At 51.9% G+C, this 70,755-nt stretch overlaps 1 protein-coding gene and 1 pseudogene across 2 annotated transcripts; one reads left to right on the top strand and one right to left on the bottom strand.

Annotated features, from left to right (window-relative positions):
- The first annotated feature begins 15,732 nt into the window (after positions 1-15,732).
- CSPG4 (chondroitin sulfate proteoglycan 4) lies at positions 15,733-60,312 on the top strand. Of its 2 annotated transcripts, XM_049905935.1 has the most exons (10): positions 15,733-15,915; positions 37,788-37,951; positions 39,536-43,072; positions 48,504-48,986; positions 49,310-49,486; positions 51,440-51,638; positions 51,746-51,880; positions 52,015-52,181; positions 55,213-55,396; positions 55,707-60,312. In XM_049905935.1, the coding sequence occupies exons 1-10, from the start codon at positions 15,828-15,830 to the stop codon at positions 57,539-57,541; spliced, it is 6,969 nt and encodes a 2,322-aa protein (XP_049761892.1). In that variant the 5' UTR covers positions 15,733-15,827; the 3' UTR covers positions 57,542-60,312. The 2 variants fall into 2 exon arrangements, with proteins under 2 accessions (XP_049761892.1, XP_049761894.1); XM_049905937.1 differs by lacking the exon at positions 37,788-37,951 and having other exon boundaries at positions 15,849-15,915.
- A 2,929-nt stretch (positions 60,313-63,241) lies between these two features.
- On the bottom strand, positions 63,242-69,114 carry LOC126087836 (phosphatidylethanolamine-binding protein 1-like; annotated as a pseudogene).
- Between the last annotated feature and the right edge of the window lie 1,641 nt (positions 69,115-70,755).

Genomic DNA, 70,755 nt, shown 5'->3' with positions numbered 1-70,755 from the left:
TTGGTAATTCTCACAATACTTCATACTTTTTCATTATTATATCTATTATGGTGATCTGTGATCAGTGATCTTGGACGTTACTATTGTAATTGTTTTGGGGTGCTATGAACCACGCCCATGTAAAACGTTGAACTTCATGGATATATGCTGTGTGTGTCCTGACTGCTGGAGCAACTGGCCATTCCACCATCTCTCTCCGTCTCCTCAGGCCTCCCTATTCCCTAAAACAAGACCATAATGAAATTAGGCTGGTTAATAACCATACAATGGCCTCTAAGTGTTCACGTGAAAGGAGGGGTTGCACATCTCTCACTTTAAATCAAAAGCTAGAAATCATTAAGCTTAGTGAAGAAGGCATGTCGAAATCCAAGATAGGGGGAAAGCTAGGCCTCTTGTGCCAAACTGTTAGCCAAGTTGTGAATGCAAAGGAGAAGTTCCTGAAGGAAATTAAAAAGCGCTACTCCAGTGAACACACGAATGACAAGAAAGCCAAACAGCCTTGTCTTAGTTAGTTAGTGCTGCCATAATAGAAATACCACAAACTGATGCCTTTAACAGTCTAGCAGCTTCTCTGTGCAGGGACCCTGGGTCTAAAGGACACGCTCTGCTCCTGGTACTGCTTTCCTGGTGGTATGAGGTTCCCCTGTGTCTCTGCTCACTTCTTTCTTTTATATCTCAAGAGATTGCCTCAAGACACAATCCAAACTTGTAGACTGAGTCCTGCCTCACTAACACAACTGCCGCCCATCCTCCCTCATTAACATCATAGAGGCAGAATTTACAACACACAGGAAAATCACACAATACCAGAAATCATGGCCCAGTCAAATTGATACACACATTTTGGGGGGGACATAATTCAATCCATGACAACCCTTATTGCTGATATGGAGGAAATTTTAATGGTCTGGATAGAAGATCAAGCCAGCCACAACATTCCCTTAAGCCAAAGCCTAATCCAGAGCAAGGCCCTAAGTCTCTTCAATTCTATAAAGACTAAGAGAGGTGAGGAAGCTGCAGAAGAAAAGTTTGAAGCTAGCAGAGGTTGGTTCACGAGGTTTGAGGAAAGATGCCATCTCCAAAAAGTAAAAGTGCAAGGTGATGTAGCAAGCACTGATGTAGAAACTGCAGCAAGTAATCCAGAAGATAACTAATAATTGATAATTAATGAGGATGGCTACACTGAACAGATTTTTAACATAGACCAAACAGCCTTATACTGGAATAAGTTGATATCTAGGACTTGCATAGCTAGAGAAGGGTCAATGCCTGCCTTCAAAGCTTCAAAGGATAGGCTGATTCTCTTGTTGGGGTTAATGCAGCTGGTGACTTTAAGCTGAAGCCAGTGCTCATTTTACCACTCTGAAACCCTAGGGCCCTTAAGAATTATGGTAAAGCTACTCTACCTGTGCTCTATAAATGGAACTACAAAGTCTGGATGACAACACATCTGTTTACAGCACGGTTTACTGAATATTTTAAGCCCGCTGTTGAGATTTACTGCTCAGAAAAAAAATTCCTTTCAAAACATTACTGGTCATTGACAATGTACCTGGTCACCTGAGAGCTCTAACAGAGATGTACAAGGAGATTAATGTTGTTTTCATGCCTGCTAACACAACATCCATTCTGCAGCCCATGGATCAAAGAGTAATTCTCGTTTCAAGTCCTCTTATTTAAGAAATACATTTTGTAAGCCTATATAGCCCTTGTGGCTCAATGGTTAAGAGCTATGGCTGCTAATCAAAAGGTCAGCAGTTCAAATCCATCAGCTCCTTGGAAACCCTATGGGGCAGTTCTACTCTGTCCTATAGGGTCGCTATGAGTTCGAACAGGCTCAACAGCCACAGGTTTGGGGTTTTTTTTTAATAGCTGCCAAAGACAGTGATTCCTCTGATAGATCTGAACAAAGTAAACTGAAAACTTTCTGGAAAGGATTTATCAGTCTAGATGCCATTAAGAATATTCATGATTCACGGGAGGAGGTCAAAATAATCAACAGTAACCGGAGTTTGGAAGAAGTTGATTCCAACCCTCATGGATGACTTTCAGGGGCTCAAGACTTCAGTGAAGGAAGTAACTGCAGATGTGGTGGAAACAGCAAAAGAACTAGAATTAGAAGTGGACCCTTAAGATGTGATTGAATTGCTCCAACTCCTGATAAAATTTTACCAGATGAGGAATTGCTTCTTATGGCTGAGCAAAGAAAGCGGTTTCTTGAGATGGAATCTACTCCTGGGAAAGAAGCTGTGAACACTGCTGAAGTGACAACAAAGGATTTAGAATATTATATAAACTTAGTTGATAAAGCAGTGGCAGGGTTTGAGAGGATTGACTCCAATTTTGAAAGAATTTCTGCTGTCGGTAAAATGCTATCAAACAGCATTGCATGCTGCAGAGAAATCTTTCGTGAAAGGAAGAGGCAATTGATCCCACATACTTCATTGTTGTCTTATTTTAAGAAATTGCCACAGCCACCCTGTCTTAGTTATTTAATGCTGTTATAATACAAATACAATAAGTGGATGGCTTTAACAAAGAAAAATTCATTCTCTCACAGTCCAGTAGGCTATAGAAGTCCAAATTCAGGGAGCCAGCTCCAGGGGAAGGTTTTTTCTCTCTCTCTGTTGGCTCTGAAGGAAAGTCCTCATCATCAATCTTCCCCCGGTTGAGGAGCTTCTCAGCGCAGGGACGTCGGGTCCAAAGGACACACTCTAGTCCTAGCACTACTTTCTTGGTAGTATGAGGTCCCCCTGTCTGTCTCCTCAATTCTCTCTTTTATATTTCAAAAGAGATTGACTCAAAATACAACCTAATCTTGTAGATTGAGTCCTGCCTCTAATCCTGCCTCATTAACATCATAGAGGTAGGATTTACAACACATAGGAAAAGCACATCAGATGACAAAATGGTAGACAATCACACAATACTGGGAATCATGGCCTAGCCAAGTTGACACACATTTTGGGGGGCCACAATTCAATCCATAACACACTCCAACCTTCAGCAACCACCACCCTGATCAGTCAGCAGCCGTCTACATTGAGGAAAGACCCTCCACCAGCAAAAAGATTACGCTTCACTGAAGGCTCAGATGATAGTTAGCATTTTTTACCAATAAAGTATTTCTTGATTAAGGTATGTACATTGTTTTTTAAGACATAATGCTATTGTACACTTAGTATACAATAGTATAGTGTTAACTTTTATATGCATGGTGAAATCAAAAAGTTTGTGTGACTCACTTTATTGCAGTGGTCTAGAAGTGAACTCGCAATATTCCGAGGTATACCTGTATGTATACCTATATACATGGAGAGAAAGAATTAAAAAAAGAGTGAAATATTAACATTTGGAGGATCTGGGTAAGAGGTTATGAGAATTACTCACAATAGTCTTGTCATTTCTCTGCAAATATGAAATTATGTCAAAATAAAAGATTAAAGAAAAATATGTTGGTGTCTTCAGGCTCATTCCTGGGCCTTCCTCTTGTCTCACATCACCCTCCTCTCTCCTGGGCAGTCTCATCTCTTCTTTTGGTTTCCATTCCATTGTCTATAAACCTTGACAATTTCCGAGTATATACTCCTCTGGCCCAGCCCTTCTTAGGAGTTTTAGACCCACATATCCAACAGCCGGAACAATGTCACTTGGGTTTCTCATAAAGGCTTCAAAATCAACATGCCCAAAGCTTTTCTTGTGAGATACCCTCCCCCACAGTCTGTCTCAAAGAATTACACCACGCCCCATTCAAGTGCCTAAGCCTGAAACCTAGGCCTGTCCTGGACACCTCCCACACCTACTCCCCACAAGCCATCAACTGAGACATTTAGGGGCTCCTTCTGTTATTCACCTGTGTCTACAATCCCCAGCATAGTGCCTGACACGTGGTATGTGCTTGTCCTAGTTTCCTAGTGCTGCTGTAATAGAAATACCACCAGAGGGGGAGTTTAATGAACAAAAGTTTATTTTCTCACAGTTTAGGAAGCTAGAAGTTTGAATTTAGGTCACCAGCTCTAGGGGAAGTCTTCAGAATGTCCTTGCCTCAGCTTCTCTAGCGTTCTTGTTGGCGTTCCCTGGAGATCTCCACTTGGCGCCTATCTTTCCCCTATTTGTGCTTGCTTCTGTACCTAATCTCTTTTATATCTCAGAAGTGACTGGCTTGCTCTTTCCTTTTGCCTTGGTGCATCTCCCAAAGCAAGATGAGTCACCAGCAGCTCTACTGGAGGCACCCATGAAAGTTTGGCCAGGGTTCCTGCTCTTGCCACATGTGCTCAAACTGGCACTGTCTGATACCTAAATATGGCTTCATTATGTGCTGCCAATGTTTCCATCAGTAAACAAACCAAAAAAACCCAAACCTGTTGCCCTCAAGACCGAATCATAGTAACCATATATGACAGAGTAGAACTGCCCCCACAGAGTTTCCAAGACTGTAAATCTTTACGGAGGCAGACTGCTGCGTCTTTCTCCCACGGAGCAACTGGTGGGTTTGGGCCACAGCAGAGTGCTTAACCACTGCGTCACCAGGGCTCCCTTAGTACTCAAAGGATATAGGCTTCATCAAGCTGGAGGCCATCATCCAAACATCATGGATTTGAATGGATTATCCAAGACATCTACCCAACAAAAGAAACAATGCAAACTTCCTACATAAAATAATCTTTGATTATGACTGTTTTACTGCAACTGGAATAATTAAAGACAAAGTGACTGGCTTAAGACACATCCTACCCTTGTTAACAGAACAAAGAAAACCTTATTCCCAAAAGGAATTCTATCCACAGGTGTAGGGATTAGGATTTACAGCACATATTTTGGGCGGACACAACTCAATCCATAACAGTGTTAAAGAAGCATATGTTGAATGAATGGATTAGTTGATTCATTGATTGAGCAAGAAAACACCACTCCTCCCCAAGGGATCAGGGTCCCAGTTGCTGAGTCCCAGACACATGCCCCGTCTGGCACACTGGACTGCCATTTACAGTTGTATAGGTTTGTATCAGTTGTGAATTGCTGCATAACAAATTGTCCTCAAAATTTAATAGTTAAAACAATAATAAACATTTATTATCTCACATAGTTTCTGTGGGTTAGGAGTTTAGAAGTGATTTTCCGTAGAGACTACAAGGTATCTGAAGGCCTTATTGGTGTTGGCAGACCCACATCCAAGGTGGCACATTCACATGGATGGTGACTTGGCGCTGGCTGTTAGTAGGAGGCCTCAGTTTCTCTACATGTAAGCTATCCACAACTGCTTCACTATTCTCACGTCACAGTGGCTGGCTTCTCCCAAAGCAAGCAATTGGTGAAAAAAAATGAGTGGGTGTGACATCATCAGAATTGTGGCGTAGGCAGATCCAAGCCCCCATCCCTCCAGGAAAACGTCAAAAAACAAGCAGAAACTGCCAGAACCAACTTTCCCAGGACTCCGGAAAATAATCAAAGGTTTAGAGCAACCAAGTGAACACTGAATCAAGAAAAGCAACCTTAAAATGCTAGGAAATCTTTGTAATATTTTTGCCTGCCCTTTCCCCACTTCCCCCTCAGCTCAGCAGTAGTCTTGAAAACGGCAGCCTGTGTTTCCTGTAAGAGATTGATCCGGGGTCTGGAGTGAACAAGGGTGGTTCATCATAAGAAAATCAATCAGTTTAATACACCACATTAATACAATGAACAAAAATCCGCATGACCACCTAAAACAATGCAGAAAAGTCATCCAATACCCTTTCATGATAAAAACACTCAGAAAACTAGGAATAGAAGGATACTTCCTCTATGTAATAAAGAGCACTAATGAAAAACCTACAGCTAATATCGTAATCAATGGTGAAAGACTGAAAGCTTTCGCCCTAAGATCGTGAATAAGACAAGGATGACTGTTTCCACCACTGCTATTCAACATTATAGTGGAAGTTCTCACCAGATTAATTAGGCAATAGATAAATAAATAAATCATCCAAATCAGAAAGGAAAAATTAAAGCCATCTCTATTCACAGATGACATGATCTCATACATATAGAAAATCCCAAAGAATCCACAAGAAAGTTGCTAGAACTAATAAATTCCGCAAAGTTACAGGATACAAGATCAACACACAGAAATCAGTTGTTTCTACACACTAGAAACAAACAATCTGGAAGGAAATTACTTCCACCTACAATAACATCAAAAAGAATAAAATACCTAGAAATAAATTTAACCAAAGCAAAAGACTTAGGAATAAATTTAACCAAAGCAAAAGGCTTGTACGCTGAAAATTATAAAACATTGCCGAAAGAAATTAAAGAAGATTTAAATAAATGGAAGGACATCCCATTTTCATAGATTGGAAGACTTAATATTTTAAGATGTCAATACTACCCAAAGGGATCTACAGATTCAATCCAATCCCTATCAAGATTCCAAAAGCCTTTTTTGCAAAAATGGAAAAGCCAATACTCGAATTCATATAGAATTGTGAGCAGCCCTAATAGCCAAAACAACCCTGAAAAAGAACAACTGGAGGATTCACATTTCCCAGTTTCAAAATTTGTGACAAAATTACAATGATCAAACAGTGTAGAACTGGCAAAAGGACAGACATACAGACCAAAGGAACAGAATTGAGAGTCCAGAAATAAACTCATCCATGTATGGCCAATTGATTGTCAACAAGGGTGTTGTCTTGGTCATCTAGTGCTGCTGTAACAGAAACACCACACATGGGTGGCATTAACAAAAAGAAATTTCTTCTCTCAGAATCTAGTAGGCTACAAGTCCAAATTCAGGGCATCAGCTCCAGGGGAAGGCTTTCTCTCTCTGTGGATTCTAGAGGGAGGTCTTTGTCATCAATCTTTCCTTGGTCTGGGAGCATCTCAGTGCAGGAACCTCAGGTCCAAAGGATACACTCTGCTCCTGGCGCTGCTTTCTTGGTGGTATGAGGTCCCCATGTCTCTCTGCTCGCTTCTCTTTTTTATATCGCAAAAGAGATTGGGTTAAGACACTATCTAATTTTGTAGATCTCATCAACATAACTGCCACAAATCCATCTCATTATATCACAGTGATAGGATTTACAACACATAGGAAAATCACATCAGATAACAACCAGAATGCTCCTTAGAAGCAAGGATGGCAAGACTACATTTCACAGACTTTGGACATGTTATCTGAAGGGATCAGTCAACATCGTGAAGAACATCATGGTTGATAAAGTAGAGGGTCAGTGAAAAAAGGGAAGATCCTCAACAAGATGGATTGACACAAGCATAGCAACAATTCTGAGGATGGCGCAGGACCAGGCAGTGTTTTGTTCTGTTGTGCATAGGGTTGCTATGAGTCAAAACCAACTTGAGGGAACCTAACAACAACAATAACAATCCATCTCATTACATCATAGTGATAGGATTTACAACACATAGGGAAATCACATCAGATGACAAAATGGTAGACAATCATACAATACTGGGACTCATGGCCTAACCAAGTTGACAGATATTTTGGGGGGACACAATTCAATCCATGACAAGTGCCAAGACCATTCAATGGGAAAAGAATAATCTCCAAAAAAAATGGTACTGGGACACTGGATTTCCAAATGCAAAAGAATAAAGTTAAACCTCTACCTCACACCATATACAAAAATTAACTCAAAATGAATCAACAGCCTAAATATAAGTGCTAAAATCATAAAACTCTTAGAAGAAAATATAGGAGTAAATCTTCATGACCTTGAATTTGGCAATGAATTCTTAGATATGACACCAAAAGCACAAGCAACATGCACACACACATACACAAATGTACAAATTGGACTTCACCAAAATTAAAAAATGTGCATCAGAGGACATTATCAAAACAGTAAAAGCCAACAGAATAGGAGAAAATATTTGCAAATCATATATCTGATAAGTGTTTGATATCCAGAATATATAAAGAATTGCTATAACTCAACAGCAAAAAGACTAACCCATTTTAAAAATGGGCAAAAGACTTGAATAAACATTTCACCAAAGAAGATAAAGAAATGGTCAATAAGCACATGAAAAGATGCTCAATACAGTTAGTCATTAGGAAAATGCAAGTCAAAACTACAACAAGTTTCCACTTCACATCTACTGGGATGGCTATATTTTTAAAAAAGCAAACGTTAACAAATGTTGATGAGGATGTGGAGAAATTGGAATTCTTATACACCGCTGGTGGAAATGTGAAATGGCACAACCACTCTGGAAAACAGCTTGGCAGTTCCTTAAAAAGTTAAATATAGAACTACCATATGATCCAGCAATTTCACTCCTAGGTACATACCCAAAAGAGTTGAAAACAGGAACTCAAACAGATACTTATACACCAATGTCCCTTGCAGCATTTTCACAATAGTCAAAAGATGTCCATCAGTAGATGAACAGACAAACAAAATGTGTTATATGCATACACTGGAATATAATTCAGCCATAAAAAAGAATGAAGTTCTTTATACATATTACAACATGGACAAACCTTGAAAACATTATGCCAAGTGAAATAAGCCGGAACAAAAGGAGAAATGTTGCCTGATTTCACTAATACGTGATATCTAATCTAGACTAGGCAAATTCACAGAGACAAAGTAGATTAGAGGTTACAAGGGACTGGAGGAGGGCTGTATGAAGATTTATTGCTCAATGAGTACTGAGTTTCTGTTTGGGGTGATGAAGACGTTTTGGAAATAGATAGTGCTAATGGTTGTACAACACTGCAAATGTAATTAAAGCCACTGAACTGTACATTTTAATACGGTTAAAATGACAACTTTGTGCTATATATATTTTACCACAATTAAAAAAAGAAATAACCTATGCTCCAGGATGAGACATGGAGGAACCTAAAATGCATGTTGTTAAGTGAAAGAAGCCAGTCTGGAAAGACTACACGTTATATGATTCCAACTATATGACCTTTCTGGAAAAGGCAAAACTATGGAGGCAGTAAAAAGATCAGTGGTCGCCAGAGGCTCAGGGGAAGGGGGAAGGGGAAAATAGGCGGAGCGCAGGACACTTTTGGGGTAGTGACACTATTCAGTATGATACTGTAATGGTGGACACGACACTATGCATTTTGTCAAAATCTTTTTTTTTTAAAGGACTGTACAACACAAAGTGTGAGCCCTAATGTATACTATAAAAACCAAAACCAAATCCATTGCGGTCGAGTCGATTTCAACTCATAGGGACCCTATAGGACAGAGTAGAACTGCCCCATAGGGTTTCTAAGGAGCCCCTGGTGGATTCAAACTGCCAACCTTTTGGTTAGCAGCTGTAGCGTTTAACCACTGGGCCACCAGGGCTCCATCGTAAACTATAACCAAAACCAAACCCAGTGCCGTCTATTCCAACTCATAGTGACCCTATAGGACAGAGCAGAACTGCCCCATAGAGTTTCCAAAGAGCGCCTGGAGGATTCGAACTGCCGACGCTTTGGTTAGCAGCAGTAGCACTTAACCACTATGCCACCAGGGTTTCCACGTAAGTTAATAGCAATGTGGTCATATTGGCTCATGGATTATAACAAATGTACCACAAGGATGCAAAATATTAAAAATTGGGGAAATTGTGAGGAAGGGGCGGGGGTATTTGAGAACTCTCTATTCTGTCTGCCAACTTTTCTGTAAACCTAAAGCTGCTCTAAAAAATAAATTCTTTTAATTAAAAAAAAAAAAAAGGTGTGGAGAGGTGAAGTGTCTTTCCTGAGGCCACACAGAAAAGGCTTGGCAGGACGGGGCTTCTGGCTCCTAACCCCACATTCTTTCCACTGCCCTGCCCTGCCACCAGCTCAGAAACCCATCTCCAGACACTCGCTGCAAGCCTCATTCCTGGTCCTGAGCAGGTGTTTCTAGTCCTTCTTTCGAGAGCCCCACCCCAGCACCCAAAGATGCCTGCCCCATGCTAGAACCTGAGCAGGTTCGCTCACCAACTTTCCACCCAGACTGTGTTCCTCCTCCCAGAGGCTCTTTCTGGGCACGGCTGGATGTTCATCAGTGGGGCAAAGCAGGGGTTAATAGCATGAACTAATATTTAGAAATAGCACAAACACAGGAGAGTCAGCTGTGGCCAGCTGGTCACAGCACTGAAGCCATGAACCTTTATGGACATGGTGTGGAAGACCAGTGCCTGCTCCAAGGCTGTCCTCCATCACCGCCAGCCCCCATCTCCCCAGCCCAGCTTGAGCGTGGCTAGAGCCTACCCTCCAGCCAGGCAAAGCCCTGCCACTGGCATCCCATCCACAGTTGGCTCCCAGGGGTAACAAACATAATTTTCAGCTCCTGAATTGTGTAATTGTTGGGAGTAGCTGCTTCCGTCCCTCCTGAGCCTGGCTGTCTGCACTTGGAGGAGCCCCACGAATGCCTCCAGCCAGAAGGAGAAGCAAGACCACTCCTAGCAGAGGTCTCTGGCCAGAGGTCCCAGAGTGGGGCCTGGACCGCGGAGCTCCTGGCCATGAGACTGCAGGGCCACAGGGCTGGGGTCTAAAGCCTATGTCCCTTCACACAGATGTGGCATGGGCTCAGTGTCCTTTATGGCAGAGGGCCAATTCACTGAGGGCAGGGCCTGGGCAGCTGGAATGCACCCCTGCTCAGGCACCCCCCACCTCAGGCACAACACGCAACATTTACCGGCAAGCTGGCTTTGGCCACAGACTTCTTGGGTGGAGCCCAGCGGTCAGGGTGCAAAACACAAAGGCACTCAGAGTGTCGAGCCCTGGCCAAGGGTAAGGCCAAGTCACACCGCTGCCAGAGCGGGTACTCTTAGTCCAAGAAGCACTGGGAGTAATAGTGATGAGAAGCACCCTGCCAGCATGCTTGGCTGAGCGCTGCTGACGGGCAAGTGAGTGTTACTGGTTCCATTGTTGGATTTTTCTACCAGAGGCAGATAACGGAGAAACTGAGGCAGCATACACCACAGGTCATTGTAGCTTCAGAGTCTTTCAAGCCCTCTTTTCATCCCCCGGAGGGGGTGGGGGGAGGCTGCATCCTTCTTTCTTTAGTTATGTTCTGAGTCTCCGTCCTCCCCCACCCTTGTGTGCCCATCCTGTGCTTTGCTGGCAAGAGCTCAGGAGTGGGTACTCCCAGGCTGGGGGCCAAGGGAGATCTCGATGCCACACCTGCAGACCAGTTAGAGTTCCCAGGGGGCCCTAGGAGTACTACAGAGATCAGTCCTTCCAGAAGTCCATGGAAGGGGAGGTCGATGTGTAGAAGGGAGGCCAAGAGGTCTTTCTAGAGAACAGTGAGATGTGATCAGGGATGCAGGGGCAGTCAAGGATGGTATCTTAGTCATTCAGTGCTGCTATAACAGAAATACCACAAGTGAATCGCTTTAACAAAGAGAAATTTATTCTCTCACAGTCTAGTAGGCTACAAGTCCAAATCCAGGGTGTCAGCTCCAGGGGAAGGCTTTCTATGTCAGTTCTGGGGGAAGGTCCTTGTCATCAATCTTCCTCTGGACTAAGAGCTTCTCTGCATAGGGACCCCAGGTCCAAAGGATGCTTCTTTCTTGGTGGTCTGAAGTCCCCCTCTCTCTGCTCGATTCCCTTTTCTTTTATCTCTTGTAAGATAAAAGGTGGTGCAGGCCATACCCCAGGGAAACTCCCTTTACATTGGATCAGGGATGTGACTTTAGTAAGGGTGTTACAATCCCACCCTAATTCTCTTTAACATAATCTAATCTTGCCTCATTAACTACAGGCAGAGATTAGGATTTACAACACGTAGGAAAATTATAATCACAAAATGGCGGCCAACCACACAATGCTGGGAATCATGGCCTAACCAAGTTGACACATATGTTGGGGAGACCCAATTCAATCCATGACAGATGGTCACCAAGGACACCCAGTCAACCCAAACCAGGGGAAGTCATGGCAAAGGTCAGAAGGCAGAAGGGACAAGGCCTGCCAGCTCTGCTCAGGACTGGGGCCTTGGGGGCCTCAGGAGAGCATGCTGAGCAGGCTGGAAAGAAACAACTGAGAAGCAGGTGCTGCTCCATTCAACGTCCTTTCTCTGAGACAGTGGCAGGCAGTCAGGGATGAGTTCCAAAACAACACCAGGCATCAATGTCTGCCGGTCGGACTGGCATGGCGCCACTCAGCATCAGGCCAGGGTTCAAGTCCTGGGCCGCAGGCTGAGCAAGGGCCAAGCCTGTGTGCACCAGGGCCCCAGCACCCCTTTTTCACTACCCCTTTTTCATTCAGAGCCTCAACTTCCTCATCTGTGGAAAAGGAACACTGTCTCCCAGCACACACCTCACAGGGTTGTCAAGAGACCAGGTGAATGTTTTGTAAACTGGGAAGCCCCAGCAGAGAAGCACGCGCCCAGTTACGACTGCTATGCTGGTTGCCATTATTTTTCTGGGCCTGTGTTTCTCTCCCCAGCTAGCAACAAGGCAGAGGGAGGCTTCCAGCTAATCCTGACTTGAATCTCAGTTGTGGGCGGGAACTCCCTGTCTGGAGGCGCTAAAGACAGACAAATGACTCCTGGAGGCAGTGGGTAGATCCGTGTGGGTGGGGATCAAGAAAGATGGGTGAAGACAGTGGGGGGAGGATCTTCACCCAAGTTTTTAATTCATGAAAAAGCAAAAGCCTCCCCCTCCCTTCTTTCTTCATTCCTAAAAAGAAAGCTATTTTCTTCCAAACACAGCCTTCTAAGCAGCGCCCCCCCGCCCCCAGCCCATGGCCCACTCTTGGCCAGTAATTAGCCCCTAAGTAGGACCAGGTGTCTTGCTGACTGAGAAGAACAAGGGACGTATGTGGAATCAATGGCTATACTGTCACTGAGGCCAACTAGGCAAAGCCCCAGACCCAAGCCTCCTGGGGGCCTGGATGGGAGTTTCTAAACCCAAAAAAACAAAAAAAAATTTTTTGTGGTCTGCCCAAATCCCCTCAGAACAGCAGCAACTGACTTCTTATTGAGCAGGCATTTATTGAGCACCCACTGTATGCAGCTGCCTCTGAAGGGGAAAGTTCAAGTTTTGACCCTCGAAGGACTGACTTTCCATCAAAAGAGGTGATGGGTATTCAGGTGTATGCAAACTGTGAAGCACTTTGAGGATGTGAGGTTGACAGAGAAGAAGGAGAAGGAACAAGCATTTGTTGAGTGCCTGCTGTATGCCAGGTCCTGGACTTGGCACTTGAGGTACAACAGGGATGAATCTGTGAAACATTTTATAACATGGAGGAATCCGGAAGGCATTACGCTGAGTGAAATTAGTCAGCTGCAAAAGGACAAATATTGTATAAGACCACTACTAGAAGAACTTGAGAAATAGTTTAAACAGAAAAGAAAATATTCTTTGATGGTCACAAGAGGGGGGAGGGAGAAAGGTATTCACTAATTAGATGGTAAATAAGAACTACTTTAGGTGAAGGAAAAGACAACACACAATACAGGCGAGGTCAGCACAACTGGACTAAACCAAAAGCAAAGAAGTTTCCTGAATAAACTCAATGCTTCGAAGGCCAGTGTAGCAGGGGCGGGAGTTTAGGGACCATGGTTTCAGGAGACATCTAAGTCAATTGACATGATAAAATCTACTAAGAAAACATTCTGCATCCCACTTTGGAGAGTGGTGTCTGGGGTCTTAAATGCTAGCAAGTGGCCACCTAAGATGCACCAATTGGTCTCAACCCACCTGGACCAAAGGAGAATGAAGAACACCAAGGACACAAGGTAATTATAAGCCCAAGAGACAAGAAGGGTCACATAAACCAGAGACTACATCAGCCTGAGACCAGAAGAACTAGATGGTGCCCAGCTACAATCAATGACTGCCCTGACAGGGAACACAACAGAGAACCCCTGAGGGAGCAGTGGAATGCAGAACCCAAATTCTCATAAAAAGACCAGACTTAATGGCCTGACTGAGATTAGAAGGACCCTGGTGGTCATGGCCCCCAGACCTCCTGTTAGCCCAGGACAGGAACCATTCCCAAAGCCAACTCTTCAGACAGCGATTGGACTGGACAATGGGATAGAAAAAGATGCTGGTGAAGAATGAGCTTCTCAGATCAAGTAGACAATTGAGACTATGTTGGCATCTCCTATCTGGAGGGGAAATGAGAGGACAGAGGAGGTTAGAAGCTGGTGGAATGGACACGAAAACAGAGAGTGGAAAGAAGGAGTGGGCGGTCTTATTAGGGGGAGAGCAATTAGGAGTATACAGCAAGGTGTATGTAAATTTTTGTATAAGAGACTGACTGGATTTGTAAACTTTCACTTAAAGCACAATAAAAAAAAGAAAAACATTTAATTTTTGCAAACCCAATATTACAAATGAAGAAACTGAGCCACAGAGACATGAAGCAACTTCCTCAAGGTTGGATAGCTAAGTAGGAAATCTGGGATTTGAACCCAGGTCTGTCTGGGTTCAAGACCAGTCCTTATAACCACCACACAGACCTTGTACCATCACACCAGGCTATGGTAGTGATAGCACTGGGCTTGCAATCAAAGATCTGGCTTTACTCATTAGCAGTTGTGTAGACTTGATCCAGTCCCTTAAACTCTTTCAGCCTCAGTTTCTTCATCTGTAATATGGGGCTCAGTTTCATGGCAAACTATAAAGTGCTGTACACATTGTGGACCGGTCATCAGTCAAGGGGAGAGGCTGGAGAGAGGATGTGGGGTGGAGGATGGCCTGGAGCAGGCCAGCATTAATAGAAGGATTTAGATGGAGGAGGAGGAGGAGAGGGTGAGAGCACTCCAGGGATGTTCTTCCACCCATTCACTGGATAGAGAAACCAAGGCCAAGCAACATGGATGCTGGGCACTGGAAGCTCTGCAATAACACTGCCCTTTCTCCCTCTGTTTAGGACAAGGCTAATGTTGTTGCCTGGATGGGAGCCAAAAGAAGAAATGACCCAGTATGAGAACTGTTAGGTAGGAGCTAAATCCAGGGCCAGATTTCCAGAAGGTAGACTGGGAAGTTGAAACTCCCGAATTTGGAGTCAGGAGGCCAGGGACTCCTGGCCCCAAGTGGCCAGAGACCTACTCTCAACCTGGGGCCTTGCAAGAGCCACAGCCAGCTCTGAGCCTCAGTTTCCTCCTCCGTAAAATGGGAGGTCCTCTCCCACCTTCTAGAGTTATTTTGAGACAAATGCCACCAAGGAGTTGAAAATCCCTCCTGCCCTGTGGAGGAGTCCAGAACATCTCTCTTTGACAAAGAGGGAAACTGAGGACCTGTGGGGCAGCAGAGGTCAGGATCGCAAAGCCCCTGGGCACAGAGCTCTCCTCCCTACTGGTGCCCCTTTGCCTGAATGGAGTCCTGATGAGATCTCAGAACCAAAGCAGCCTACAGCAGCCTGGTGGGGTGGGCAGGCACCTCTCCTTGCTTCCAGGCCTACACGGTCTTCTCACCGAGGAGGCAATAAGGAGAGACGGCAGAAACCCAGCGCCATCTCAGGCCTCCTCCCAGAGGGGTCTCCAGGAGTTCCCAGGTCAGAGCTCAGGGTGTCTGGGCCTATGGTTTTCTCACTCAATTTCCTCTGGGATTTCTGCCCCAAATCTCCAGAGTGGGACCTGGGTCTGCGCAAGACGTAGGGGTCCTTTCCCCACTGCCTCGGGAGGTGCAGCCCAGCACGCGCCCTTTAAGAAGGTGGGAGGGGGCAGTGGAGGGGGGACGACGGTGGGGGGCGGCCTGAAACCCGAGCGCATGGGTCGGTGTCCGCCCCGCCCCCGGAGCTAAGTACGGCAGGACTCCCGGGAGCCCCAGCCCGCGCCCGCCGCGCCGCGCCCTCTCAACTCGCCACTTTGGTGTCCAGACTCGGCTCTGCTCCGCTCCTCGCAAGATCTGCCGCCCAGCCCGCCGCCGCGATGCGCTCCGGCCCGCGGCCCCCGCCTCCAGCCCCTGCCCTGGCCCTGGCTGTGGCCTTAGCTGTGCTGGTGGACCCTGCATCCACAGGTGAGTGAGGGGCCTGAGACCCCCCGACGCAGCCTGGCAGGAGCTGTGGGGCGTTCCTAAGGTAGAGAGAAGGGATGAGAGGCGCCCGACCGGAGACGAGGGGCAGTGCTTCTCCCACCCCAGGTTGGGGTCTCTGAGAGTTCGACCCCGGGGTGGACGCGGGACCCCACCGAAGGTGTTCGATCCCGCTTTTTCCGGACTCTGATTATCCGAGGTTGTCCAGCTCGCGTGGACAGGGACGCCCGGGTCGGACTGCCTAGGGCGTGGCTCTGTGCGCGCGGATTGTCCGTGACATCCAGCGGAGCCGCCCCAAAGCCTTCGAGGCTCCGTGCACTCCGTGCATCCGTTGGCGCCCAATGACAGCGAAGACCAAGTTCCCCAGCCTCGAATGCCTCATGCCAAGCCCGGGAGGTGCGGCAGGGCGGGAAGTGGGGAGGGGTCCGCCTGCCTCTCCGTGTCGGGCCCCATACCCACACCTCAGCCTCCACCTCTTCCAGCCTTTCCCCTGCCCTGCTCCCGCATTCCTTGTTCCCAGGTGTCTGATGTCTGGCTGGCCCGCCTCTGCTGCTGCCTTCCTCCTGCCCTCTCCCCCTCCTGTCTTCCTCTCCCTCCTCTATCCTTCCTGATTGGTGACAGACGGGACCACCCACCCTTCAGCATGTGGAGCCAGGGCTAGTGCCCCAGCAGGGGCTTGTCCTTCAGACAGCCCTTGGCAATCCCCTGCCTCCCCTCCCTGCCCTGGCATTGATGCCTCACCCCAGCGGAGACTGAAGGAAAGGGTGCCTTCTGAGGGACACTAGCTACGATGTATCCCCTCTCTGTCACAGTGCCAGAAAGCATTCTTCCTTTAGTTAAGGCATGGTCTAGTTATGCCATAAGAACCTTGGCCTCAGGGCCCGTCAGTCATTACTACCCAGTATGAATCAGTGCTTCAGCCTACATCTTTTGGGACCATTCCCAAGAGCAACGTTCAGCAGAGGAAGGGCCTGAGTCTCCCTACCAGGGGCCCGGGCCACACCCTTCTCCCCATCAGATGGAGAAGCCAGCTCTAATGGAGGGCATCACAAAGTACCCGGAAGGGAAATGAGTCAGGCGAGGACCCCCACCCCCAACCAGTGTGAGTCAGGGCTGGATCCCCAGGCTCCCAAATTCTGTCCCCAGGGACCCCACCCCCAGTAGCTCAAAAGCTGAGTAACAGGCCGGGCTTTAGAGAAGTGGGGAGGGTGCATCCAGGGTGACTGGGGAGGTCAGCTCATCCAGCCCCCAGTTCCCAGCCTCAGAAGATCCGGCACCCCCACCTCCTTGGGCTTCTACTGAGAGCTACTCTCAAATACCTTATCAGCACCAACAAGGTGCAGGCATTGTGCTAGGCAATGAGGGGTGCACAGAAACGGACAGGCTGAATGTGGACTCATTCAGGAGGCAGAAGAGCAAATTAAAACTCAAAAGCAATTCCTGGTGGGGTCTGCAAAATCCAGATCAAGAGTATAGAGGGGAGACATTCAGGGAGAAGCTGCGGCAGGGTGGCTCGGAGCTGGGGTTGGCCCTTGAACCAACCTGTGGGGGGTGCGGAGGGGGCATTGCTCCAGGTAGGTGCAGGGGCAGATTAACCAGTAAGCACGGTACGCACCAGCTTATAGTAAGAAGGTATGCATCAGCTTAATTGTGTTTACTTAGCAATCTGTAGTGCACAATTTCACATGGGTTTCACCACATTTGGAAAAAAAACAACAGTGAAATTGTGTACTACAGATTAGTAAGTACGCACAATTAAGCCCGTGTGTACCTTGCTTATTGGGTAATCTGTCCCTGGGTGGCATACCCTGAACAAAGACAAGGAGGTGGGTGTAAGCAGAGGGGTGTTGAGATAGGAAGGCTAGCAGCCTGGCTGGATGGAGTATTTTGACCCCAAGGCCAGGAGAGCCATTGGGCTGGAACACAAAAACCTTAAATGGCAGAATGAATCCCAGAGCCTATGCTCTGTTGGCAGTGAGGGGCCAACAAAGGTTTTAGGGCAGGGAAGCGGTATGGTGCCATTGCAGTGTTAGAGCATTAGGCTGATTCCTGCCTTTAGGAGGGATTTGGAAACGGGGAGGGGGTGAAGGACAGCTGGTATCCTCACCCCCTCCCAGGCAGAGCTCCCCTCCAACAACCCATCTCCATCCCTGTGCGTAACCTAGCTCCCTGCCCAGGTCTCTGCAATAGGGGCAGCTCCCACCTGAGAAAGACATCACCCCCGCCCCTCCCGACTGCCCTCGGGGCCTCTGCCCAGGAGTGGAATGATTTCCTGCTCTCATTAGCATTCCAGAGCGTCCAGGTCATGGTGCCTGGTAGTCCAGAGCCGTTGTAGGCCATCAGGGCCAACCTTCCTATTGTACAGACAGGGAAACTAAGGTCCCAGAGAAGAACCAAAGTGCTCTAACCCCGACAGAGAATCCCAGCTGTCCTGCAAGAGCCCCCAGCCCTGCTCTGAGACAGCTCTCAGCCTGCTCGGAGGGCTAGACTTAGGCCACTGTGGCAATATGGGTGATTAAGTGGGGCGTCCTGTCTGAGCCCCTATGGGAGGGCCTTCAGCAGAAAGACAACCTCTGGAGGAGCCTAGGTTTGAGCTGATCCTTAGTGGATAGGCAGAGAAGATATTCCAGGCATGGTGAATAGAGTGAGCAAAAACTGGGAGGTCAGAGTGGGCACGGAGCGTGCAGAGACAGTGGCTCCTGCACTTCTTCTCTTGCCTGGTGTCACTGACTTTGAAAGGCAAGGTGGTGAGGGGCACTGAACTGATGGGGGTGTCTTAGAGAACAGGGCGGCAGGGTCATCAGGTATAAGGAATTGAACCGGGGTTGATTCTGCTGCCTCAGAGGATGGTTTGGGGGTACCTATGGTACTGGGTCTGGGTTTTTTATGGTACTGGGGACAAACTGAGCCATATGTGTGTATGTGCGTGCATGGCGTGTTTTTCCTCAGGCCTCTGGGGCAGGACAGGGGCCGAGGCCCTTGACCCAGCCCACCCAGACTCTGGAAAAGCTGTTCCAGAACCAAGTATAACTGAGCCCCCCTCCCCAAGTCTGCCCACCCAGGCAGGACAAGAAGGGTCTTCAGTGCTGCCCCCCTGGGGGGTCGCGCCAGGTGGGCCAGGCGGCTGGCAAGGGTGGAGGGTGGGGAGTGGGGCGCGTGTGGAGCTCCCAAAGGAAATGTATAGGCTCCGTCTGGGAACTGGGCCTGCTGCCCAGGAGGGGGCAGGCAGGGGAGGGGGACTTGGAAATAGCCCTGACGAACTTGCTCACTCTCACACACACAGATGTGCACCCCGCACAAGTACGAACAGAGTACTCAAAGGGTACGCACAGCCATTCTCACAGACTGAACAAGGTAGCTGGGACCTGAAGCTGCCTTGCCCCCTTCCTGTCCAACTCCCCTGAGCTGGGTGGTTCCTGGAGGGAAGGTTAGGGCAGGATGGGGGTGAGTTGCTGTGTTCTGCTGTGGCTCCTATTCAATGCCTGGAGCAAGTGGGGGTGGGAGGCTGGGTCTGGTGGCACTTGTATTTGTTCCCTCCCTGGTCCCTCTGCCCCTTCACAACCCCTCCCCCAATTCCTGGCCCCATCCAGCTCCCCTCTTGCCTCCAACATGCCCCCTGCCCCAGCATATGGCCAATTCTGTAGAGCCTTCTAGAGTTAGGGCTCTTCCTCTAGGCGCAGGCTTAGAGTGAGTTTCAAAATGACAGTTGTTGTTAGTTACTGTCTTAGTCACCTAACGCTGCTATAACAGAAATACCACAAGCGCAGCCTTTAACTAACAGAAGTTTATCCTGTCACCACTTAGGAGGCTGGAAGTCTGAATTCAGGGTGTTGGCTCTGAAGGAAGGGCTTTTTCTGTCGGCTCTGAAGGAAGGTCTTTGTCATCAATCTTCCCCTGGTCTAGGAGTCTCAAATGTAGGGACCCCAGGTCCAAATGACCCGCTTTGTCCAAATGACCCGCTTTGCTCCCAGTGCTTCTTTCTTGGCAGTATGAGATTCCCCCGTCTCTGCTCCATTCCCTTTTATTTCTTGCAAGGTAAAAGGTGATCTTGCAGGGCATCCCCCAGGGAAACTCCCTTTATATTGGATCAGGGATGTGACCTTAGTAAGGGTGTTACAATCCCACCCTAATCCTCTAATCTTGCCTCATTAATCACAGGCAGAGATTAGGATTTATAACACGAAAATTACAATCGCAAAATGGAGGACAACCACACAATACTGGGACTCATGGCCTAACCAAGTTGACACATATTTTGGGGGGACACAATTCAATCCATGACACCATCTAAATCAATTCTGACTCACGGTGACCTAATGTCTGCAGAGTAAGAACTGCTCCATAGGGTTTTCAAGGCTGTGACCTCTCTGAAGTAGATTGCCTATCTTGCTAGGCGCCTCTGGGTGGGTTCGAACCACCAACCTTTTGGCTGGTAGTAGAGTGCTTAACCATTTGAACCATGCAGGGACTCCTTAAATTACTGTTAAAGCCTTGAAATTGCACGTGGTCCTCTCTGGGGAGGGGTTCCTGGCTCTCTCAGCTTCTCTCAAGTGGGACAGGATGGAGCTGTATTATAACTGAACTCCAGCTGCCCCCACAAGAGCCACCCCAGGGTGGGCACTACTCAGGTTGTCCTGTAGCCTCACAGCATCCCTGCAAATCAGGAAACATCCTCATCTACAGATGAAGAAACTGAGACTCAGAAAACCAGGGACTTGCTTTTGGGTTCACAGGCCATGGTGTTGTCACTCACCCAACAACAGCCGGCTTTCCTAGATCACACCCGTGGGAGCCACCCACCAGTGAGGCTTCTTCCCCCCAGCAAGACAGAGACCAGTCTGCAGGCTCCTTGGCTCCCTGAGGACTCCAGATCTGTCCTGACTCCCCATGCCTGCCCCACAGCAAGTGCCACCTCGCCTCCCCCAGCCCTCCCCACTTTTTCGCAGCATAAGCAGATCCCCTCTTCAAGAAGGCCCCCACCCCTCCTCAGACAGCTGGGAGGAAAAGGAAGCCACGTTTGTCTCCGATGTAGGGTGGTGGCTGAGCGGGCTGCTGGTGGGGAGGGTGGCTCATTGGCTTGATTCACCCACTTTCCGAAGGTGGCATAGGTGGGCCCATCCAGGGACAGTGCCTGTCCTGTTGACTATTCCTTCCTCCTGCTCAGCGCCTGCCCACACCCCAGCCGGCTTCACAACCTGTGGAGGAGCCGGCTCTGCCAACTCTGGTGTATATTAGCCGAGTCTCCAGCCTCTGTTCCAGCTTAACCATTTCAACCTGTGTCTCTCATTGCTTAACAGCTGTGGTGCATCAGCCAGGCTGCCTTCTCACTGAACCTTCCTGTAGACTCCCCACCTTAGACCAGCCTCCCATGGTTCAAAGGGAGACTGGTAGCCACTCGTACAGAATCACACAGAGAATCCTCAGCAGAATGGGGGCCAGGCCTCCCTGCCCTTTGTCCTTGTACCCCGGTTTGGGTCATGGCCTCGCCCACAGGACTAGCCACTCCCCCAGGCCAGACATCCCATCCGCTTTCTCAGGAGTCTCTACCACCCAGCTGAGCACAGGGCTAGGCCCGGAGACCGAGCCAGCATCACCGAGCCAACCAGGGGCTTTCAGACTGTGCCCTGGGGTGCCCAGGGCTTTGCACAGCTTTACACCTGGAGGCAGCTGAGATTAGAATAGGGGATGCCTACCCCACCCCAATTCATTGGGATTTTGTGTAAGATGTGGTTTTGATGAAAGGGTTCTGTTGCTTAAAAAACAAAAACTTTTGAAAACCAGGGAATTACTTTGAGTTGAAATAAATTGAGAACAGGGGAGATACAAGGATGAACTTACTGGCTTTCAAAGAATCCAAATCAAGATTGATGTCAAGGGCCCTGGAAAATGTCCTTCCCTGGACAAGGTCTGGGAGCCTGAGGGCAGGAGCAGAGCACAAGCCAGCTTCCTAATGGCCAGGCCTGGGGGCTCTATAGTCATTCCAGCCCCAGCACCCCACCTTGCCCCTCCTGGTACCAGACGGGACATTCCTGAGCATCCAGGTGGGCAAGAGCCTCATGATGCCCCCACCTGCAGGCCCAAAGGCACCTTTACTGTGCTATGCCTTTCTCTCCCCCCGGCACATCACCCTGGGCCACAAGCTGGCCATCAGGTAATCTCTAACCCTTGGCACTCTTCCACGTTTGCCTAGGCTGTTCCAGGTAACTAGCCTTCCTTCTTTCTCCCCATCCTTCAAGGTTCAGCTCCAGCATCACCTCCCTGGAGCCTCTCCCAACCACCTGGGTCTGCCTCTCTCCTGAGACCTACCTTCATCTCCGTGAGATTACAGGCCTTTCTTCCCCCGGCCTCTGTCCCCTGGTTCATGACCTTCATCATACTGACACTTAGTAGGTGTGCACACATGTACATACACACAGACACAGTGTTGCTCAGCAGCCTGGCTGTGGCCTGGCAAGAGGGGCGTCCAACTCCTGAGCCAGCAGTTCTGGGGAAAACCCCTTACTCAAAACTTAGCCTGGCACCACCAACAGAGCAGCGCCTCTGCCTGATCTCTGGAGAGATAGAGGGGGCTGGGGAGAGGAGACCAATTTCCGTTCCCACCTAAGAGTAACCCCTTCCCCTGTCCCGGAGGCCCAAGGGGGCAGCTATAAATATCAGTAGGCCCAGGATTCTAATTCCCACGACACTGGCCTCTCCCCACCCCCTTCCCTTGTGCACAACGGCTGCCGACTCTCCTGCAGCTGGAGGCTGGCCAGGGAGGCAGGCGTCAGCCTAGACACACACACACACACACACACATACACACACGCACTTTCCGCCTTCCTCAGGAAAGGAACAAATCACCCTTTTTGGGTGTCTCAGAGCAGCTAAGAGTGAGCTCCCCTCCCGCCCTTCAATCCTGACTCAGACCCCACCTCTCCCATCTCTGAGTCCTCATCTCATAGATGGGGGAGCAGGGAGGCCGGAAGTGTAGTGGTTAGGGACGTGGCGTTAGAGAGCCTGGGATTCAATTCCAGCCCCACCACTCACCAGCTGTGTGAACTTGGGCAAGTGACTTGGCCCTCCTGAGCCTCAGTTTCCTCCGCTCTAAAACCCCGCTGGCATTCAGTCAATTCCAACTTATAGCGACCCTATAAGACAGAGTAGAGCTGCCCTCCGTCGGGTTTCCAAGGCTGTAATCTTTTTTTTTTTTTTTTTTTTAATCTTTACTGAAGCAGACTGCCACATCTTTTTCCCGAGGAGTGGCTGGTGAGTTTGAACTGCCAATGTTTAGGTTAGCAGCCAAGTGCTTTAACCACTGTGCTACCAGGGCTCCTTTCCTCCCCTCTAAATTGAGGATAACTAGTACTATCTCCTGGAAACCCTGGTGGCGTAGTAGTTAAGAGCTCGGCTGCTAACCAAATGGTCTGACAGTTCAAATCTACCAGCTACTCTTTGGAAAACCTATGTGGCAGTTCTACTCTGTCCTATAGGGTTGCTATGAGTCAGAATCCACTGGACAGCAATGGTTTTTTTTTTTTTTTTTTGGTCGTATCTCCTATGTGTGTTGAGGATTAAACAAGATACTATAAAGCCCTCTGCTTGCAATAAATGCTCCGTCAGTGCTTGTCCCTGAGGCTGCTGCTATGCTATTATTGCCATCCTCTTCCTGTGGCCTGGGCAGGGCCAGCAGCATGGGACTCCCTGCACAGGAATGTTCAAGAAAGTTTCCAAGGCAGGGAATTGGGCAAGGTGGCCCTGTGAGAGGGTCCGTGTGGGAAAAAGTGATGTGGACAAGGTGTTGGCCGACCCACTACGTGGAGACCAACCAAGCCAAACCCACGGCCATCGAGTTGATTCTGACCCATATCGACCTTGTCAGACATAGTAGAACTGCCCCATAAGGTTTCCAAGGCTGTAAATCTTTACGGAAGCAGACTGCTACATCTTTCTCCTGCAGAGAGGCTGGTGGGTTCGAACTGCTGACCTTTCAGTTACCAGCCGACCACTTCAACCTCTGTGCCACCAATGCTCCTTACTATGTGGAGAAGGGGGTCTGTTTCCCCAAAGCCAAAAAGCCCCTCAGCTGGAGATCATTGAGCCTGGTGCACAGCAGGACTCAATAAATATGTGTTGAATGAATGAACAAGTGAAACTCGACCCTATCCTAAAAGCAGGTGGGTGGGAGGAAGAGAATACACAGACCCCCAGACCTTTTATGAGAAGTGGGAGACTAGAAGCCTGTCTTTCCCCAGCCCAACTTTACTGCCCACAGGCTGCCTTCTCTACCAACCCCTCAGGGGCCCTTCTCTGGAGGTAGGGCTAGAGGCCAGGACCCAGTGATATGAGATGACTCAACTGCCTGAGCTACCATGGGGCTGTATCATGAGGAGCAGAAATCCAGACTGAGGGAGATGAGGGACTCTCTCTGCCCTGGGCTACTGGACCCATCAGGCATGTTGGTGATGTCTGAGATTCACCTATGTGTGAGAGCAGGGTTGGGGAGGTGAGCGGAGCTGAGTCTGAGGAGGAGGCTGCAGAGGGGCCAAGCAACCTGCGATAGTGCCACCTGGAGGGACAATGCCACCTGAAGGGATGCTCTGAAGTAAGGGACTGACCAGAGTCTGGGTCCCCAGGCCTAGACCCCAGTGTATGGGTACCCTCTGCCTTCACCCCTGTAGTCTCAACAGACTACTGGGCAGGGTCTGGCTGGCACTCCGGATATGCACGAATAGAACTCAGGTGACTGTCCCTGTCTGGGGCGAAATCTCCCAGCATCTGGGACCCAAGCGTTTCCGGCCTTCCGTCTGGAGTCCAGCTGAGCCCCTCCAGGGATGGTATTTAGATGGGGTCCTATCCCTCCAAATGTTGACAGCCCCGAGGCAAGGGAGATGTTGTAGGGCCCTGAGCCAGCTGTGTAACAGCAGCCTTGGGGGGCACCTGACCCTGCTGTGTGGCCTTGGGCAAACCCTTGTCCCTCTCTGGGCCTCTGGGTAAGATCTTCAATCTCCGAGGTTCTAAAATTCTAAGCCCAAACCTCTTGGAGACAGGACAGGGGAGCTCTGCCTCTATCCAGAGAGCCAGTGGCTTGTCCTGGGCTACACAGCAAGGCAGGCTGGTCCTGGAGTGGGGTTGACAGGCAGCCCAGCCTGCTGGGGCTCCCTGGCACTGAAAAACCGCTTCCCTAAGTTGGCACAGAGCCCACAGCTCTCCCTGGATGAGAGTGACAACTCCTCTCCACCCCCGGTTCCCGTCTTCCACCCCCTGGCCCCAGCCCCGCCCTGCCAAAAATAAACCCAGACCACCCCATTTCGTACCAGCCAGACCCACCCAGCCCCCTCAGTGCCAGTTGAGTCACCACTTGGAGCTGATCCTTTTTTTAACCGTCTGAGTCACCAGTTGTAGCTATGGCTCCATGACACATGCCCCAGGCTGGAAGATCTGCTGGCCCACGGCTCTGCAGCCACCCCACTGCCCCAATAGACAAGACCAAAGGAAGGGTCTGAATAGAACTGGTCAAAGGTGTGAGCCCAGGCTGCAGCCTCAGCTTGTAACCCCTTCAGACCTGGGAGGCTTCACCCATAACAAGCCAGAAACCAGACCTGACCCAAGGGTCCTGGACCTGTCCCCTCCACCCAGGACAGTCCTTCAGGGATCTTGGTGATGTATCCCATCTGCATCGGCCCTGCCCCCACAGTGTTCCATTGCCTCCAAGTAGACCTGGACCCTCCGCCCTGAGATTGCCAGGATCAGAGAGGGTCTCCAGGCCCTGGGCCTGTCGAGGTACGTGAGCAAGGCCTGGCCTTCTGGAGTGAAGGCTACAGAGGTGTCTAATTCCTGCCCCTCCTCACCTGAAGCCAACTCAGACTCTGACCACTGTAACCAGAGCACCATGAAGACTTCCTATGGAACAGAAACCCCCACTTCAAATCCTCCCTTCCTCCCTCCATCTACCCCTTCACTCCAACTGTCAACTGGCTGCAGTTCTCTCTTCCCCCATCGCTGTCTCTCTCTCTCTCCGTCCCTGTCTCCCCCATCCCTGTCTCTATCTCCCCCATCCCTGTCTCTCTACCTCCACCCCTGTTTCCCTCGTCCCTGTCTCTCCGTCTCTATCTCCTTCATCCCTGTCTTTGCATCTCTGTCTTCCTTGTCCCTGTCTCTCCGGCCCTGTCTCTGCATAACTGTCTCCCCCATCCCTGTCTCTCCGTCTCTATCTCCCTCATCCCTGTCTCTCCGCCCCTGTCTCCCCCATTCCTGCCTCTCCATCCTTGTCTCTCCATCCCTGTCTCCCATCCCTGTCTCCCATCCCTGTCTCCCCATTCCTGTCTCCCCCATCCCTGTCTCTCCGTCCCTGTCTCCCACATCCCTGTCTCTCAGTCTCTATCTCCCCCATCCCTGTCTCTCTGTCCCTGTCCCCCTCACCCCTGTCTCTCCGTCCCTGTCTCCCCCATCCCTGGCTCTCTGTCCCTGTCTCCCCCATCCTTGTCTCTCTGCCCCTGTCTCCCCCATCCATGTCTCCCTCAACTCTGTCTCCCACATCCCTATCTCTCTGTCCCTGTCTCCCCCATCTTTCTGGCCTTGCTCTTTTCTCTTCCCCTCAGTCCTTTACGGTCCAAGGCGTTTCCTCCACAGCTGGGACCCCACCCTTACCCTGGGTCCTTCTCTGCCTTCTCAGTAGACATAGCAGGCTCTCACCTCCACTGGTTCCCATAAGGGACTCTGGGCCCCAAGAGACCAATCCTGGGAGAAATTTTTCCATCCCCTTTACCCAAGTCGTTCCCCCCCTCCACCCAACCGCCCCGCCAAAGCAGGCTACATCCTGTCCCAGGGAATGTCAAGATCCCACAGGCACTTCCTTGGGGGCTGAGAGAAGTTGGGGGTGGGGGGAGGCCTGGGAATGGCCCCGCCCCAGCCCCCACTGGAGCAGAGCAGGGGCCTGCACAGCCTCAGACCCCATCCATCTCCTGTCTGTGGCTGTGGCCTCCAGCTATAAATAGGGGCTCTGATTCTATTTTCTTTAAAAACAAGCTCCGTACTCTGTCACCACAGGCCCAGAAAAGCACTCCCTGGCTGGGGCAGTCTTCCACCCCACCCTTCCCTGGGCCATTGTGTCCACCCACTGCCTCTGGACTCTGGTGCCCTGGAGGGGAGAGGAGGGTCAAGCTCCTGGATGCAGTACAGCCTCCCTCAGCCAGGTCAACTAGTGAAGTGTGGCACATCCCCCAGGCCCTGCTGGCCCCTCCTCCTTTCTTCCCATCTGCCCTCACCAAGCAGAGCCGATGTGGTCCCAGAGGCTCACAGTATTAACAGAGAGAGGTGCAGTAACACAACCCTCCAAGCCACATTTGAGTGTTTCAGCACCCCAAATGCCAAGAAGGCACTTTGGGCTGCAGGAAGGGTGGGGGAAGGCATCTTTCCTGAAGGAGGATGAGGGCGTTTCACAGGCAGAAGGCCCAGCCTGAACAAAGGCCGGGGAGTGGGAATCTGTTGAGTGTGGATGGAAAACATCCCAACATCTAGTGAGACTGGCATATGGGTGTTCAAGGGAAGTGAGCAGGAAAGGCTGGCAGGGCAGAGGCAAAGTCACCCAGGGCCTTCAGGGCTGTGCTAGTGAGTGGGGCTTAATTCTGGGGCAGTGGGGAGCCATTGAAGGCTTCCAGGAAAGGCAGGATGACGCAGTGACTTTCATTTTGGAAGGTTCATTCTGTCTGCTGTTAGCAAAGGGAAACAGGGAATTCATTAAGCCAGGCAGAGGACAGTGGCGATCTGCAATGTGGGATGGCACAGAGTTGAGAGAAGTGGGGAGGCGAGTTTGAAGCATTTAGGGGTGGGATGGTTTGGACAAGGTGATTAGTTGTCTGTGAAATGAGAGGAAGAAGGGATCCAGGTTTTTGCCCAGCAGTGGGTGGGTGGTGGGGCCTTCACTGGGACTGAGGGAGGGATGACACTGAGCCTGGTTTCTAAGAGGCTGGATTAGGTAGGCTTTATGGGAACTCCCTGGAGCCCTGGTAGCACAGTGATTAAGAGCTCCATCTATAGTTTGCATCCACCAGCCACTCCTTGGAAACCCTATGGAGCAGTTCTACTCTGTCCTACTGGGCTGCTATGAGTCGGAATCAACTCTATGACAGCAGATTTGGCTTTTTTGGATGGATGTTCCTAGTGTAGATGTCCAGAAGCATTGGCAGGTTAGCCCAGAGCCCTGAAGAATTGGTGCTAAAGACAGATGTAGGTGCCATCACACAGAGGCAGTGCCTGAGGCTGAGGGAGAGAGATGCGCTGGAGAGAGTACAATGTGGAGGTCCCAGGGTCCCAGGAGTTAGCAGATGGGGGATGCTAGGCAGCAGGAACCTGTCTGAGGAGGGGCCAGGCCTGCCCACGTACGGTGGTCTCAGGCTGCAGATCTTGGAGGTCCTAGTCAAGACAGTGGGCCACTAGGAAGGACAGATGATCTCCTGTCCATCCCCCAGGCCATGCCTTTGTCTTGGTCCCTAGCTCTTGCCGGCCACAGCCAGTGCCAGGGGCTTGCTTCTCTGCTGCCTGTCTGTGATCACACAGCTCTGCCTGATGGAAAATCCCTAATATGGAGCCAAGTGCCACCACTGTTTGATCCGTTATCCTCCTAGACGTTGATGTTTTCTCCTCGAGCACTTCCAGTCTGGCCAGGACTAAAGCCTTTTAGGCCAGAGGTGGCTCTACTGTGCCCACTATACTGACCACACCCTTCCACCAGCTACTTCCTGCTGGGCTGGGTTGGCTAAGGGCCATGCATGTGTTAGTCTCCCCTTCCAGGTCCCCTTTCATAGATGGGAAAACTGAGGCCAGAGAGAGCATAAGAGCACATGGCTCAGAATGGAGTGTGTGTGTATTTGTTGGGGGAAGGTCCCTGACCCAAGCCTATCTGTGGGGTCATCCCACCCCTCTCCCCTGTGTTTCAGACAGGGGAATAGAGGCCTACAGACAGCAGAGGCTTCTCCAAGGCACACAGCCTATTGGCACAAAGCTGGGCCACAGAGCAGGCCTCTGTCCAGACCAACAGTCATTGCTTCCACTACCCTCCCCCACCCCCCAGCTCACACACTCACTGTCTCCAAGCCTAGCCTGCCAGGCTGGGGAAAGCCCTGGAACACCTCCCCAGCGGCCCTGCCCTTAGCAATTTCTCATTCCAGAACTGGGGGCAGACTTGGAGATGAGCAATGGGCTTTCCGGCTCTAGACTCTGCCCAGGAGAGGGCCTGGCCCGTCAGGCTCCTGGGAGCAGGCTTCCCCACCCTGGGCAGAGCCTGGACCCCCTCCTCTCTGCCCTGCACCCTGGCCTCCAGGCCCCTAGCCCCAGGGGCTGGCACTTATTGCTGGCTTCTAGAACATGCCATCTCCAGCCAGCCCCGGAAGAAGGTCCCTCCCCAGTCTGGCCGGCCCCAGAGCCGGACCCCATCCAGCCCCGTCCAGCCACACCGGGAGAGGCCTGGCTGCCAAACCACCCAGTGAAAGCAGATGCTTTTTCCTCCTTCCTTCACTCCCCCCCACCTCCACCCCGAGGCTGATAGAGGGAGCCCCAGGGACAAGAAAGGAAAGAGCGAGTCTTCCCTAGGCAGGAGGCCAACTCTCACACTCTCCTCCCTCTGGAGCCAGTGGCAGATGCTCCACTTCCGATTCACACGCAGCTACCAAGCCCCCCACCCGAGCTGTGTGCACACGGACTCCTGCATTGCACATGCCCCTCGCTGACGCCTGCAGCACCCAGCTCTGAGCCAGACTCATCAGGGCTTAAGTTCCAGCTCTGCTTCACCCCATGAGGCCCTAGCCCAGGGGATAGCCTTCTCTGAGCCTCAGTTTCCTCAGCTGTGAAGTGAGAGATACCTCACAGGGACCCTGCTGGGGGTGAGAGCTGGGCAGACCTACTGCCAGATGAGGCCCCCTTACTCTGCCCCTTCCCTGCTGGAAGCCTTAGCCCAGCCTGGGCCCACTGAGGTGAGAGTCCTCGTCCTCTCTAGGGCCAGGAGACCTGAGGGAGAAAAAAGGAAATCCACCCATCTCCTGCACAATAAGGAGGAAAATTATAAGGCAGGGAAAAGCCTCTTGGAATTGCTCCCCACCCTCAGCAGCCCCACCCTCCTTGCCTCGGGCCTAGGGAGCAATAGGGCTTCCACAAAGACTCCATTGAGGCCCCCCGCTTCCTCCCCCTCCTACCCCTCCAGCCTGGGTGGACTCTGTGGGCTGCCTCTTTCAGCAAAACCTCTCATTCTCCCTCCCACTTCCTCCGTGCCCCACGTGGCCGCAGGGCTGGGACACGTGGCTAGGGGGACACCAGCCCTGCCCTCTCCAGAGTCTGTGGCCCACGCTCAGCATCTCCCACCCTACTACCCCTGCTTCTTTTCCGGGGGCATCCACCTTCCAGAAACCAAAACCAAACCCAAACCCGTTGCTGTTGAGTTGATTCCAACTCATAGTGACCCTAATGGATAAAGTAGAACTGCCCCATAGTGTTTCCAAGGAGCTGCTGGTAGATTTGAACTTAGGGGCCCCTAAATCAGAAATTGTCCCCACCTCTACCACATGGGTGGCTCAGGCACTTGGTTAGAGGACCAGGAGCTGAGGCCTGTGACAGGGCCAGAGCTCAGCCAATAGCTGAGGAGGTTGTTTTCCTGTCCTGACTTCCTTGGCCTTGTGAGGGACCAGAAAGCCAACCAAACCAAACATCGCATACCCTGAGTGTGAGTCTAGTAGCTCAAAAGTTTTTGGGGTGAGAAGGGACACAGCCCTCCTGGCTCCCAGCGGAGGTTTCTGCAGAGTTTAGGTAAGGACCATCTGCCCCTAAACACTACAGTGCCTGGCATTCCCCTACTGATTACCCTACCGGGATGAGGTATCATCTCCTGAGAGGGGCAGCTGCACTTTTAAGTTCCTTGTGGCTGAGCTAATCTACTGTTGTCTGTATGGCAGCAGCTCAAGCAGGTACTCACTGGCCCGCTGGGATGGCCCTGGGGCGTGGAATCCACGTCTGGAATCAAGGAGGTAGGATAGCTAAGGAGCAGTTAAGGAGCCTGCAGGTGAGTAAGCATCTCCCAACCAGCCAGCCCCAGCAGGTTAGGAGCCATCTAGCCTTGGCTCTTGTGACCCCAGGGTCACTCCTGAGCAGGGTGTCTTGCCCCTTTGGTCTGAGCTAAAGTCTGTCCTCTGGAGACTCCCCTATAGCTAGGGCTCAAGGCTCTGGGGCTAACCATCCCTTGGCTTATCCAGTCTACTAATATTCATTGGGCATCTACTCTGGTCAGACCTTATGTTAAGCAGATATTCTCCCCCCATCCAGGGAGCTCACCATCTCCTGGAAGAGACACACACACACAAAGCCCAACAGGCAATCACAAGGCAACGTACTGCATACTTTGTCGTACTTTGGTGGGAGGCCACCAGGTTGCTATGGGAGCATGGCGGAAGTAGCCTAACACTGGCTGGCAAGGGTGGAAGTGGGACTAGAAAGAGGTGTCTAAAGTAAGAAAAAGGTGAGGTGTTGGGTGAAAGAGATGAAGGAGGATGTTCTAGGTAGTGGGAACTGTATGTGCAAAGGCTGGATGCTGGAAAACATAGCTTGTTTGGAGAAATGGTGATTATGGGAGACATGGGGTAGGGGAGATGAGGTTGGAGGAGTGGGCAGGGCAAGACAAGACCTTCCGTGCCATGTTCAAGAGCCTGGACTTTATCTTGAGAGAGTACTGGGGGTTCAAGCAGAGAGTGACAGCCTTCTGCTTGTCCCCTTCAACCACACCTCTGGCTGCCTGGTGGAGAATGAGTAGAAGAACAATTTGAGGTTGAAGATCATGATAAGGCTACTGCAAGTGCCCAGACAAGCAATGGTCATGGCCTGGAGACGAGGGTGGCCATGAGAAAAGTGGACCCCAAACCGAATGATAAGGAGGCAGGGACAGCAACCCTTGGTGACAGCCTGGCTGTGAGGAAGGGGGGAAATTGGAGACTGGCAGACGAGGCCTAGTTTCCAGCTTGGGTGGCCAGTGGATGGATGGGAATGTGACGGCTGAATGAACAGGTGAGAGGAACAGGGTTGGGGGAAAGTGATAGCTCGTTTTAGGATGGCTGAGCCTTGCAAGGGTTTGCTGGGGGAGGAGATACAAGATGGGGCAGCTTCTGCCTTGCCCAGGGAGCCCCGGGAGGCCAGGGAAACAGACATGGTGAGAAGGGGGCCTCCAGTCACAGTCCACTGTCCAGAACCAAGCTGTGGGCCCCATATACCACCTCCTCACCTGTCCACGCTCCCCACCACACCACCTCAGATGTGATACAGGTACACACATAACACTGACTCACACTTTCCATGCTCACGCACACACGCCACCTGCACACTGCTCACTGTGGCCGTGCAGGAGTCCATGGGTGCTCTCCAGGGCAAGTTCTCACATTAGCACCTTGCTCTGCTTTGCCAGCTCTAAAATGGAAGCAGGCAGCACACAAAGCTTTCATCCCACGGGCCGTGGGCTGTAGATCTGGTTCTAAATCAGAACTTTCCAACCCACCCCCGCCACCTCAAAGTGTCCCTTGCTTGGGGACAGAGCACTGGCAAAGAGAAAGTGAGTCTCTCGGAGGCACAAGGGGAGGGGGATCTGGCCTGAGGTCTGGAGGGCCTGGGTGACCTCGGGGAGGCCCGGGCTGCTGGGTGGCCACCTGGCCCCTCCTTGCTCTCACACAGGGCCGGCATTCAGCCCCTAGTGGGCCACCACACACACACCCAGGAGGGGAGACAGAGAGCCCTTCATCCCTGCCTTGGCCTTCCCAGAGCACTCCACCGCGGCCCTCCTCAGGCTCCCTGGCTGGGGGGACTCTCCCAGCCTCACCTCTGCCTACCCAGACCTGGAGCCAGGATCTGCCACCTCTGGTGCCAGACCCCCAGGGGCTATGGTGGAGAACTCCAGCCTTGCCCCAGAGCAAGACCCTTCCGCTCCCAGCTTGCTGGCTGGGTGTCCTCCTTTCCCCTCCCGTCCACAGCAGCAGGTTTGCTGCCAGCATCCCGCCTTCTCTGTCTTTTTTTATTTTTTTCCTTCTCCATCTCCTTCCTCAGGCTTGGGCTGTATCTCTGGGCTCAGTCTTTGTAGAAAAAAAAAAGGAGGACAGGGTTTTTATTTCTCATTCTTAGTTTACATATCCTTCACGGGCTGTCTGTCCCTCCCTGGTTGGTTCTTGCTTTCCATCTCTATTTCTGCATTACTGTATTTGTGACTGAAGGAAGAATGAATGAACATAGGCCCTCCCTTCTCTCCCCACCCACCTCTCGCCTCCTGCTCCGTCTTGGTAGCACTGGGTCTACCTCCCCCAAGTCTCCCACCGCAGCCCTCAGCTGTGGGATTGGGCACTCCCCAGTGGCCATCACACCCAGCGGCCCTGGCCTCCCAAACTTTCTCCCTTATAAAGTCAGGCAGCAGCCGTCACCCAGGAATGCTGCTGCTGCCCATGACGCATGCCTCCTGTGGGCCCGCCTGCCTGCCCCCAGGCAACCAGGAATGCAGCCAGAGCCGGGCACACAGCAGTGGGGTGTGGTGGGATGCCTGGGTGGATGGGGCTCAGGCAGGTGGCAGAGCCTAGGATGGCAGCTCTCTTTCTGCTTCTCTCTGTCTACTTGCTTCTCCTCAAGAATCTCAGTGTGTCTGTCTAGAAAGTGGAAGCCCAGCACCCTACTGCAGGCATGGGCTGCAGAGAATTTTGAGATTGTGGGCTCAGTGCCCAGGAGTGGGGGGCGAGGGCTAGGGAGTCGAGAGGCCCCAGGCCTGGCTGTCTGGACTATTCTAGGGCCAGGGGTGGTGCTCCCAGGAAAAGCCAGGACGGAGCAGAGGGAAGGGGGACAGTAGACAAAGACAGGGGGAGAAGGGGACAAGGGAGAAGCAGAGTCTGAGGTGGTAGGAGGACTCAGAAGGGGCAGGGCCTACAGCAGCCCCCCAGACTGGACAAGTGCCCGTGCTTGAGACCTGTCTCCGGCCAGCCTGAGAGGGGTGCGGAGGCCAATGGGTAGAGGTGCTCTCAGCACAGGGACCCCTTTCCCCAAGAATCTGCTGATGGCAGAGAGTCAGACATCATGATAGGAGCAAGCCACATGCTTGGGGCTTCCCAGGGCAGGATCCAGGTCCCTTTTGACACCCACCCTAGGAGTACACCCTGGTATCCAGGAGATGCCAGCATCACTGGTGCCCTGACAGAGGGTGGCTTGCTGGGGGACTTGCTGGGGGACCTTGGCCTAGGCTCCACCCCCTCTGGGCCCCTCTCCCCATTGGAAAACAGGATTGGCAGGAAGGATACAGGCTCTTTCTGTGCCCCCAGCCCGAGGTCTCAGGAAGAGGGATGGAGCCACCCCACCCTGGGGCTCAGACAGCAGTGCCCTGTTCGTGGGGAGGAAGGGTGGGAAGCTGGGAGGCTTCTCCACCTTCAGCAAACCTCTCAGATGGGCGTCAGGCAGGAGGGGCAGGAACCCTCCAAGAACACACAGCCCCTTTCATGGAGCCAGGCCCAGCTAAGTAACGGCAGGCAGGCACCGAGGGGCAGGACAGGCCTGGGCACAATTACTGCTCTGTCCTGGCAGCTCCCGGCCCACAAGCGCAAACACATAGCCTTACGCAAACCCAAAACACCCACCAGCCACCCACGCACTTGCACACACATGCGAATACACATGTACACAGCCCTATACACTACATACCCAGGCATGCTGGCACTCTTCCTGCCCTGCCCCAGGCCCTTGGTGCATCCAGCCCCCACCATGCCAAGGGCTTGGCCCTACCCAGGCAGCCCACACCATTTACCCTCTGCACACGCGTATCGGAGAGCAGGCTTCTGCCCTGGAAGGGAGCTCCAGGACTAATTTCCCTAGATAGGAAAAGGAAGGGGGTAGGGAAGGAGCGCCCAAGTTATAGAATGGTGACACTGAGGCCCAAACTAGTCCCCTTCTCCTGGCCCAGAGGACAGCCCACACAGCTGCTGCAGTCCTGGCCTGGTGTTGTGATGAACCATGGGTCCTCCTGACCCTGGAGAGTCAAGAACAGGTCTCTAGCCTGTACTGATCCCTACGCCACAAAAAATCAGGCCACTGACCCTGGGTTGGCCCATGCTCCTTTCCCTTTCTTCCTCTGCCTTCAAGTCATCCTGAGCCTCCAGGGGTTGAGGGGGCAGAAGCCCTCTCCTGTCCACCCAAGGGAGCCCTCTCTGTGCCTCCCTGTCAGTTTCTCACTCAGCCTTGCTGCCCTCCTCTGAGACTGCCATTCCCCTCCTTCCCTGCTCCTCTATACCACCCTTACCCACCCCAGGAAGCCCTCTAGGATTGACCCCTGGCTCATTGCTTCTCTATCCTGTACCCCCTCTATAACCACTCCCCCAGGAGAGGGATTCTGGGTTCTTGCAACCACAGCCCATCAGAGACAGAGACAGGAGTCCAGGAGGTGGGGGAGTGGCAATGGCAGTTTCCAAAGCCCTGTCTAGGGAGGCATCAGAGGCCTCTGTTGGGGCAAGGGGGCTGCCTGGCCTGCGCACTCCCAGCAACACAAGGCAGCCTGTGTGAGCCCTTCCCCACCGGCCCCACAGGAAACAGCAGGGCCCAGCCCCTCAATGGGCCATTCAGACCCCAGCTCTCTGGAAAGTACCTCTGCTTCCTGCCACCCTCCCACTTTGGCCTCGAGAACCAGGCTAAACAGGCTGCTACTCTCCTCTGTGGGGAGGGGGCTGAAGGCAGGTGGTTCAATGGTTAGGGCAGCCATCAACTTCAGTTCCTGCCTGGTCCAGAGCCCTGACCTTGACCATGCTTCGAGAGTTTACCTACAGCTTTAGTGCAAGGGAGTGTGGGTGGGTGGGTGGGGGGGTCACTCTAGTAGGGGACAGGGCAGGTAGTAAAGGTTTAACAACATGCTCTCTGGGGGAGGGCGGACCCTGATTTGTAGTGTTTACCTCTTTCCGTGGTATAGCGTTTCCACTGTGGGCAATATCACCTGGCACATAGAATTCCTGAAAATTTAACAATCAGCCCTTGCCAACTGCTGTAATCCAGCTCTAGCCCACCAGGGTGGGGGATCCATCCCGCAGGGGCCATGTGCCTCCTCTGTCCCACGGCTGCCCACAGCTTAGCGTGCTGTGGTTTGTTCTTAAGAGTCAGTGTCCTTACAGATAAGGCACCCCTGTAGGTGTCTGCCATCCACCAGTTCCTTGCTCTGTCCCTCGCTGGCACTGAGATGGTTTTGCAGTTCTCATCTGATTCCTCGAGCTTCTCAGATAGGGTCCTGGTGTTGCCAACAAGTGCTGGTGAGAGGAGATAACTGGAGGGCATTTCGGCTCAGCATTATCGGTCTTGGCCATCCCTCCCAGCAGCATTTGCTGCCCTTAGGAAATACAAGTCTCAGACTCCTGCTGCTGCTTCCTCAGGCGGATGTCAGCTGGCTCAGGCTGGCCAGGGACCAGCGCGTGTGGCTGATGCCAGAGAATCCCTATCAAAGCCATCAGCCTTTGCTTACTCACGTGAGGTTCAAGGAGAGCCTAACAAGGATGAATCACCTTTTTAACCCATTCTTGTCTGCCCCCCAGCCCTGGACATCTGGGGGGAGGCGGGCAGAATCAAAGTTATATTTGGCAAAAGAGTCCCTGGCTGGTACAAACAGTGAAGTCCTCAACTACAGACTAAAAGTTGGCTTTTTGAACCCACCCAGAGGCGTCTCGGATGACAGGCCTGGCGATCTGCTTCCAAAAGGCCACAGCCTGGAAAACTCTATGCAGCAGTTCTACCTTGCACACATGGGGTCGCCATGAGTCGGTATCGACTTGACAGCAACTAACAACAACCTCTGTAAAAGGAATAAACCAGCAAGAACTGCCTAGAGGAGGTGGCAGTTTAAAAGGAGCCAAGTGTGGGACAAAAGGGACCTACACAAAGACCACTGACCCTGGGCAAACGCAACTGTGGCCTACTGCCCTGGGAGGCCTTCTTTGCTCTATCCAGCAAACCTCCAGCCCCTCCCAGGCCCTATCTTCAGCCTCAGGCTTGGCCTGGGCAAGAGCAGGGATTCAGCTGTTCTCTCCTTGGCTCCTTGGCCAAGGTGGGAACAATGGGACCGGATCTGACCACTCACTGGAGACCAGTAATAGCTCTACAGCAGGAAGTAATATGGGCTGATAGAGGAAGTTTGGGCTCATTTTGGGTCCAGTACTGCACATGGTCTCCATCTGGCCTCAGAGCTTTTGCTCCTCGGAGGACTCAGGCCAAGCAGTTGCCACAATCACCCCCGAGGGCAGCAGAGAGCCTGGCCTGAGAGATAAGTAGGAATGGGTTGGCTGCCCATCTCAGCATAACCACTGGGCACCAGCCATGGCTCCAGCCAGCCCAGGCAGGTGGGCATGGCAGGGCAAGTGTTGTTCAGGAGCTCCCCCACCCTTGTAAGGGCAGTTAGAAGGAATTTGAATTGGATCAGTTTGGGGTGGCAGTGCTTCTCCTAGGAGATGCCACCACCAGGCCAGGTCATCAGACCAGTGATGGTTTCCCTTTGGGCCAGGGAGGGGCCAGACCCAGGACAGAGATTCCACTGGGATCCAGGGGAGAAGAGCCAGAGCTGGCCAAGGCCTCTGGCCCCGGGAACTTCCAAGAAGAAGGCCTAAGTTGCTGGGAATTGCTGGGTTCTGGCCTCCTTCAGAGCCAAGGTTTGGTTCAGACACAAGGTGAGGCCTTCTTGTGCCAGGACCAAGGAGGTGCTGGGATCTGGTGATCCCCACAGGGGCCACATACAAGAACCAGGAAGCTGAGCCAGCATGGAGCCCCCTCCCTGCAGCCCATCCACCCCTCTCTGAGGCATCCTCCTCCTCCAGGCGAGGGTCTGAGCCTTGACCAAAGACCCCTCTCTCACATAGCCTCCTTCTTCGGTGAGAACCACCTAGAGGTGCCTGTGGCCATGGCCCTGACTGACATAGACCTACAGCTGCAGTTCTCCACATCCCAACCCGAAGCCCTACTGCTTCTGGCAGCAGGCCCGGCTGACCACCTCCTGCTGCAGCTCTACTCTGGACGCCTGCAGGTCAGTGACATCCCAGGGCCAGGGACGGGACTCCTTCTCCAGCTTTCAGTGGCTTCCAACTGGCTGTGTGACCTTGTACAAGTCACCTTCACCTTGGGGTCTCAAAGTTCTCACCTGCGAAATGGACAATACCAGCATCCCTGAAAGTGTGACTCCCTTGTGAACTGGCTCTTCCCTCCTGCTCTCTCCAACTCACTGATCACCCACAACCCCTAGTGGGTTGGCTCTAATCACACTGAACTACTTTCAGTTCCTTCTGCCTGGTGCATGCCTCACCTGTCCCCTTCACCTGCCGAACTTCAGCCTCTACTTGAAGTCTCAGCCTGGACATCCCTTCCTGCGGGAAGTGTCCCCCTGTATGGCCATTGTCTGTGATGATGGTAACTGCATCAATACCTCCACAACTTTCTTATTTTTCCATTTCATTGTTCAAGTCATTACAAGCTTTATTAGCAAGAAATCTTCTGGCTCCCTCTTGAGCCTTTTTCCTAACCATAAAGAGTTTTGAGAATTCTGGGATCATATTGTTGGTGGTTGTGGTGGTTGCTGTTGGGTCGATTCCAACTCGTGGTGACCCCATGTGTACAGAGTAGAACTGCTTCATAGAGTTTTCAAGGCTGGGACCTTTCAAGTAGATCTTCAGGCCTGTCTTTCAAGGCATCTCTGTGTGGGTTTGAACAGCCAAACTTTTGGTTAGCAGTCCAGTGCCGCCCAGACACTTCTCTGGGGTCTTACCCAGTCCAAATTTGGGGGATCCATCTACTTCCACACCCCTCTGACTGTACCCTTATCAATCTGCTGCTGCCATCGCTTCTCACTGCCACAAGGTGTCACTGTTGAAGACTGGCTGGGTACAGTCTGGCACTGATGCTGTTCCGCTCTGCCAGGTACAATGATGCCACACCCTAAGTAGAGGTGCTCGATACTGGGACTCCCAAGGTCATAGCTCTTAGTGCTCTGCTCTCTCAGTTCTCATACTCTGCCATCACCCAGGCTACCACCTGGTTGTGGGAGTGCCATGCCAGAGCTAGTTCTGGTGTCGGTGTCTTGGAGCCAGAATGATGTCCTTCTTCCCTTCCCCTACCCCGGGTCAGGAAGCTTTTCTCTACTAAACCTTCAAAGCACACAGTATCTGATTGGTCCCCCTCCCCCTGAAAGTGGTCATGGCTGCCCTCAGTGACCTACTATGGGAGCTCACCAGGGGGTTCCCAGGTGCTCATTATTCGCTGGATTCCAAAGTGATTTTCTGGTATCTCTCACCCAAGGAAAGAAGAGAAGAATAAAAAACCATGATTTGGGTCTCTAGAAGGCAACTTGCTATATGTCAGTTCCTTGTGAGCAGGGACCGCATCTGATTGACATTGGGGTCTCCAGAGCCCATCCAGGCCTGGTGCAGGTTGGCTATGGGGAGTGTTTGGGTATCAAGTAAAGGGATAGCAGAAAGGAGAAAGGGGTGCCATGAGAAGCCCTTGCCCTAGGCTCTTTGTTCTGGGGACCCCAAGTGTGGAGAACTCACTGTGCTTTTCTAGAAGTGATGGATTCAAGGTGCTGCCCTCATCCCCCACTGTCCCTGTCTCTCCCCAGGTCAGACTTGTCCTGGGCCAGGAGGAGATGAGGCTGCAGACCCCAGCAGAGACGCTGCTAAGCGACTCTGTCTCCCACACCGTGGTGCTAACTGTGACAGACAGCTGGGCCACTTTGTCAGTTGATGGGCTCCTGAACACCTCAGCCCCAGCCCCGGGAGCCCCTCTGGAGGTCCCTTATGGGGTCTTCTTGGGGGGCACTGGGAGTCTTGGCCTGCCCTACCTGAAGGGAACCAGCCACCCTCTGAGAGGTTGCCTCCACACAGCCACCCTCAATGGCCGAAGCCTCCTCCGGCCGTTGACCCCAGACGTGCATGAGGGCTGTGCTGAAGAGTTTTCTGCCGGAGACGACGTGGCTCTGGGCTTTTCTGGGCCCCACTCTCTGGCTGCCTTCCCTGCCTGGGGCACTCGGGATGAAGGCACCCTGGAGTTTACACTCACCACAAGGAGCCGGCAGGCGCCCCTGGCCTTCCAGGCAGGGGGCCGGCGTGGGGACTTCATCTATGTCGATGTATTTGAGGGTCACCTGAGGGCCATGGTGGAGAAGGGTCAGGGCACAGTATTGCTTCACAACAGCATGCCTGTGGCCGACGGGCAGCCCCATGAGGTCAGCATCCACATAGATGTTCACCGGCTGGAAATCTCCGTGGACCAGTACCCCACGCGAACTTCCAATCGAGGGGTCCTCAGCTACCTCGAGCCACATGGCAATCTCCTCCTCGGGGGCCTGGATGTGGAGGCTTCTCGCCACCTCCAGGAGCACCGCCTGGGCCTGGGCCCTGGGACTGCCAACGTCTCCCTGCTGGGCTGCATGGAGGACCTAAGTGTCAATGGCCAGAGACAGGGGCTCCGGGATGCCTTGGTGACTCGCAACATGGCAGCCGGATGCAGGCCAGAGGAAGAGGAGTATGAAGAGGATGCCTATGGCCCATATGAAGCCTTCTCCACCCTGGCACCCGAGCCTTGGCTCTCCATGGAGCTGCCTGAGCCCTGCCTGCCTGAGCCGGGGCTGCCTCCCATCTTTGCCAATTTCACCCAACTGCTGACCATCAGCCCACTGGTGGTGGCCGAAGGTGGCACAGCCTGGCTTGAGTGGCGGCATGTGCAGCCCACCATAGACCTGAGTGATGCAGAGTTACGCAAATCTCAGGTGCTGTTGAGTGTGAGCCGTGGGGCACGCCACGGTGAGCTAGAGCTGGACATTCCAGGTGCCCAGGGACGGAAAATGTTCACCCTGCTAGACGTGGTGAACCGCAAGGCCCGCTTTGTCCACGATGGCTCTGAGGACACCTCTGACCAGCTCGTACTGGAGGTGTCTGTAACAGCTCGGGGCCCAGTGCCCTCCTGCCTGCGAAGGGGCCAGACCTATATCCTGCCCATTCAGGTCAACCCTGTCAATGATCCGCCCCGAGTCATCTTCCCACACGGCAGCCTCATGGTGATCCTGGAGCACACGCAGAAGGCGCTGGGGCCCGAGGTTTTCCAGGCCTATGATCCAGACTCGGCCTGTGAGGGCCTCACCTTCCAGCTTCTCGGCAACCCTGCTGGCCTCCCTGTGGAGCGCCGAGACCAGCCTAGGCAACCAGCAGTCGAGTTCTCCTGCCGGGAGCTGGAGGCAGGAAGTCTCGTCTATATCCACCGTGGCGGCCCCGCACAGGACCTGACATTCCGGGTCAGTGACGGGCTACAGGCCAGCACCCCGGCCACCCTGAAGGTGGTGGCTGTCCGGCCAGCCATCCAGATCCGCCACAACACAGGACTCCGCCTGGCACAGGGCTCCACTGCGCCCATCATGCCTGCCAACCTGTCAGTGGAGACCAACGCAGTGGGGCAGGATGTCAGCGTGCTGTTCCGGGTCATGGGGGCCCTGAAGTTTGGGGAACTACAGAAGCAGGGGGCAGGTGGGGTGGAGGGTGCAGAGTGGCGGGCCGCACAGGCCTTCCACCAGCACGACGTGGATCAGGGCCGTGTGAGGTACCTGAGCACTGACCCGAAGCACCACACCGAGGACACCGTGGAGAACCTGGCCCTAGAGGTGCAGGTGGGCCAGGAGACCCTGAGCAACTTCTCCTTTCCCATAACCATCCAGAGAGCCACAGTGTGGCTGCTGCGGCTGGAGCCCCTGCACACTCAGAACACCCAGCAGGAGCCCCTCACCACGGCCCACATAGAGGCCACCCTGGAAGGGGCAGACCCGAGCCCCATCTCCTTCCACTATGAAGTGGTCCAGGCCCCCAGGAAGGGGAATCTTCGGCTACAAGGCACGCGGCTGTCAGATGGTCAGGGCTTCACCCAGGATGACCTGCAGGCTGGGCGGGTGACCTATGGGGCCACAACCCGGGCCTCGGAGGCAGTCGAGGACAACTTCCGCTTCCGTGTCACAGCTCCATCACACTTCTCCCCCCTCTATACCTTCCCCATCCACATCAGAGGTGACCCCGATGCTCCTGTTCTCACCAATGTCCTCCTTTCAGTGCCCGAGGGCGGCGAGGGTGTCATCTCTGCTGACCACCTCTTCGTCAAGAGTCTCAACAGTGCCAGCTACCTCTATGAGGTCATGGAGCGTCCCCGCCATGGGAGGTTGGCTTGGCGGGAGACACAAGACAAATCCACCATGGTGATGTCCTTCACCAATGAAGATCTGCTGCATAGCCGACTGGTCTACCAGCATGACAACTCTGAGACCACGGAAGATGACATTCCATTTGTGGCCACCCGCCAGGGTGAGGGCAGTGGTGGCATGGCCTGGGAGGAGGTCCGGGGTGTCTTTCGTGTGGCCATCCAGCCTGTAAATGACCATGCCCCAGTGCAGACCATCAGCCGCGTCTTCCATGTGGCCCGGGGTGGGCAGCGGCTACTGACTACAGATGACGTGGCCTTCAGCGACTCTGACTCAGGCTTTGCTGATGGTCAGCTAGTGCTGACCCGCAAGGACCTCCTCTTTGGCAGCATTGTAGCTGTGGATGAGCCCACACGGCCCATCTACCGCTTCACCCAAGAAGACCTCAGGAACAGGCGAGTCCTATTTGTGCACTCAGGGGCTGACCGCGGCTGGATCCAGCTGCAGGTGTCTGATGGGCAGCACCAGGCCACTGCCCTGCTCGAGGTGCAGGCCTCAGAGCCCTACCTCCGTGTGGCCAATGGCTCCAGCCTCGTGGTCCCTCAGGGGGGCCAGAGCACCATTGACACAGCCGTGCTCCACCTGGACACCAACCTAGACATCCGCAGCGGAGATGAGGTCCACTACTATGTCACATCTGTCCCACGCTGGGGACAGCTGCTCCGGGCTGGCCAGCCAGCCATGGCCTTCTCCCAGCAGGACCTGCTGGATGGAGCCATCCTCTACAGCCACAACGGCAGCCTCAGCCCCCGAGACACCCTGGCCTTCTCCGTGGAGGCAGGGCCTGTGCACACGGATGCCACCCTACAAGTGACCATTGCTCTAGAGGAGCCACTGCCCCCACTACGCCTGGTCCAGCACAAGAAGATCTACGTCTTCCAGGGAGAAGCAGCTGAGATCAGAAGGGACCAACTGGAGGTAAGGGGCTGGGGGTGGTAAGCAGGAGTACGAGCCTTTTCATCCCCAGCCACCATGCCTGGGCACACTTGTATGTTTTAGGATGTGACTGGCTGACATATGTCGAGTGTGTGTACATATCTTAGGTACGCACTTACATGTGTGTTGTGCGTACGAGGGCTCCTGGGGAGTTTATATGTTGTACGAGCATCTGCCTGTGAGTTGTGCATGTGTCTACCAATCATGTGCACACATTATGTGCTGTGGCAAACATGCAGATTTCTAGGCCTTCTCCAGACTCACAGAACCTCTGAAGTGATGCCTGAGAATCTGTGTTCTAATAAGCTCCCTGGGAAGTTATCATGGTTACTCAGCTTTGAGGACCACTGGCTATGGAGATGGGCTTGGCTGCCCCCCAGGTGCCCGTGTCCTCAACTCTTTTTCCTAAACCAGGACTGAGAAGGTCTGTCAGGGGCTACTGAGCACCCGGGAATCTCTACAGAGCAGTCACAGGCTTCCAGCAGCCCCAGTGACTTGCTGTGTGACTTTAGGCCAATCCCTTGCCCTCTCTGAACCTTATTATCCTACACTGCCGATTTCTGAGGCCCTTCTGGTTCTGTCTGTTTGGACTTTGGGCAAACTGCTACTAAACATGTCTGGGGTCAGAAAGTCTTTGCCCTGGTGGAGGCAGCATTGGAGGCAAGGTTTGAAGAGTCTGGGGTGTCAATAGAAGAGAATGGGAACGGTAATCCAGGCAGAGAGAATAGTCCAGGCAAAGGCACAGAATCAGGAATGTGAGTTTGGGGGTGATGCGTAACCTTTTATGGCTGGACCATCAGGTGAGGAAGCACCTACCAGCGCTTGGGCTAGCGTAGTGTAAAAGCTTGTGCAGCTAAGAAGGATAGGGCGCCCTCTGGTGGTACAGCAGAGACAGGGGCGGAAGGCTGCAAGCAAACCAGTCGCAGCCTGGACAGAGGGGCAGCCTGTGTGTGTGTGGTATGTGTGTGGATGTGTGCAGGGATGGATTACCCAATAAACAAGGTAAGCATATGCTTAGGATATCAACAAAACAGAGGCACCACTTGTCCAAGGCAAAGACCCATAGATGCCAAGCAGACAGGACACAAGGAAGTAGAAGGGAACTGGCAGAGCACTAAATGAAATTGACACCAGCTCCAGCGCGTGAGGATGCGCCGGCTGGAAATAAAATTCATGCAGGGTCACCAGGGTGCCCACATGCAAAGTTGTTTAAGCTATGAGGCCTCTACCACTTGAACACCTTCACTGACATCTGTCTCCTATGGTCCCCTCCCATGTAATTGAAATTCCTTATGTCAGCAGGTCTTGTGGGAGTATACTATTTCTTTCTAATAAACAAGAGGTGGGGCTGGGCTATCAAGCCTAACTCTTGCTGCAACCCCCCAGTAGGCAACTGGATCCAACATGAGCAGTTACTGGGCTAGGATGGATTATATTAATAGATAACAGATGTCTGATCCATTTTGAGAGAACTGTCTTGTACATGCCTATTTGCTGATCCAGCAACTCCAGCCAAGAGGGGCAACAGTGCTCTTTGCCATGATACAAACACAACGGTTTGTATCTTGCGGATGTCCTGGTAAACAACCAATGGGAATTCCAGTCCCAGACGACATGCAAAAGAGAGGGAACTCAAAAAAGTTGACCCGTTGCTATGAATTCAATCAAGTTACTTTTTAAATGCATAGCATTTACGTGCAGTTATGTCTTAACTTTTGTAAACAACAATATTTATAATTTTAACTTTAAAATATGTTTGGCATACACGTGGATGCAATCTAGCATACATTTAATATAATACTAACATGGGTAATAATATACTAACATAGCAAACATCCAAAAAATATTGGAAATATTAATATTTACCTAATATAAGAGGTTTTAATTTATGTATCAAGTGAATTTCGTTTTTTATTGTCCCATTGCATGGAACACAGTGCTTGATATTATTCTATATATGCAATAAATATGGTATTAGGCATATTAAGAGGACACAAAATTCAGTATTTACCATGCAAAATCTGTTTCTGTTTTGTAACAATGAGTGTGTTTCTAAATTCATACTCCAAGAAAGCAACAAAGCACGTTTATCAAAATATTACATTTATATTTTATCAGAATGTTTACATATCTGTATGTATGTAAGGAAATTGAATAATTCCTCAAAAAATAAATGAATACTTAGATAATAAAAATTTTATAAAAACCATTCCAACTCATAGCGACCCTGTAGAACAGACTAGAACTGCCCACATGTTTTCCAAGGAGCGCATGGTGAATTCGAACTCCCTACATTTTTATTAGCAGCTCCAGCTCTTAACCACTAAATGTATTTTATTTTCCATTTCCCTTCAGATTGACTTTCTTTAAAGAAATTGATATTGTTATGACTTGCAAAACAAACTTGCTCCTTGAGAAGTGCTGTTGTTACAACCATTATGTACGTACCTCTGAATATGGGAGTTGAACAATTCTACAAAGAAATAAAACGTACATATGATAAATTTTGTATATGGTAACAACTATATTTTCCTTTTCATTTCGGACCTATTGGGTTAACCTTACATTCAGTTCTTCCTCATGGGCCACTTAAGAATGCTCCAGCGGCTCTATAATCGCATGACTCATAAGGTAGCTGGTCCTGTCCTGTGGAAAGCAAACCAAAACTCATCTTCAGATTGAGCGCACCCTTGTATTTGTATCATACTCTTTGCGATCACTCGTCCCCATCGGGTATCAGCAGTAGTCCAACGAACTGTGAAGACACAGCATCAAAGGATGGAAAGTGAGTGCGCAAGTTTTTAAGTATTATTTCAAGATGAAAAACATTTGTGGAGATCTACCAAAGGCCTGCCAACATACATCTTACAACAAACGAATGAAATTATTTCTGACTGCCTTGTAAGTACTATTTCTTTTGACTACCTCAGACCTGAAGAACAAAATTACATGATCCAAATCAATTTTTTTACTTACTGATTTTCAAATATAAATTTTTTGTTAACATCCAAATTCTAGTATAAATTTTAATTTATAAATTTTACTTGTTTTATAAAATTTATTTATTTTCGATTATTCAAATTTATTTGCTATGGTAGAACCAAGTTTAAAGAGTGACAATTTTATATCCAGGTAAAATGAAATGACAACAACTAAGTGGACCACAAAAACGAAAGCTCAAAGAAGATAAAAAGAAAAGGATTTGAAGTCCTAAAGACAATTCCAAAATTAATTTCCTTTTTAAAACATAATGACTCAGAAGAGGCTTCTTCCACTGAACACTCAAGTTTAATGGGTGCAAATCATTGTACTAGTACCACTAGGGCTGAAATTACTAATAGCAATGTGAATATAATAGAATTTGTTCCAAACTCTGCATCCATTCCTTACTGTAGTAAAAAAATATATAATAACGATGTAGAAAGTGAAACTGTTTTAGAATCTGAAATTGTCAAACCTGTACACTCCTTAAATAATAGAAATATAGATCTTGCTTTGTGGAATAACTTTCTTTTAACACAGGAAAGAGCAACCCATCATATATGTCTAAAACAACATGTGAAGAATTAATAAACTTAGTAAGTGATAAAGTTCAATCATCTATTTTCAGTGAGGTAAGTCTAGCTCGATATTTTGGTTTCTCTGTAGATTCCACTCCTGATCTTTCATACAGATCAGCTAAGTATTGTTTTAAAATACATATCTCCAACAGACAGGAAACCTATCGAGTGGTTTATCACATTTGCTAGATTAAAAAGACATACTGGGGAAGAAATCACAAATACTTCACTATTCATGTGAAGTTTACAAAATTGATTTTTCCAAGTGCAGAAGACAGTCCTATGAGAGTGCAACAGAAAATTTTAGAACATAATGAATGTGCCATTTTCAAATGATGTGCTGTGCATTCAGTTAATCATCGCGGAAGCATTAGAAAGAAATAAGTAAAGGACGGAAGTGCTCCAGAAGTATCACGGAGGGCCGGAGACCAGTTTCAGGTAACCACACACCACACCATCATTGACACACTTGAGTCTTGCCTGAAAAGAAGGGCAAAAGCGTATGAAGTTCTTTCAAATAGCTTTTCCTTCTTAAGCAATGTGGATATACCTGATGAAGAATGCATGAAGAAGTCCAAGAAATCAGTGCAAGTTTATTTCTATGACTTAAATACAAGCTTTTATGGAGAAGTACGACAATTTCGTTCTTATATGAGAATTAAATTTACAGATTCAGGAAAGACAAATTTTACTCATGTAGGCATGTTTTTTTCATGTATGATTCCATAATAGAAGATAAAATACAATTTGTTTTTCCCAATGTTGAAATGGTTTTATGCATAACGAAAGCTCGTTTTCATCCCTAAAGAGACTCAAAAACCCTCAGTGTACAACAATGATTCAAGAAAGACTCAATTCATTATCCTTATTATGTATGGAAGTAGATACTGTTCAGCAGCTTAGCTGTAACCAAATCATTAAAGAATTTGTAAGAAATACAAATGTTTTGTATAACATGTTAGAAAGATCTATCTAAAAATAAAATGTAGTCATTTGTTGTAATATTTGTTTTCTGATCATTAAATTTTCTTTTATGACATCTTCTCATTTATAATTATAGCATTTATTACAAATCAAGCATCAAAATTGAAGTATGAGCTGTTTAAAGTAAAACCGGTGAAATTCAAATTTTCATTGTGGGAGATCAACAGAATTTTACATTGATTGTTAAAACAACTAAGGTCACTGACTCGTTTTCTTTGATATAGAATATGTGGAGTATTCTTTTTGTAGAAAGTGTGATATCTAGTAAAAACATCCACTAAAAATTTTATAATCCAGTTTATTTCATTCTGTTAAAATGGCATACGCAGCTTTTGGTTCAATTGCTAATATTATAGTCACATTTAAAAAGAAGTTAGATCATGGACAGCTAAGACACACACACACATATATATACATGTATATCCAGTTTGAATGCACGAGTAAACAGAGAAGGGGCACCACAGATAATTAATGCTTAGGGCCCTCAAGTGCCTTAATCTGACCACAAATGTGTATATGCATGTGATATACACATGTGTCCATGCTCACACGTGAGTGTGTGGTGAGATTGTATGCCTGTGTCCCTGAGTCTGGGGGTGCGTGATTGTGTACCTCACCTTTGACCAAGTGACTGTGTCGTGGTGTGGGTGTAAGCGTGTGTAAGCCCCTCTGATCAGATGCATGTCTGAATGTTGTGTAAACCTGAGTGTGAGTGTGTGTCTAAGTGAACAGAGGCGTCTAGTGTCTTAGGTGCTCCCTGGGGGACTGAGAGAGATGTGGGCATTGAGCCTGTCCTGGTCATGAGGACCCAGGACAGCCTCCATCCACGGCCCCCTCTGAGTCTGTGTGACCCTCTTTCTGTTAACCAGGCAGCCCAGGAAGCAGTGTCGCCGGCAGACATTGTGTTCTCGGTGAAGACCCCGCCCAGTGCTGGCTACCTAGTGATGCTGTCGCACGGCACCTTTGCGGACCAGCCACCCAGCCTGGACCCCGTGCAGAGCTTCTCACAGGAGGCGGTGGATGCAGGCCAGGTCCTGTACCTGCACTCCCGCCCTGAGGCCTGGACAGATGCCTTCTCGCTGGATGTGGCCTCGGGCCTGGGCGCTCCCCTCGAGGACATCCGCATGGAGCTGGAGGTGCTACCCGCTGTCATCCCCCTGGAGGCACAGAACTTCAGCGTCCCCGAGGGTGGCATCCGCACCCTGGCCCCTCCGCTGCTCCGCATCACTGGGCCCTACTTCCCCAAGCTACTGGGCCTTGACCTGCAGGTGCTAGAGCCGCCCCAGCATGGAGCCCTGCAGAGGGAGGAAGGACCTCAAGACAGGACCCTCCAGTCCTTCTCCTGGAGAGAGGTATGGCTCTCAGGGAGGCCTGGGGTGTGTAGCCCTGCTCTGGGGCAGGGTGGGGGCAGCCCCAGGGACTCCCCATTCGGGGGCATGTACAGACGGGAAGCAGGGAGCCCACGTTTATGGAGCACCCCTGCTTTAGGCACCTTAGTTCTTCCTCTCACCCACTCTGGGAGATAGAAATTATTGTTCTCATTTCCCACCTGTGGAAACTGAAGCTCTGGAGGAGTCGGTCTTCTGCACCCAAAGGCGGGGCATGAAGGGTATGGGGCCTGAGCCCCGGGGTGGTGCCTGCCGGGGCCTGACCTCCAGCTGCCATCTTCCTGCAGGTGGAACAGCGGCTGATCCACTATGTGCATGACGGGAGCGAGACACTGACAGACACCTTCGTCCTGGTGGCCAATGCTTCAGAGATGGATCGCCAGAGCCATCCTGTGGCCTTTACTGTCACTGTCCTGCCTGTCAATGACCAACCCCCCATCCTCACCACAAACACAGGCCTGCAGGTGAGAGCATCCCTGGGACCACCCCCAATTCCCCTCCCAGACAGAAAGCCAGGACCCCTTTCTTCCCAACATAAGACTCCCCCTCTCTGAGCCTCAGTCTCCTCTTCTTTAAAATGGGACACTGTCAGATGCCTCATTGGGTTGTTGTGAGGAGAGATGAGCTGTTGCTTTGAACATGGAGCACAGGTGTAGGGCTTTGTTATTGGACACTTATAAGTGCTGTAGGCAGCCTTGTGAATGACCTTGCCTGCTGGGACCCTGCTATTTCCTGGACTTGCACCAGCAGGGGGTTTTTCCCATGGCTCAAGACTAGAACTCCTGGAGAAAGTTCTTTCAAGCCCTTGAGGGTGGGCTCAGGTGGAGAGTTATTAAACTCCCCACCTCTGCCCCAAGCAAATGAAGACCACGCCTTGGTTCCCCAAGTCTGTGGTACCCCCATTCAGCAGAGGTGCAAGCTGCAACCCAGAGAGATGATAGAATTTCTCCAGGTCACAAAAGTAGTCACTTGTGGAGCAGAAAAGTATAGCTTGACCCCATCCACACATTGCTAGCCTTTGGGGTGTGGACTCCCAGGTCTGCGGGATCCATGGAAAGTTTCAGAAGAGGACTGACTTGGGCTGTCTCTGACGTGGGGAGCTGGGAGTCTAAGATGGAATAAGATGTGCCTATGGGGAGCATCAGCAGAGTGTGGGGAGCCTGGCAGAGGGATGGAGCACAGCTAAGGGCTTCCGTGGGACTATAGACAGAGATTGCTGTGCAGCAACTCGGCCACCAGGTGGTGATGTCCACCCATGTTTGCTCCAGGAGCTCCTCACTGAAGCCCCACCCCATACTTTGTGGTCCCTCCTAGAGCTCTGCCTGGAGTCTTCCTAGGGCTGGAGAGTAAAGAGGCCCATGAATCCTATCAGGCTTAATCTTCCAGATGTGGGAACCCCTCCCCAGCCCTGGTGGTACAGTGGTTAAAGCGCTCGCCTGCTAACCGTAAAGGTCACTGGTTCAAACCCACCAGCCGTCTCACAGGAGAAAGCTGTGGCAGTCTGCTTCTGTAAAGATCTACAACCTTGGGAATCCTACACAGGAGAAAGATGTGGCAGTCTGCTTCTGTAAAGATTTACAACCTGGGAATCCTATAGGGGGGCAGCTCTCCTCTGTCCTGTAGGGTCACTATGAGTCAGAATCCTTTTGACGGTGATGGGTTTTGTCTTTTGTTTGTTTCGGTTTTGGTTTTTCCCAACACGGCCCACAAGTTGCTGATGTAACAGGATGTGTAGCAGGACCCCAGCCCTGGGAACTGGATCCTGCCCTGCTGCCAGATGGGAGGCATGAGGGGCACTCTCCACAGTGCACATGGGAAGGGGCTGACTGCACCACGGCACCCCTCTCCCACGTGCTTGGGGCCCATGACTGCACTGGGAACACCTGGGCCCTCATCCAGCTCGGCTTCAGTGCTGTGACTGGGCAGCCCCACAGCCTCCCGGCTCTCAGTGCCCCCCCTACCCCCACCCAGAATGAGAGTCCATTTCTAAGTGTCCTGTTCAGGGCAAAAATCAACATTCCCAGTGTGTGCCGGCCCATGCCCAGATATACTGTGGAGGAGTAAGGAGAGACCCCAACCCTACCAGGAAGACAACACACTAAGCAGCACTGTTGGTCAGGGCTGGGGTCTCCAGGGTGAGAACTTGGTGAGGGTAAGAAGTGGGGGCTTCTTGAGGTAGAGAAACCTAAGCTGGCCTTGAGGCACAGGCAGGATTAAAGCCAATGGTGAGGAGGTGTCTGGGGGCCCTGGGGTGACAGGAAAGGTGAATAGGATTGAGGGGAATTTCCAAATGGCAAGGGGCCCCCATGGCAGCTGGGGACATTAGCCACAGCACTATTGGAGCCCTGGTGCTGGCTCCAGGGAGGAAGTGGTGGGTGAGCGTGGGAGGCAGAACCTTCACAGGCCTGTGTCCCCAGATATGGGAAGGGGCCACTGCACCCATCACTTCGGAGGCTCTTAAGGGCACAGACAGAGACTCAGAGCCCGAGGACCTGGTGTACACCATCGAGCAGCCCAGCAATGGACGGGTCGTGTTGCGGACGGCGCCAGACACTGAGGTCCACAGCTTCACACAGGCCCAGCTAGATGGCGGGCTTGTGCTGTTCACACAGAGAGGTGGGTGCTGAGAGGGGCCTCCTGCTTGTTCCTGCAGCCCATGGGGATGCCCTTAGGAGGGGGCGCTGTCGTGGGCTTGCAGGATCCAGCTAAACCCCTGTCCTCAGGAGCCCTGGATGGAGGCTTCCACTTTGACCTTTCTGACGGTGAGCACACTTCTTCTGGACACTTCTTCTACGTGGTGGCCCGGAAGCAGCTGCTCCTGTCCCTAGAGGGCAGCCAGATGCTGACCGTCTGCCCAGGTGGGTCTGTCCTGGTGCTGCTGCATGCCAGGTGGCTGGGGGCATAGCTGACAGGTAGCACACCACCTTCTGCCATCAGCGGCCTTGCACTAGCTCCCAGTCAAAGGCTGACAGGCCCCTTTTTTCTCTCGCAGGGTCTGTCCAGCCCCTCAGCAGCCACAACCTGAAAGCCAGCTCCAGCGGAGGCACAGACCCCCACCACTTGCTCTACCGTGTGGTACAGGGCCCCCAGCTGGGCCGGCTGTTCCATGCCCAACAAGGCAGCACTGGGGAGGCCCTGGTGAACTTCACTCAGGCTGAGGTAAGGGGCCATTCTCTGCTGGGAAGGAGGAGGGTACAGAGCCAGGCCTTGTGACCCCTCCCCCACCCACAGTCCCCACATTAACTCGGAGCTTCCCCACACACCAGCAATATGAAGGACTAGGTTGACTGGCCACCAGGGGGCCAGGCTGGTAAAGCCACCCAGGGAAGCTGGGAAGAGTCTTTGTGGCAGGCACATATACCCCCACAGGGAGGGGGAAGGGCCCTGGTTGTGTCTTGGCAGCACAATTGTCCCACAGCACTGTGAGCTCAGCAGGGCAGGGATCGGTGTCCCCATTTTGCAGATAAGGAAACTGAGACTCATAGAGGTCAGGTAACTATTCAGAGAACATGGCTAGGTAGGGGCAAAACCAAGACTATGCCATCTGATTGCTAATCCAGGATTTCTCTCACCAAAGGACACTGTTTGCTCCCCCAGAGTTTCGGGGCCCCTCCCCACCTTGCCTGTGTTTGCCTCACCCCTAACCAGACACCTCCTCCTGCCTGCAGAAGCCCCTGTCCCCAGGCATCCAGCCTCCCACCCTGCTCCCAGGAGTCCTGATTTCCTTCCTGCCCACCTTCAGCCTGGGCCAAAGGTTACAAACCACTGTCCTCAAAGGCCACATCTGGTCCACAGATGTGTTTTATTTGGCCTCTACAATGCGTTTAATTTCTTAAAATTAATTGTCAGTGTATAACACTTGGGAGATTTCACATAAAAACCTGATTTCCAGTACGTAAAAGCCTGTGTTCCCTCTTACAGCAATCAGCGAAGGAACTGCCACCCCCTTTAGACCTGGCCCTGCTCCCCCTTAGACCAGGCCCTGCTCCCTCTTTAGACTGGGCCCTGCTCCGCCTTTAGACCAGGCCCCTGCTCCCCTTTTAGACTAGGCCCTGCTCCACCTATAGACCAGGTAGGGAGTGATCCCCTTTAGACCAGGCCTTGCTCCCCCTGTAGACCAGGCAGAAGTGCAGTGAGGGGGACTAGAGGGAGCATTTGCTCCAGGGCGCAAGTCAAAGGGGTGCCATGCTAGGCTGACCAGCAAATCACCACTGTTACCCCCACCACTGTTGAAGGAGGGGGTGCAAACCTAGAGATTGCCCCTGGGCACTCATTACCCTTGCTAGGCCTCTAAGACCAGGTGGGCAGTGCTTCCCCTTTAGGCCGATACTGCTCCCCTGGAGATGGACAGAGATCCCCAGCTCACCAGTCCCCACTGCTCCTGACTCCCACACACTAAGACCCCACCGGTTTCCCTCTCACTGTGTATTGCGCAAGTCATGTTTTTCTGAGAGAAGGAAAATAGTTCTCTGTGTCTCCTAAAGGGGAAAACAAAAGATAAGCCAAGAGGACATATTTTGACTAAAAGGGGCAGGAAACCTATTTCTTTATGGAGGTGAAGACTATTCCTTTCGTGTCAGTATGCCAAAGGACAGCAAGTGTGGCTGGAATAGAGTTGGCCTGGGGGACAGTGTAGGAGGGGAGCTCGGAGAGCTGACAGGGTCAGACCAGGAGTCTGTGGCCCAGAGGTGAGCCATTGCAGGAGCTTAAACAAAACAGTGACATTAGCCTCACTTACATTTTAAAAGGCTCACCCCGGCTTCTGTGTTAAGAACAAGCTGTAGTGGGAGGGGGCAGGGCCCAAGCAGGGACACAAAATAATAATCCAGGCAAGGGATGATGGCATGTGCCAGAAGAGTAGAGAATGAATCCAAGGTTTTAGCCTGAGCCACTGCAAGAATGGAGTTGCCATCAACCCAAGTGGGGAAGGTTGTGAGAAGCAGAGAAGATCAGGAATCCAGGGGGGCATGTTGAGTGTGACTATCCATAGACATTCACGCAGAGCTGTCGTGGAGGCAGGGGGATGTATGAGTGTAGATTCAGGTGAGAGCTGTCTGGGCTGGACATACAAATAAGGGGTCACTGATACAGATGGCATTTGGAGCCATGAGACTGGATGAGAATGTTTGGGGAACACCAGTATAGAGAGAAGAGCCTAAAGACTAAGTGATACGATGTTGGGGAGACCAGGAGGAACCAACAAGAGTCTGAAGGAACAACTAGCGAGGTAGGAGGAAAGCTAAGAGAGTGGAAACCCTGGAAGCCACAGAGATCTTGGGGGAATAAGTGCCCAGTCGTGTCAGACCCTGCTGAGCAAGTAAGATGACCCCTAAGAACAGACCCCTGGATCTAGTAGCTTGGTGCTACCAGATGGAGTGAGTTCAGGACAGTGTGGTGGAAGAGTATAGACTATTCTTGGGAGGAGTTTTGCTGCAGAGGAGAAAAAAAAAAAGGGTGGGGGCAATAGCTGGTGGAAAAGTAAAGTCAAAAGAAGTGTTTTCTTTAAAACGGAAGAAAGAATAACATATGTGTATACTGATCTACTGATCGGGGAGTCCTTGGGCGGTGCAAGCAGTTAACATTCTCGGCTTGGAGAAAGGGTGGAGATTCGAGTCCACCCAGACGTGCCTCAGAAGAAAGGCCTGGTGATCTACTTCCAAAAAATTAGCCACTGCGAACCCTGTGATGCACAGTTCTACACTGACACGCATGGGGTCGCCATGAGTCAGAACTGACTTGATGGCAACTGGTGTGTGTGTTATGGGAGTGATCCGTTAGAGGAGGAAATTGATACCCTAGGAGAGAAAGGAGACTGGGAGTGGCATCTTCCGTAGGCAAGAGAGGATGAGATCCAGAGAGAAAGAGGAAGGACTTGCTTTAGACAGAAACACGGAGAAATTATTGGTTTCCCAGAGGCTCAGAGAGATGAGGTGATCTACCCAAGGTGGCAGAGCTAGGATTTGAACTCTGGCAACAAGCTGCAGAGCCCAGTTCTTCTCCTCCACACAGTTGCGTAGTGGGAGCCCAGTGAGCGGTGAGGAAGAGAGCAGGTTACATAGATGGAGCTGGTCACAGCCGAGAGAGCCCAGAGGCTGGGCCCTCAGTGCTTGCCAGGAATGCCTGGGAGGAGGCTACTGGGCACCACAGGCTAGGCCTGCCTCTCGCCCCCAACAAAGATATCTCCCCTCAGGTGTCTTCTGGGAACGTTCTGTATGAACACGAGATGCCCCCGGAGCCTTTCTGGGAGGCCCGCGACACTGTGGAGCTCCTGCTGTCCTCACCCCCTGCTCCCGACTTGGCCGCCACCCTCTCTGTGACTGTGTCCTTCGAGGCTGCCTGTCCCCAGCGCCCCAGCCGCCTCTGGAGGAACAAAGGTGAACTGTGATGAGCTGACAAGATTGGGGGGACACCAGGGGAGGCCCAGAGAGGAGGGAACCAGGCGAGGGTCAGCAGCTCCTGCCTCTAACCCCTCAGGACCTGGGAAGTTCTGAGGAGGGCGGGTGGGAAGTTTGAGGGAGGGCACAGTCCTGTCCTCTTGGGAGCTTGGTATGAGGGGACACAGCCCAGCCATCCTGGGGGACCTGGTCTGCAGTGGGGAGCACAACCCTGCCCTGGGGCCTGTGTCTAAGGGTCCACAGCCCACCCTGGTGGACTGGACCTTCACAGCCCATGTCTCATCCCCAGGTCTCTGGGTCCCTGAGGGCCAGCGGGCGGAGATCACCGTTACTGCCCTGGATGCCTCCAACCTCCTGGCCAGCGTTCCGTCACCCCAGCGCCCCGAGCATGACGTGCTCTTCCAGGTCACACAGTTCCCCACCCGAGGCCAGCTGCTGGTGTCCGAGGAGCCCCTCCACGCTGGGCGGCCCCACTTCCTACAATCTGAGCTGGCCGTGGGGCAGCTGGTGTACTCCCACGGCGGAGGGGGCCTCCAACAGGATGGCTTCCGCTTCCGCGCCCACCTCCAGGGACCAGCGGGGGCCTCTGTGGTGGGGCCCCAAACCTCAGAGGCCTTTGTCATCACAGTGCGGGACGTGAATGAGCGACCCCCTCAGCCCCAGGCCTCTGTTCCACTCCGGCTGACCCGGGGCTCCCAAGCCCCAGTCTCCCGGGCCCAGCTGAGTGTAGTGGATCCAGATTCAGCCCCCGGGGAGATCGAGTACAAGGTGCAGCGGGCACCCCACAATGGCTTTCTGAGCCTGGCGGGGGGCAGCCCAGGACCCGTGACTCACTTCACCCAGGCTGACGTGGATGCAGGGCGGCTGGCCTTCATGGCCAACGGGAGCAGTGTGGCAGGCACCTTCCAGCTGAGCGTGTCAGATGGGGCAAGCCCACCCCTGCCCATGTCCCTGGCTGTGGACGTCTTGCCATCCACCATTGAGGTGCAGTTGCAGGCTCCCCTTGAGGTGCCCCAAGCCTTAGGCCGTGCCTCACTGAGCCGGCAGCAGCTTCAGGTAGTCTCTGATCGGGAGGAACCTGACGCAGCTTACCGCCTCACCCAGGGTCCCCAGTATGGGCATCTCTTGGTGGGCGGGAAGCCCGCCTCAGCTTTCACCCAGCTCCAGATCGACCAGGGGCAGGTGGTCTTTGCTTTCACCAACTTCTCCTCAGCTCACGACTTCTTCAGTGTCCTGGCACTGGCCCGGGGTGCCAATGCGTCGGCCACAGTGAATGTCACCGTGAGGGCTCTGCTGCATGTCTGGGCAGGTGGGCCATGGCCCCAGGGTGCCACTCTGCGCCTGGACCCTGCAGTCCTAGATGCAGGTGAGCTGGCCAACCTCACAGGCAGCGTGCCCCGCTTCCGCCTCCTGGCGGGCCCCCAACACAGCCGTGTGGTCCGCGTGCCCCGGGCCAGGACGGAGCCCAGAGACGGCCAGCTTGTGGAGCAGTTCACCCAGCAGGACCTTGAGGACGGGAGGCTAGGGCTGGAGGTGGGCAGGCCAGAGGGTCGGCCCCCTGGCCCCGCAGGTGACAGCCTCACTCTGGAGCTGTGGGCACAGGGCGTCCCGCCTGCTGTGGCTTCATTGGATTTTGCCACTGAGCCTTACAACGCAGCCAGGCCCTACAGGGTGGCCCTGCTCAGTCTCCCTGAGGCTGCTCGAACAGAAGCAGGGAAGCCAGAGAGTGGCACACCAACAAGTGAGCCGGGCCCAGCAGCATCCAGCCCCACGTACACTGTGGCCAGGGGAGGCTTCCTGGGCTTCCTTGAGGCCAACATGTTCAGCGTCATCATCCCCGTGTGCCTGGTCCTCCTGCTCCTGGCGCTCATTTTGCCCCTGCTCTTCTACCTCCGCAAACGCAACAAGACAGGCAAGCACAACGTCCAGATCCTGACTGCCAAGCCCCGCAACGGCCTAACCAGTGACACTGAGACCTTCCGCAAGGTAGAGCCAGGCCAGGCCATCCCACTGACGGCAGTGCCTGGCCAGAGTCCCCCGCTGGGCAGCCAACCTGACCCAGAGCTGCTACAGTTCTGCCGGACACCCAACCCCGCCCTCAAAAATGGCCAGTACTGGGTGTGAGGCCTGGCCTGGGCCCAGAAGCTAACCGGGCCAGGACAGCCTTGCCTGGGCCCCGGGTTCCACTACTCCCAGACCCTGGGAGGAAAAGACCCGGAGACACTGGGGGCGGAAGGTGCCTGGACATAGTCCCAGGGGTCCATGATGGAGTGGAGTAAAGAGATGGAGCCTCCCCCAGCTCACTCCATGAACTGCAAAGGGCTTAGGTGGCAGGCAGGCTCGAGATCGGCACACTTGCCCTGGAGCCAGTTTGGGTACCTCCTACATGGATCAGGGCCTTTGGTGAGTCACATTCAGGCTGCCAAGAGGGTAAGGAGAAAGTGCTCTAGGGAGGGAAGGAATAGATTTAAGGACTCCTGGCTTTCCCACCCCAACCCAGGCCTCCGCTTGTCTCTGCCCCAGGGTTGAGGGAAAAACTTGTTCCCCCTGATTTTTTAGGGAGAAAGGAGTCCCTGGAGCAGAAGGCAGGAGGAGGGAGCTCCTTCGCTCTCTAGAAGGCATTAGCCAATAAAATAATATATTCAGGGTCGGGTGGGTTGCTCTGGGGATGGGTTTATTTAAGGGTGATTGCAAAGAAGCTATTTAATATGGTGCTGAGCTAGCCGGGACTGATGGAGCCCCTAGGCGGTGGGATGATAAAGGGTCTGAGGCCAGTGCATCCCCAGGGCCCTACCTTGATGGATCGAGGGATAGGCAGCCTCAGCCAGGGGCCTCAGAGTGGGCTGGGCTGGGGCACGTGCAAGGTCTCCAGCCAAGAGCCACCACAATACCCATGCTCCCTGGGGGCTGGGGCAGCAGGCAGTCAGGGACACTCGGCCCCACGGGGCCTGGATAAATGGTGCTTCGGGCTTTGAACACTGTGTGGTTTGTGTCTGTGCGCTGGGGTCCACCTGGACCTGCCTTCTCCTCTGGCAGCCGTTCTGCCATACTTCAGCCGACAGCCTGTGTGGGCAGGTGGGCCAGTCTTTGCAGGGCCATCCAAAACCCCTTGGTTTAGTAGAGATAGGCTAGGTCCTCTACAAGGAACTTAAAAAAGTAAAACCAAGAGATGTTAAGACCTCTCAGCCCTACATTTCTTATCCCGAGTTTAGCTTCCACAGCCCTATCCCACCCTATCTCCCTTTCAAGTGGTCGGAGCAGCAAAGTGAACAGAGTCAAGGGAGTGGAGATGCTAAGGCAGAGATGAGGAGCCAGTGGGGACGAGAGGAGGTGTCAGGGGCCCTCCCATTAGCTCCCTGGAGATTTTTACAAGGGCTACTTCTGCTAAAAGAAGCCACGGTGGCACATTGGTTAATCTCTGGGCTGCTAACCGAAAGGTTGGCAGTTCAAATCCACCCTGCAGATCTGTGGGAAAAGACCTAGCAATCTACTTCCATAAAGATTACAGCCTAGAGGACTCCCTGGGGCAGTCCTCTGTCACATGCGCTCTCTCTGAGTCAAAAATTGACTCCTCAGCACCTAACAACAACAACAATTTGCCGGCCTCCCCCAAAGGGCAGCTGACCTGTGCCTGGGGCCAGAGCCACTTCTTCCCTGTGACATCTGAACTTGGAACTAGGGCAAGGGAGGAGATTCTCCTCCACTGTCCTGCCCCTGGGCAACCCCTCCCCCTGATGCCCTTCTCGTCCCAGCATTGGCCTCCTAGATCCCCCTCACTCCACTCTCTCAGGTTTGGGACAGGTAACCCTGTATATCACTGCTGGAAGGGCCCCTGCAAACCAAGGGGAGACCGAGAATCGGAGAGGGGAAGGAGGCTGCCCAGGAAGGCAGCAGTAGAGCAGATAAGGCCCCTCTTGCCACACCAAAAAGTACTAGCCCCTCAAGGAGAGTGGCCAGGGTCCCACAGGCTTCTGGAGCTCTGACCTGGGCCTTCAGAGGTCTTCCACAGCCGGAGCTCCCAATGCTGGCCCCCATTTTCTTTTTACAAGCCTGGTCTCTCCTGCACCTCCAGGTGATCCTCATACAGGGACCCTGCCAAGGGTGTCTCTGTGCCACGCCCCATGCTCTGCCCTGCCTCCATGAGGAGCCGAGGAGCCGGGGGCTAGGTCCTCAGGGCCCTGATATCTGGAACCAGTCTCCACCTAGGGCGACCGGTTTCCCTGGAAGTGTAAGTTGAGATGAAGGTGACAGACCCGCCAGGCAGGATCTGGCTTAGACTCCAGTTTCCCCCAGAGGACTAATGACACTCTCTCTGTTCACACAGCTGCCCTGCCCTGCCCTGCCCTGCCCTGCACTGGCCCCACTGCGCTGACACTAGTCAGCACAGCTGCTCGGGCTCCTTCTCTAGCCTGTTCTGGCCAGTGGGCTGGCACAGAGGGGCCTGGGGCCAGCAGCTCTCCCAAAAAAACAAAACCCATTGCTGTCAAATTGCGACCCTATAGGACAGAGTAGAACTGCCCCATGGAGTTTCCAAGGAGAGCCTGGTGGATTTGAACTGCTGACTTTTTGGTTAGCAGCCTTAGCACTAAACCACTATGCCACCAGGGTTTCCATAGCTCTCCCAGGACCTGGGAAAGGGTCTTTCACTGGCACACCAGAGCAGGGAGCCCACTCTGAATGTGGGGTCTCGGTGTGTGCAAATCCCTTGTGGCTTTCAGATCAGCTCCCAGGCTAAAGAGGGTCTGAAGGGGGTTATTCTCCACTTGACAAAATAACTCCCCATTCCGTTCCTTTAAAGAGCTGGCTCCTCCTAGATGGTGAAGATAGGAGCCAACTTGTGTACAAGTATTCAAGAATGTTTGGAAGCCTCTGGCCCTCTTCCTCACACAAACATACACTGCATAATGGGTACTTGTGCACCAGACCATGGATGTGAACACAGGCTCACACATGCCCCTCAGGCACTTGCACAACACAGAGATAACTACCTGCCTATAATATAAAAAAAAATAATATACACATGTACATACAAACTTAGGGGAGGGTGGCCCTCATCCGTGGCCCTCGCACAGTCCTAGGAGCTGGCCATGTCGAGCAAGAGCCAGGATCCCCTGCCCAGCAATGGACCCAAGCTGACATCAACAGAGTTGGAAATTGGGAGTGGACCCACATGGGGAGTGGGGGGTGTGGTTGCCAGAGGGGTACAGATATCCAGGTCCTCAGCTTGAAAGCCCTGCCCACTGCTCGAAATGGCTTAGCCTCTTAGGTACTAAAGAAGGGACTAAGAAACTAATATGTGAGCCCCTCTTCTCATTCCAAGGACCCCTGGTGGTGCAGTGGTTAAGCACTTGACTGCTAACTGAAAGGTCAGTTGTTCAAGCCCACCAGCTGCTCCGAGGGAGAAAGATGTGGCAGTCTGCTTCTATAAAGATTCCAACCTTGGGAATCCTATGGGGCAGTTCTACTCTGCCGTATGAGTCAGAGTCTAATCAACTGGATGGCAATGGGTTTGGGGTTTTTTTGTTTGTTTGTTTTTCTGTCTATCTCTATCCTAGAAGCTGGCCCTTTAGGCATGGTTGCTGTAGCAATGACAGAAGTGGAGCCATCATCCTCCAATAGGAAGTCAATGAAATGCTTCCTCCCCCACCCCCACCAACTTCTCCTGAACAATGGGAATTGCCAGGGATGCTGGCGTCTTCCTCTGGGCCCTGAAGAGGCAGATCTTAAAAGGGTGGAGGTACCTGGGCAGCGCCCCAGTGCTCTCTGTCTGCTTGGGTTTCCCAGTTCCTAGCCCTAACATGCAAGAGAGCCCTGGCTAGTGGGTGAACCTGGCTGGAAACCAAGCCCACTGGACCCCTCCACTGCCTCTGTCCATCCTTAGGTCCTGCCTAGTTAGTGCCATCCCTGGGTAGTTATATTTTGTGCCAAAAATGCTGCAAAAGATACAGATGGGAATCCACCCAGCCCTTCCTTCAGGGCCCCAGACATGCCAATGTGTAACTACAAACCATGATGTGTGCCTTAAGCCGGCGGTGTGAGCTAGCCCAGGAGGGGAAGCCCTGAGCTGGAGGGCTGGCTGGCTCTGCCTACTTGCTTCTCTCCTTGCGGAGGGCTGAGCCTTTCTGTGGAATGGATAGCCAGTGCAGCAGCTGAAGCTGAGCATGCTCCTGGTTACATTTCCATCCTCTGTGTAATGAGTTTCAGTATTTAACCAATAGCTGCTGTCCTCATTAAGTGCGTTAGCACCTCCGATAACTGGTGGGTTATACCATGTTCCTTCACACTTTAGGTATCTTAAGAGCCCCTGAAGATAGAAGCAGCCCTTGGTTAAGGTGACCAGTAGCCAAGAAGGAACTTTTCTGCCCAAACACAAACATAGCCTCAATTGGCGGCTGAAGGAGTTCTCCCCCTCCCTCACTACCCAGCAACTGCTACCTCTGTTAGCCCAGAGCCCGGAACTAATCCCAAGGCTTCCTTCTGATGCCTTGTGGGGTCACAAAGTGCTCGAGTGACCCAGTCTCTGAGTCTCCAGGGTCCAACTTAGATGCTTGTCTAAGTTCTCGCTACTCAAAGTGGAGTCTGTAGACCAGCAGCACCAGCATCACTTGGGCGCTTGTTAGTAATGCAGGCTCTTTGGCCCCATCCCACACCTGCTGAATAAGACCCTGCATTTTCAGCAAGGGCCCCAGGTGATTGGTAGACCCGGTAAAGTCCATGAAGCACTGATTAAAGTAATCCCCCTCAAGCTCTAACTGGGAAAACTGAGACTAGGAGAGGCAGGGACCAGGCCAAGACCCCACAGCTGGAGGAGGTCAGACTCCTGACCCTGTTACAGGGTTTTGTTTTCCATATCACACTGTCTGCCCTTCCCCACACTCTTGTGAAACTGCCCACATCCCCCTCAAACTCATGGGATAGGGGACTTTGTTGGTTTTTGTTTTGTTTTTGTGTGAAAATATACACAACAAAACATATGGCAATTTAACATCTCTACATGTATAATCCAGTGATGTTGATTGCATTCTTCAAGTTGTGCACCCATTCTCACTGTCCTTTTCCAGATTATTTCACCACCATTAACATAAATTCAATGCCCTGGAAGCAAAAGGTGATAGGGTTCTGATGGTGGGGCTCCTGCTCCAGGGTCCTTCAGAGGACAAGAGAGGGAAGTGGAGGAGGGCAAAGGCGGCAGCCAGGTCTGGTCGGGTGGGAGGGGCTGCAGGAGGAGCCCACTCCCATCCTTACCTCCCAGAGACAAAAAAAAAAAAAAAAAAAGCCCCTGGAAACTGAAGCAGCCCCTAACACCCTGCCTTCTGCAACCCAGTTGGTCCTTCCTTCTCTGTCCCCTCCCTACTATCTGAGTCCCAACTGGCAGAGGGAGGGAGGAAGGGAGATGTCACCAAGGTCACCAGTCAGTGCCTACGTCAAGTGTGGAGCCTTCCCATAGGAAGGACGTGAGAAAGCCACCTGACAGGAAGGAGGGATGAGTCTCCCAGAGCTCTCCACCTTGCAGAGAGTGAGGAGCAAGAGGGGCTGGATGGAGGCCCCCACACTAACTGTCCCTTCTACCCCCTCCCTCATCTCCCTAGCAGCTGGGAAGCAACACCAGGCAGTGGCTCCCAGCCTGTGGGCTTCCCTGGTGCTGGGAATCCCTCCGGAGCCCCCAACTCGCCTTCCCTCCCAGGGCAGCTCTCTGTACCTGTAACACTGTTCAGTGCTGTGCACTTCATCAGGGCAGCGTCCAGCCCCTGCTGTGCCCTGTACTGTGTACATAGTAGATGCTCAATAAACATCTATTGCCAGGATACAGCCCCACCCCTCCCACAGAGACGCCCTTATGCTAGGAGGCCTCTGTCCACTTGCGCCATACAGTTCCCTGTCCTGGACTCCCACTCTGGCTCCACTGGCTTCCCCCCTACCCATCCCAACTGATCTCCCAACTGCCGCTTTGGCTCCCAGGCCCTGAGTCTCTAAGGAGCAGGTTTCATCTGTCATTCCCAAACTCTTCAGAGCTCACGTCTATCTTCCTCCATACTCAATCACGGCTCCCTCCCTCCCCAACACCTAAAGTGTGCCAGCCCAGAACCCTATGGGCACCCTTTCACCCAAACGTACATGGAAACCCATCACAGGTAAAGTCATAGTTGATTCAATGCAGCAGGAGGAAGCAAGAACCCAGGATCCCCTACCCTCCGTAGCGCCTCCTTGGAGCCTCCAGGCTCCACTGACCTCCGTGCCAGCTGATCTGTCCACTTGCAGTGAGTGCTACCTGATTCCAACCTTCAGAGGCAGGGAGCAGAGCAGAATCCTACCTCTCCCCTACCCAGGGGTCCTGCATTAGACCAGGGGGCTCAGAGTCCCAGCATCAGGCCAGAGAAGAAGGATGACCTGCCCAGTTAGCCATTCATTGACAAACCTGGGTCTCATGGAGGCTCAAAAACATTCCAGATGACAAGGATCTCAGCAGAGGGATTGCAGGCACCTCGAGAGGCATAAGGACAAGTGGGGGTGGGTCGGGGACTCCAGACATTCTGGCCAGGCTAGAGACCACCAAGGTCCAGAGGGTAATGGGGGAGCCCTGTTGGGTCTTGCCAGGGAAGGAGGTACCTGTGCTAGCGGATCCCTAAAGGGCTTTTGGATAGACAGGCAGGCAGGTGGGTGGGTGAGACTGGTAGAGCCTGGGCACTCTCAGAGGACGGGTGGCTCAGGGTGGAAGGGCTCCCTCTGAGTCAGGCCTGCTAAAAGGTTGCCTTGTGCATAGACCCCCTGGAGAGGCTGCTGGGGCAGGACCCTATGACCCCAAGAAGGTTCTGGGCCCCAGGACCTCAGCCCCTCTGCCCCCTCATCTGCCCTGAGATCCTCAGAGTCTGGGGACTGAAGGAGGGAGGGCAGGAATGATACCTGTGTCTGCCCCATGAAGTACCTACCTGTTATAACTCAAAATGGGATAACTGGCCCCAGAGACTATGGAGCTGGGACAGGGGGACTCAGTGCCTGCTTTGAGCCTAGAGCCCTGCCTTCTGTCTTCATCTCTGCTTCATTTCCCATCCCCAGTCAGTATTCATGGTATGGAACTTGCTGTCCAGAGGTCCCCAGCCCAGCTCCCACCCCTTCATGACCTATCAAAACTGTGCAAGGCTTCTTTTCAAAGGGTCAGTGTTGTGGCAAAGCTCCTAGAACAGCACCCAGCACATAGTAAAACCAAAACCAAAACCAAACCCAGTGCCGTCAAGTCGTTTCCCACTCATAGCGACCCTATAGCACAGAGTAGAACTGCCCCATAGAGTTTCCAAGGAGCGCCTGGAGGATTCAAACTGCCGACCCTTTGGTTAGCAGCCATAGCACTTAACCACTATGCTACCAGGGTTTCCTCATTAAATGTTGACTATTATTATTAAACTGTTAAAATGGTTATTATTATTAACTGCCTAGCATACGGGGCTGGCATATTGTAGATGCTTAATAAATGTTAGAAGTTCACGTTATTGTTAAATTTTATTATAGTCATCATAATGCCTGGCGCGTAGTAGGTACTGAACTAATATTCTGTCCTTCTCTTAGAGGGCCAAATGTATGCATTCCCTATCTGGAAAAGATGAACATTAGGGTGCTCCTCTTTGCTGAGCTTTGGTGGGGAGAGTGCAGTGTACGGCAAGGAGTCAAGATCTGGCCTGAGTAGGAAGAGCTGATAGCCCTACTCTGACCTTCCCTTCACCACCCTCACCCCAATGATTCTGAGGAGGGTTGCCCCCGAGGTTGGAGGGGGAGCGGGGGAACATCTGGCCTACCTTAGAGGAGGCTTGGCTACAAGGGACCCAAGAGGGAAAAATCCCACTGGAACCTGCCTGCCCAGGTGCAGGAGGGCTGGATGGCAGGGGTAGGCAGGAACACAGGGGCTTCCTGGAGGAGGAACCCTGAGCTGGGCCTGAAGAATGGGCAGAGCTGAGCTTAAGGCAGAGCAGGAGGGTGGGGGGAAGATGGAGCAAAACCAGAGAGATGAGGATACTGGCACCCTGGAGTCAATAGCGGCCTGGGCATCAGGCTGAGAGAAGCTACTATGGAGCCCCTGGTCTGACAGGGAGTAGACGCAGAACTGGGGCAGGAATAGGGGCTGCTGAGCCTCTGGGCTGGAACTCTGTGTCCAGTTACCCCCAGCTTGAGTGACCTCAACTCATTGTGCAAGGAAAGGAATAGTGGAGGCTGCTGCCGCCAAGGCTACTCAGCGAGGGCAAGAGGGCAGGTTACTATTACGGAGTTTACAAGCAGGAAGTTCATACAAGTTACATCGGCAACATTCTTAATCATATTACACAGGCACAGTGGGGTTTACGTATAACTTCATGAATCCCATGTTCGGAATATGGCCGTTAAATTCCACCCAGAGGCAGAGAAGTTACTTAATGAGATAAAAGGTTATCCAGAATGTCAACATGGCTCCGAAACCAGTTTCCACCAATTTCCTCTAGCTTTTTGGGCAGCAGTTAAGGAAAAGGGAACCAGGATGTTAATGTAAAGCTTTTGCACACCTCAAGCTAACTGCTTGAGGCAGTGGAATTTTCCTCAGCCTAGAGCCCTCTGTCTTACTGGGAGAGAGCATTCCAAACAGCAGGAACAGCAAATGCAAAGGCCCTGAGGTTCTGAGGAAGAACAAACAGGTCTGGTGTTCAGTGACCAAAGAAGACAATGGTCCAAGGTAAGATCAAAGAGGTCAACAAGGGCCTGACCTTGCAAGGCCCTGTGGGCTGTGGTAAGAGTTTGGAATCTATTCTAAGCATGGCAGAAGCCCTGGAGTTTGAAAGTAGGGGAGGGACATGATTTGATTTAGAATGTGTTTTTAAAAGATTAATATGGCCCCTGTTAGGCTACCAGGGAGTAGGAGAAAGAGCAGAAAAGCATGGAGACTACTGCAATAGTTCAAGCAAGCATGCTGGTGGCTTAGACCCACGTAGTAGGGTAACTAGAGGGGTCAGATTTGGTCTGTCTCTCTTTCCTTCTTTTTTATGTTGCCTTAGCTAACTTCTTTTTATTATTGTCGTCAAACATATACAACAACAATTTGCCATTTTAACCATTCTTAAGTGTACGATTCAGTGATACTAATCACATTCACCATGTGGTGCTACCATCGCCACTATCCATTTCCTAAAGCTTTACATCACCCCAAATAGAAACTCAGTATCCCTTTGGCAACAGTTCCCATCCCTTCTCCCCCAGCTCCCAGCAGCCACTAATAAACTTTGGTCTCTATGCATTTGTCTATTCTAGAGTGGGATCATATGTGTCCTATTGGGTCTACCTTATTTCACTTAGCATAATGTTTTCAAATGCATCCATTGTAATAGCATGTACCATGACTCCATTTCTCTCTATGGCTAAATGATATTCCCATTGTATGTATGTACCATATTTTGTTTATCCATTCACTCGTTGATGGGTACTTGGGTTGTTTCTATCTTTTGGCTATTGTAAATAGTGCTGCAATGAACATTGGTGTATAAGTATCTGAGTCTGTTTTCAATTTGTTTGGGTACTTAGATAGCAGTGAAATTGCCGGATCATATTGTAATTCTAGGTTTAACTTTTTGAGGAACTGCCAAAATGTTTTCCACAGCTGCTGGACCATTTTACATTCCCACCAGCAATGGAAGAGGGTTCCAGTCTCCCATTTCCTCAACACCACCAGTCGGAGGAGCCCTGGTGGTACAGTGGTTAAGGGCTACGCTGCTAACCAAAAGGTCAGCAGTTCGAATCCACCAGGTGCTCCTTGGAAACCTTGCAATTGACTCAGTGGCAAAGGCAATGGTTTGGTTTGGTTTTTTAGTGGATGTGAAGTGGTATGTCGTTGTGGTGGTAATTTTCATTTCTCGAATGACTAATGACTGGAGTCTTTTTCGTTGTTGTCGTCAGTTGACTTAGTATTTTTATTTAAAAAAATTTTTTTTTTTTTTTAATGAGCAAACAGCAAAATTAACACAACGTTCAGCAACCCCAGGTCGGCTTTACACACACAATGAAGAGTGATGAATTTCACAGGAGCACAAATTTAAGGGCTCCTGATCTCTCACCTGGCACCGGTGTTCATGCAGATACCCAGGTCTCAACACCAGAAAAGTGGGCCTCTCTGAAAGATTCGTTGATGCTTTGCTCTACTGCTTTAAAAAAACAAACAAAAAAAAAGCCATTGCCATCAAGTCGATTCCAATTCGTATCGACCCTACAAGACAGAGTAGAACTGTCGCACAGGATTTCCAAGGAGCAGCTGGTGGATTCAAACCGCCGACCTTTTGGTTAGGAGCCTGAGCTCTTAACCACTGCACTACCAGAGCCCCAGTAGACTTCCTCTTTTTATCTGGATTTTTTTCATCTTTAAATTCTGGGTTGCTATTTTTATAGTGATAATTTGATGGTCCCATCACAGTACCAAAACCTCCACCAAAATGGAGTTCAAATTTTATCAAAACATAAAAGGGAGTGTGTGACCTTCTAGAAAAAGATAAAGGATAGGCAGCCGGAAAAGTCATCCTAAGCCGCTGACCTCTCAAGTCTCACCTGTGGCAACGGAAGCCGGGAAGAAGAGAAAGCTGCGTACATCACTGAACTCGAGAACACTGCCTGGGGCCTCTGGAACAGTTCTGTTTCTCAGCTTTTCCCAATTTCCCTAACAGCTGCTCGTAGGATTTGGGCACATAGTTGTCCCATTCAGCCTGGTAACACGTGCCAGCAATCAGGGGCCCGAGCTTGCACTTTTTGTGGAAAGATGCTACCTTGAATTTGCCCCGGTGGTCTCCAGATTCGTTGTTAAGAGTGGGCTCATCATACTTCAGTGGTCTGTCCTGCTTGTAAACTAGCCAGTCAGTGGTGGAGGCCTGTGCCCTTGGGAGGCCCAGAGCCTGATGTTGTTGCCTTTTATGTCGACTACCAGAAATGGTGCCATTCCCTGTATTTGGGAGCACCTGTGTCTGTCAGGATCAAGGTGCAGAGTTTACCTGAATCCAGCCCGTTCCATGCAATGGTGGTAGGGCAGTTCTCAACCTGGGTGGATGTCAGCACTTTGCCCTTCAACTGTTGCCCCACCGTATTTGACCTGCAACAGGTGCTGCGGCCGCTCATCCACTTCCTGCAGGCTCAAGGGCCTGGACCACCTCCTGAGGTCCACCAGCAGCGAGGAACCGAGCAGAGTGGGCAGCCGGGGAGTGGAGCAGCAGGTGATGCACACGACAGCCCAGCAGCACCAACTCGGAGTGGCCCACCCAGCGACGACCTGGACTCTCTTTTGAAGGGCCAACAAGGCTAGCTCGTGGGTGGGATGTAGAGTGTGAGAGAAAGAGATGAGCTAAGTATGATTCCAAGGCTGTGCCTGAGCTTTGGGGCAAGAGGACCAGAGGGGAAAATGTGTGGCAGAGGGCTGCCCCCACAGAGGGACCCTTAGACACCTCTGCTAGGACTGACACACAGGCCCAGGGCACACACTGACAGGCACCCAGCTACCACACAGGTGAATATGCACAATCTGGGACACAGATGCAGGTACAGACCCCATCACTCCATTCTTCCTGTCCCACCCTACAAAAGGGCTAGAGCCCCTCTGCCCTCTGCAGATCAGCCTCAATAGTGCCAGACTTAATTTCCTCTCAGGGAACAGAGTCCTGACCCCAGCTACCTGCTCCTGGCCTCACCTGTCCAGTCCCCTCCTCCATGCCCAGATCCTGCTTCCATACCCCAACAAATATTTGCTTGGTGCTCTCTGTGGGCCAAACCCTCTGCCCTTCCACCTTCCACTGGAAGGCACACAGCTACCTCCATCCACTACCTGCCGCCTGACCCCCACCTCCCATATGGTCTGCTTACCTCTCTCCTTCCCCACTCCCCCCAATTCTCAACACTCCTCTATCCACTCTGCAGCAGGACACTTGCCCCAGCCCTGCCCAGCTGGCCAGACCTCAGCCAGTCAGGCCACTGAGCAGCTGCACCTTTACAAGTGACTCAATGCCTCTGAGTCTCTGGCTACTGCAAAATGTTGACATTCAGAGTTCTTACCTTCCAGATGGTTGTGGGCAGTGAGATAACTCATGGGCGGCACTTAACCCAATGCCTGGCACGTAGTAGAGCTTAAAAATGGTAGTTGTATTACTAAACATTTTGATCAAAGATTCTATTGAAGAATCCTGATCTAAAGGAGGAAAACGCAGAACAGATTTTCAAATCTCACGGACTCTAGACTCGCTAGAGCTGTAGTGGTTGAATGAACCCCTGAAACTATTGCCCTGAGATAACCTTTAAACCCGAAACCAAGAAAATATCCCCTGAAGTCTTCTTAAAACCAAACAACAGTTTAGCTTAACTAGAAAAAAAAACAAAATTTGCCTCGAGCATAAAGTTCTTTTAATTATCTATACGAGATCAAAGTGACAATAGCAACTCTAAAGATTAGATAGGAAACTTAAGGGGGGGAGGAACCACTCAGAAAAGGAGGGTGAGAATGGTTGTACAACTCAAAGAATGTAATCAAATATCACTAAATTGCACATGTAGAAACTGTGGAATTGGTGTGTTTTGCTGTGTATATTTCCAACAAGAACAACGAAATATTTTTAAATTTAAAAATTTTAACCCATCTTGCTGGCCTGTGTGGCATGTGGACACGGCACACCTGGGTAGTGACAAGGCCCGCACCTAAGAGCTCGGGCTCTGGTGTAATCAGATAACCATGATATGGGTGATGTGGGAAACTGAGACTAGGACAGTGACCTTCCCTGAGGGCAACAGCAGCCTGGGATGTGAGCCTGGGTCTCTTAACTCTCAGGCCATATGACCCTGTGTGCTCAGTGGATTCCTCCTGCCCCGGACTGACAGATACCACGACAGCCTAGGATCCCCAAGGACTCTGCTCGCCATGGAGACAGCGTGGTAACATGGGGCAAGGCTCAATGTCTGGGGCCATCAGGAGCCTGGTCCCAGGTGCAGCTGTGCAATCTACCCACCGTGTGGCCTTGAGAGCCTGCCCCAACTGACGGCTCAGGCTTCTCACCTATAAGTTGAGTATCAATGTTTTTGGCCCTGCCTCTCTTGAGGGCTGGTCTCAGGCTCTGCTCTGCTCAAAGGCTTGGAATCCCAGTACACTTTGCTGAGCACTTGCTATGGGCAGGCGCTGCCTGGCTGATGTGCTGTGCTTGTGGAACGCTGGTCACAGCCATATGGGAGTGCATGCTGTCAGTAGAGAAACTGATGGAAGGAGCAGCTAAGAAACATCCCTGCAGCAAGGATGTGCTGAGCAGGTTTTCGCACAAGGGCTTGGCCACTCTGCAGTCCTGCCCCTGGTAGTGGACAGACAGGAACCG

This window comes from Elephas maximus, chromosome 13 (genome assembly GCF_024166365.1).
Source record: "Elephas maximus indicus isolate mEleMax1 chromosome 13, mEleMax1 primary haplotype, whole genome shotgun sequence".
Classification (NCBI taxonomy): domain Eukaryota; kingdom Metazoa; phylum Chordata; class Mammalia; order Proboscidea; family Elephantidae; genus Elephas; species Elephas maximus.
Note: the sequence above shows the minus strand (reverse complement) of the source record. Positions and strands in the feature narration are given on the sequence as shown.

What these genes read in the sequence shown, in the direction of transcription:
- CSPG4 (XM_049905935.1), top strand. Translation starts at nt 15,828, where the DNA reads ATGCGCTCCGGCCCGCGGCCCCCGCCTCCAGCCCCTGCCCTGGCCCTG. An exon ending in TGTGCTGTTCACACAGAGAG is followed by an intron (nt 51,639 to 51,745) that starts GTGGGTGCTGAG and finishes CCCTGTCCTCAG; the next exon opens with GAGCCCTGGATGGAGGCTTC. An exon ending in CCGCCTCTGGAGGAACAAAG is followed by an intron (nt 55,397 to 55,706) that starts GTGAACTGTGAT and finishes TCTCATCCCCAG; the next exon opens with GTCTCTGGGTCCCTGAGGGC.